Raw genomic sequence first — 72,089 nt, forward strand, 5'->3', positions numbered from 1 at the left:
AGATGGGCACAGATGTCAGCTCAGGGCCAGTCTTCCTCAGCAAAAAGAGGAGGATTGGCAGCAGATGTTAGCTCAGGGCTAATCTTCCTCAAAAGAAAAAAAGCATATGTTTTTCACATTCATACATACAGACTTGTGTTAACTTGTCTTGTTCCAGCATCAAATTAAAACTATCTCTGTAATTATGTCTATTTTAATCTGTAACAATTCTGAAGATGCCTTCCATCTTAAAACTCTTTTCTCAGGATAAGATTTCTTAGACATTTCCACATAGTCTTCTCAATCCTAGCCAAGATCGACAACACTCCTTATTAATTCAGATATCTTTATTTTTTATTGAGTCTTTTTGTTGTGTGTTGTACAAAGAATAGTACCCACATCTCTCTATGCACATTTGGCTCATTGGAAATCATTCAATTTAACAGCACTACTAATAACAACAATAGCAATAATAACTGCACTTATATTCATTTATTTTTAATTTTTTTGATGAGGAATATTGGCCCTGAGCTAACCTCTATGCCAATATTCCTCTATTTTGTATGTGGGATGCCAGCACAGCATGGCTTGATGAGTGGTGTATAGGTCCATGCCTGGGATCCTGTGAAGGAGAGCAACTGAACTTAACCAGTACTCCACAAGGCTGGTCTGACAGCACTCACATTTAGAAAGTGCTTTCTATATACTAAAAATTGTGCTCAGTTGCTTACATACATCACCCCATTTCATCTTTATGTCAATCTTATGAGTTAGGTTCAGTTATATCCTCCCCACTCAAATATGAAAACTCATGGTTAGAGAAGTTACCTAGTTGATCCATGGTCAGATAGATACTACGTGATTGAGCTAAAATTTGAACTCAGGCAGTAAGGTAAGATTCTGCATATTTATACTGAAAATGCTGCACTTCAAAGTTTTGATCTGTAAACTTAAATTGTTAACATAATTATTGGAGTCAGTTAATACAGAGAACAAAATCCACCATCAAGATCCCCTACTATTTACTCCCATGAAGGAGTAAACAATTGTTCAAGATAGGAGTGGTGTTTTTTCTGTGCAGCACCATTGGTCATTCCCATGGGCTAAGACAATGTAAACCCAGCTCATTTCCTAGACATTTAAGGTTTAAATCCAAGCTTTACAGAGGCTGAGTTAGCTTCAGATGTGTAAAAGACAGCATACAAGGCAGAAAACATCAAGTTTCCTGCCTGACCCAAACCAGCTGTGTGACTTTGAGCTAATCTACATCCCTCCCAGAGTCTCAGAGTCCCATTCAATAAATAAAGATGGCTTACCTATTGCCCAAAGCCTCTTCCAGCTGTGTGAGACTCTGCTTCTATCTGGTCAGTGCTGCTCATTGTCCTTTCGTGGGGATCTTTTTGGCAGAGATAGTGTAGGTCGTGTGCTTCTCCATGTCCCAGGTTTTTACTTATATAATACTCGGGAGCAGTGGTTCTTAATGGTGGTGAGGGGGCTATTTTGGCCCCAGGGGACATTTTGCAAGGTCCAGAGATATTTTTGACTGTCAGGACTCGGGTGATGCTACTGGTATCTAGTGGGTAGAGGCCACAGATGCAGCTACACAGGCATGCTAGATTGTACCGGACAGGTTCCCACAGCAAAGAGTTATTCAGCCCCACATGTCAACAGTGTTACTGTTGAGAAAGCCTGTGCTAGATTAGAATTTAATATCACTGTACATTACAAAATGCTAATCTCATATCGCTACATCTCATCAATGATAAATAACTCTAATGCCTCTTTTTCCAGTTCTGTTTTCTATTTGTAGAATGGTGCCAATAGTGCTGTATAATTTGACTTGTCTCTGCCATTGCTGACGTGTATCACTTGGTCATATAATGATCATTAAGAATAGAAATGCAGAAGATGAACAAGTCTATTGCTGCCAATTTTATGTTCCCTCCTAATAGTAAAAAGAGATAGTTACAATTCCCTTTGCACCTGATGTTTTCCTAACCCTGAATGTATTTTCTTTTGAAATGTGAATTCATGGTTAAAAACTACTGAGGCTGAAATATTTCCTACTTACTGCAAGATAGCGCAATGATGCTGCTCTTAATGATACGCTATTTTGTCTGCACAAAAATGAGAATCATGAGTACAAAATATCCTTAAAACAAAGAAACTTACACTTTTCAAATTGTCTCTCCATTTTAAATTGGCAGCTAAATACCTGCTGTGATTAAAAGATGAAGTAAATTCTTCTCACATGAAACAAATTTCAAACAAGCTTTGTTGTGCCTTGTCCTTTCGTGGAATTCATACAGATACTGTTGAGGCTACCATCACTGTTAGTAAAAATGAGCCACTGATGGAGACAAAAGCAAATGTGTAAAATGCTACCCATGATGTCTGTAGAGGAAAAGCATATTGAAAAGAGGTCATATTCAACTGGTTGGGCCATTGGCCTCTGCTTCAAAATTTGAATCAGAATCTATAATACAAACATGTTCCAGAGATTTCTGTGAAATCTTGAGTTCTGAATCAAAAGTATTCCAACCTTCCTCCCTCCCCAGAACTGCTCATCAGTCAGCCCCTTTGTTTTTGTTATGAATGACTATAGTCTGACTGTTTAAAGCAACTGATGCATTCTGTTGTCAGTTATAAATGTCTGCGGAGAGTACCACAAATGAACCACAATTTGATTTAAATCTTTTTCCTTCTTAACCAAAATGGCAGCATTTGAAAGAGCACAAAAAGTACATCTGTTATCGTGACAAAGACTGGAGGAACAATGAAGAGAAAGATTAGAAGGAAAAACACCTGCAAAGAGAAGTCAAAGACCTTTAAGTAAAGAGAGAATGAGACCAATACCCTCCTGCTCATTTCCTCTAAGACAAAGGAAACTGGCAGTTAAACAGGAAAGCAGGCCCAGTCTGCATTGAGTTTTCAAGTTTGTAATATTGATTTCATCATTGCCATCTTTTGTAAAATAAACTCTTTTGTAATTGGCTACATTTTGTATCTTACAGTGAAGCTACAGTTACTCTTAGTTGTAAATATAATTAAATGAAATTAAGGAGTTTTCTTCAAGCACCCTTTCCTTCATTAATATATCCAACAAATGTTGCTTGTCTACTATGTGAAAGTTAGTACAGCATGGATGTATTAGTTATCCACTGCCGTGTAGCAAGTGACTCTCAAATTTAGCAGCTTAAAACGAAATAAATATTCACTATCTCATGATGACTGTGCATATTAGGAATGTGAGAACAGCCTGGCTTGGTGGTTCTGGCTCAGGGTCTCTTATGACATCATAATCAAAACGTCTTCCAGGGCTGTAGCATCTGAAACTTTGACAGTGGCTGGAGGATCAGCTTCCAAGATGGTTCAATCTCAAGGTGCAGGCTGTTGGCAGCAGTCCCCAGTTCCTCCCTGTGTGGGCCCCTCCACAGGCTGCTTGAGTGAAAAGGTGCTTGGCGTTGCCCAGAGTGAGCAATTCCAAAGAGAGCTACAATCTCTTTTATGATCTAGCCTTGGAAGTCATACACTGTAATTTCCATACTATTTCCCTTGTTACACAGGTCAGCCCTATTCCACTTGGGAGAAGACTACGCAAGGGTGTGAAGAACAGGCGGTGAGGATCACTGGGCCACCTGAGAGCCTGGCTACCACAGTGACTAAGAGCTCCTTCCTATTTACATTGAGTGGAGTTTTAGGTTGAAAGGTAGAGACGGTTCCTTCTCTCATCGAGCTTATATTCTGGTGGACAAAACAGATAATAAACTAATATAAATAATAAATGGTCACCTAAAAATATGTGCTATTATCAAGAGAAAGAAGGATAGAGACTAACTGGGCAATGAGACTGGGATATTTTTGATAAAATTGTTCAGCACGTTCCCTCTCAAATGGCTTTTAAACTGAGATCTAATTGACAAGAAGGATTCAAGCATTTGAAGCTCTCTGGAAAAGTATGGCAGGCAAAGAGAAAGCTGATTCTAAGGGCTTAAATGGACACAGGCTTGGTTTTTTTGAGGAATAGAAAGAAGATCAGTGTGCTTGGAGGTTAGTGTGAAAGAGAAGTGTGCAATGAGACAAAGCCACATAAGTAGACCCACGCCAGCTCATTTATGCTTCATAAGCTAGAGTGAGGAATTTCCATTTCATTCTAAGCCTGATAGGAAAAAAAATGGAAATAATTCTTTTCAGGGTGGGAGAGAATGTATTCACCATGGTTAATGGGTACATATTTGCTCTGACATGTGTGCATGTTTGGGTATGTATGGGTGTGCTGGTGTGATTGCTGGAAAAGAGAACTGATAGCTTTCCCTTGGCACCATGGACAGAGGCCCTAACTAATAATCACTGTATGTCTCTAGGACAATATTCCAACTCCCAAGTCTTGCCTTGTGATGTTACCTTCATTAAAAAGGCAAAGGGAGCCAGAAGGAAACAATCTTTCTTCCTGTCTGGCTCCCTCAACCAGGCCGAGCTAAAGATATGCTGTCAAGTGACACACCTCTATTAAGCCATTACATAGATCCATCATTCTTTAGATTATTAATCACCATGTTCTCTCTCCTCCCACTCTCCTCACTCTCTCTTGTTTAAAGACAAGATGATATACAAGTCATCAATACATTTTAAGCCACAAGTACAGTCCCAAAACATAATATATGCTCAGGAAATATTTGTTGAATGAATGAATGAATGGCTGATTAAAGGAATGCATATAAGAACAGAGCAGCTCTTGCAAAGAAGAATGGAATGCCATCATGCAAAATACAGATATATAGACCACAATAATATGAAAGTGACACTAATTATTTGAAATACGAGAAAGAGTTAAATTTGCGATGCCTACACTGCATGTGCAATCTCTAGGGACTGGTTATGAATTTAAGATAAGAATATTCCTAGATAGGAGATAAAAACTGACTCCTATGTTAAGTAGCCAAGAGGTATCCTGGCCTTGATGCTATGGATAGGCTCTCTTAGAATCTTAGGACCTTTTACAAAAGGAATTACTGTACAGGATGCAAATATTTACATGAATGTGTCACTTCTGGAAATAGCTTTTGCTGCTCTCTTATGTGTTTTATGGTTGGATGCTACATTTGCATTTTGCAGTGGATTTTATAATTACAGACTGTCTTCTATACCTCCATTCCTTTTCCATTTCTTTTCCTTCTATGGTTTTCCCTCCTTCCCCAAATGACAATTTCCTCCTTGACACTTTCCTCTCTCTGCTTGAAAATTTGAATTTAAGAAATAGACATAGTAAGAATTCTTTTCAAAGCACATTCACCTCTTCAGAGAAAAAGTGTCATGGAAACATAACAAATGCATAAAATAAATGAGCGTGATGCAGTAGCACATCAGATATATTAGTATCATTTATTTTAGATTTTAACCATCTAAGAGATAAAGGTCATTGAAGATTGGATGTGAAGACAATTAAGGTCATAGGGATTTCCTGGGGATTATTAGCTTTCCTTAAAAATGGAACCAGACCTAATATCAAGCTAGGACTGCAGAATGGCAAGAGCTATTTTTAATTATTAAAAGTAATTTCACATATGGTTTAACAGTCATAATTGGAATTTTGAGTTATGCTTTCCTTGGTAACAACCCATTTCCTTTGTTTGGATAAACTGCAGGCATGGAGAGATGAAATATGATGTCCTTTAAAATGTGGTACTTCAAGAAATTATGTTTCACTGGCAGGCATTCGGCATTTCTGCAGCTGAAATGAAATTTCAGTACAATACAATAGAGACTAGGCCCCATCATGAATACATCTCACTCGCCAGTTTCCGAGGCTTCAGTAAACAAAGGCTGTTGGCAAAAAAAGTGTCTGTGTGCTCTTTGAAGAAGTACTCACAAAGACCTCGGGAAAGAATGGCAATATGTGGCTGTCAATCTGAGTGGCTCAGTGGGTCACAGGGAAGGTGGCAATCCTGGAGCAATAGCAGAAGCAGACGCATAGCAGCTCCTAGTTGTTCTGGGGGAAAGGAGGAGGCATATCAACTCAAAGCACAATATCCATCTCAAAGAACCACCACCACCACCACCACAAGAAATGGAATTGCTCCTGCCATTGCAGCTTCCTGGGAGGAGTGTCTTTTCTTTATGTGCCTGGTAAGATCTTATTCAGCCTTCAAGGCCCATTTCAAACATTCCTTCCTCCTGTGAAGCCATGGCTGATTTACAGTGGATGTAACTTCCCCTTCCTCTAGGTCCTTAGGGCCATTTACTCCCCACACAGAGATCCTACCAATCATCATTCACTCCCTCATACATTAAGCAAATCCTGACTGAGCACCTACTAGGGATCGGGGGGCTGAAGTAGCATTTCTAGGTTCATTCTCACAACAGGCCTAGGTTACAAGTACTAGCATTTCTTCCATTAAATAGATGAGAAAACTCAGGCTTAAGAGGGTAAAGTAATTCACTAAAATCACACAGCTAAAAAGTAGTTAAGCTGACATTTCATGTCATATTGGTCTGATCCCAAAACCTAAACTCTTACCTAATAGGTTATATTACCTTAACATGGTATTATCTTATATGATTTTAAATTACATTGCATTTATTATATTTTATATATATGTATATATTTATTTATGTGTGCATATATACTAATAAGACATGATCTATGGTATGATATAATATAATAATATAACAATATAATACAATACAATATGTGGTATGCTGGAGATGACTCGTACTGCTTATAACAACCAATCTCTTCCCATCTCCCTATTCAGTGACATCATGTGGGTAACTGAGTACTGATCATGGCAGGAATATGTATTTACACCACGGCAATCACAAATGATACAAATCCGGGCTATTTTTCTTGAAGAGCTGTTTAAACACTTGTCACACTACTGATTATTATATTATTTTATAGTTACTGGTATAACCGTCCATGTCTGATATTTGTGAGTTCCTCATGAAGAGATTACATTTTCATGATGGCTTTTTCAGAACTTGTCTAAAGCATAGTGCCTAGCACAGGGGGGTGCTCAGTAAATTATTCTTGCACGGATGAGTGAATATTTTACCGCATCTTTCACAGCTTTTACAGTATTTACTTCCATTAGTCTAACAGTCTCCCCATTTGTAATAGCACGACAGTGGGTTGCCAAGGGATAAAACGTATAAAGTCGGAAGTGCAATTCTTTGCTTCTCAGCAGAACTGCCTCACAGGGCAGAAGCACACTGCATATCAAGTACCTCACACTTATTTCCACCTGGGAGGCCTGGAAGGATGCTGGCTGCTCAGGGGACCAAACTGAAATCTACAGCAGCTCCAAAGTGATCACAAATACACTGCTAAAATACAAATATTTGAGGTATTTGTGTGTGCCTGCCTTTGTGTTTTATTTTATTTATTTTCTTTCTTCCCCTTCGTTTGCTATCTTCCTTCAGCTTTGAAGAGATCCATACATTAAAATCCTAAGTTCTTGTCGTAAAAGAGAATCCTTCCTAAAATTATAAAAATACAACCTGTCACTTCTCACAAATGATGATGATCATTTAGTCCAGAAGTTTAATTTTTTTATCGAAAAATATTCCGGAAACCATTTTTATCCCAGAGTAACACAGGTTTTGGAATCTGAAAGATGGTTCATGCCTCCCAGCTCTGTACTGAGCAACGTTGTGATCCCGGGCATTGGTTTCTCTTCTATAAAATAGGTACAACATACCTACCTCAAAGGGGAAAATCCGGAAAACTCCAGCACTTTGTACAATGATGCTCTCTAATAAGCGGTCAGGAGGTGGATGATTTTTTCAGCATCTAGCAGCACACTGCCATTAAATTAATATATTTTGAATGAATGATTGAATGAGGAAAAAAAAACAAAACAAACAGCTCCTTGAGATTTAAACATTCACCCACTTTCTTCCAGAGCTGTGCGTTAGGACTTTCTGTGATGACGGGAATGTTATATATCTGTACTGGCCAATATGGCACCACTAGCCAAATGTGGTTATTAAGCACTTGAAATGTGCCTAGTATGACTGAGAATCTAAATTTTAAATTTTATATAAATTTAATTCTTTTAAATGTAAATGCTTGCCTAAGGTTGGGTCTACTATATTGAAGTGCAGTTAAAGGATTAACTGTAGGGGACTGGGTTATATTTTGGACTCAGAACAAAATTTTCAGAGAGTATTACTCATTTTTTGAAGGACAAAATAAATAAATTTCTCCCTTTTTTTCATCCAAAGCCCACCTTTTTGTCCCTTCCTTATCCTGTTCTCACCCACGCAACTGGAACTGCTTGTGGAATTTTCTACTTTTGAGAGACAGCTTTGTGTATTGCGATTATAGCCACCCTTTAAAAATCCTACCTGCCTGTCTGGATATAGTTAAGCTCCGAGGATTTCTGACAGGCCCTGGGGTCACTAATCAGAACAGAGCGGGAGGTGAAAAGCATTAGAAGGTCATGGGTGGCCAGGCCTATAGTCCGCAAGCCTGTCTCACAGGTCACATGTAGCTGCAGTTAAAGGTGGTGGCTATTACTCTGTGCTGGCTGCTGATAAAAGTCACCCGCAGCCCTGCCAGCTTCATTTGTTCTTAAGTATTCTATTAGGGAGGAACGCATAAATTTATTTTAGAGAGTGCCCTGAGTAATGAGGAGAAAAGATGCCACGTGCATTAAAAAGTGTTGTCTTAAAGAGGTGCTCCAAGTACTAATATCTGCAAACATTTAAACCTCTAGATCATAAAGCATAATGACCCTTAGAAATTGTCTAACTCAGACTATGTGTTTTACGGTTAAAGGCTGAGGAGTGACCAGCTCAGGGACAGAAAGATCACACCACAGCTAAGACTAAAACCTGGGTTTGCTGATTCTCAGTGTTCTTTCTGTGACACCCCACAGGCAGTTGCAAATAGAAAAGAAAAAAAAAATTGAGTCTATTTTGAAAGACTGTCGGAATGTCAAAGCACTTGTAGGCTGAGAAAAGAGTTATATGTAAATGTATTATAATGTGATCCTGTGGAAAGGGGTGGGTGTCATTTATGTATTTTCCCTAATTTTGCCCGCCACCCCTTTCTCCGCAGGCACACATTGACTATGATTCTCTCAGAGGACATAATACTCTCTCGGAGTAAATTAGGCAGGTAGGAAAATTGCATTAACTCTTTCCACTCCCCAGGGAGCACATTTGGCAAATCCCTGCTTCAGTGCACTAATTTTCCTCCTGGTGTGTGGCTAATGCACTGGGGGAAAAGGGGCTTATAGGGTGTGCTGGTGAGGTCAGGGACCACATTATCGCGACTTTATTGCCACTGAGATGAGCCGAAGCCTCCCACGTGTAAATCAAAGAGTTAACAATGGGGCCGGGTGGCTGCTCTGGCTTTGTCATTTCAGGGTCACAACTGGACAGGCTGTGATCTGTCATCTTTCAGACACTCGGGTTTAGCAGCCCCTGTATTTTGCAAGCCATCATTTGTGTTTCCACAAAACCTGTAACATGGTATTACCCAGCCTGAAATCACTCAATCTTTGGGACTCATTCTACTTCTACCATCTAATCTTCTATGGGATTGAGAAGCCAAGGTGAGCTTGGAAATCTATGCAGTCATCATTTCTCCAAGTTTTTCCAATTTCCTACTTTGAGTCAGACACGACTGTGGACCCTGAATCCAGCGTTCTCTTCCAGACTGGAAACACATAGTTTCATTTCCTTCCTCACCAAAGAAAAATTGCTTCAAGATTATAAATTAATATAAAACTCTTCCCCAAGCCCACCACATATCTACTCATTCCTACACAAGCTCATACTTGCGTTTTTCTCAAGAGAAAAAAAAAACACAACCAAAACTGTATCTACCAGAAAAGATGACTAGCAAGCATCGACTTCAATTGCTGGTACACAGATTTTAGAAAATAAAATAAGAATTTACAATTCTGTGAGTGGAGTTATGTGCATGGAAAACTAAATTCAAGAAAGTGACTCAATCCGCATTAACCTTCTGGAGTCTTCTCCATTTTTCCGGTGGCTGCAGGCTAACATCGAGGGATTCTGTGAGGCCCAGGCTTCTGAGTATTCAAGTTCATTAGGCATGCATCTCATTTTGGCAGGAAGCCACCCTCTTTAAGCAAAACCCAGTCACAGATAAACGGAGGGCAATCATCTCCCGACTAATAAATGCAAGGCTGCAAAAACCCGGCTGCCAATCTTGCAGGATGGGGAATAAAAGGGGCGGCGGAGCGACTGTGCTTTGCGTCCCTGTGATCGCAGAGTGTACAATACAGCCGAAGCAGGAAGAAACCTCAGACCAGCTCTCAGAGGCGAGATCAAAACTGCCTGTGCAAACAGTAGTAATGCGATGTGTTTGGCCTGAGTGGTACGTTTGTCCCTGGGAGCTTAGAGCATTTTACAAACTCTTTCTACGAAATCCCTGTGCTGTCCTTGGGAAAGGAAATGAGACCAGGAGTGCAGTACACATTGGGCCACGGAGGCTCAGCGAAGCCTGGGGACCAGAGGAGGGGGACTTGAGAGAGGTCTGTAAGCAGAGTGAAACAGAGGATTGAGGGGCCCTTCACCAATTTTCAGACACGGGCACTGAGAAAAAGCTAGAAAAAGGCAGCTGGCACACTCCAGTATAACAAACTGAAATGTTCACTGCCGCCAGGAAGTACCATCAAGGAATGAACAGGAGAGTGTATAATCATAGGGAATAAAGGAGACTACTATCAACAACATCTAGAAAACCAGTTATTTTTGGTGGAATCTCCCAATTTGCATATAGTGGCAACTCAATAGTTCTAAAATACAGTGCAAGCCAAAAAAAACATGTTTTTAGGTCAGATCCAACCAGTAGGCACCAGTTTGTGCCATTTGACCAGGTAATTATATACACCAGCTTATAGTTCACGCCTCTCCTTTCTCCTGCCTGAGTAGATACAGCCAGGCTTTCATCACGTTAAGCATAATGGCATTGTGGTTCATTCTGAACACATGACTTATAAACTTAGTTAAAGATGCTGTCATAGCAATGTGACCCAGGCCACAGAAGCCAAGATTGGAAACAGAAATGCCTTGGGAAGGATGCCCTAAGGAAGTGGGGACCCTCTTCCTTCTTTGCAAGAAAAACAAAGGACCAGCCACCTCATTAGGAATTCAGTAACAAAGATCTGCTCATCTCTTTATAATTATGTGTCTAATTGTCTAATATTTTGAGGCCTTGTCTCGCCAATCAACTCTCTCCAAAAACTCTGCCTCTATCTCGACCCTGTGACCCACGCTTCCCCCATTCCTTAAATCTCTGCACATCTGCCTGTCAAACAGCTGTATGGGTATTCACATCTTTGCTTATATCCTAGAGAGGCTAATCTTTGGGATTTTTATAACCCTTTAGGTGAGAGAGGGTAAGCCGACTGATGAAATCCCTTCCGCGTTAATGGGCGATAAAGTAAAATCCGATCCCCAGGGGCCATGATACAGAAACCCTCTGGTCCTACTTTTATGTGGGTCATATATCTTAATAGGTTTTCAAGCAATTTAGAAGACAAGACAAAGCAGCTGGTAAGGGCCAATTTACAAGGCCTCAGTTCCCCAGCAACACGCGGGCTGCCCTGTAACAGAAGCACAACTGGTGTAAACAAGCCTTTTCCAAGTATGGAGACAGACACACACCTCTGAGCAATTCTGCTTTACCCAAACACTCACTTGCTTTATTTCATAGAAGCATCATTTTCTGATTTCTTCTATGGCCTGCTTCATCTGTTCAGTATTTATTTTCCTTCTTAGCTATTTCAAAATGGCCACACTGAGCCCTGTAAATGCTAGCTGCTTTCTTTGTGCCTCTTATTAAGGGGAGGAATAAAACTGTAGATACTCTGAATGAACCAGCAACCCATGGACCTCTTTCTTTACAGTGTTAGTGGTTCCGTGGCAACATTTTCCCCAATTCAGAGGTAAGAAAGTGACAACTGATCCTATGTGTGATAATAATTTAGCTCAGCAATTTCACGTTATGCAAATCGGAGGCAAGCTGTGCTTTGAGCTGTGCCAGGGGGTGCAGTACGGCTGCATGAATCAAGACAGGGCAATCTGCAGGGGAAGAAAATGAGTCTTGCTCTTCAAGGTGCCTTCTGCTCTGGAATACATTCAAGAAAATTAATCAGCCCCTAACATCACCATGTTACTCTCTCTCATTACAAATCAGAGTAAACAATTACTGCATTAAGCACTCTCAGAGAGGTTTCGAAAGGCCACTGGTGCTTACTGCTGATTTTCATAAATGATCTTCAAGGAGCTCCCCTGGGGATGGGAGATCTGGGGAGGTCTAGGGAGAGGTTACTGCGGAATGCATCTCATTACCATGGTGATGAGATGCAACATGCAGCCTAGCTATAAAACCAGTTGACATGCTTTTGGGCTGTGAGTTTCTGGTTTTCTGGGAGACAGTCAAATCTTAATTGATGGGAGGCTCTCTGGACACTCTGTGCTTCTCTTCTGAGCACTAATCACAAGAGGATGAATGCGGGAAGCAGAATCTGAGTTCCAACACTTAGGAACTAGGTGACTTTTGACAAGTTAGTTGAGACAGGACAGTACCATCTATACTTCATAGAGTTGTTGTGGGGATCTAAAGTATTCTCAGTAGCTCCCACCCTAGAGTTAACACTCAATGAATGGTCACTATTTTATTCATTTATTTATTTTGCTAAGGTCTACCTCCCCCATTGGCTGGACATATTTGGTGAAAATAGGAACAGCACTTCCACCTAATGCGTTGCAATATTTATGGTAGCTTATAAAGTGCCAAGTACATAGTAGGAATTCAGCTAGTATTTTGTCAGTGAATAAGCAAATACATGGAGAATGACCATTTCCTTTGAAAAAGGGAGTCCTTTTGTCTGCTTTACTTATAGAGACTTAGGCGGAAAACTGAGACTAGGATGGTTCAACTCTGGAAATTCCAGTATTCCCCTTGATTCTACCAAGGAAAGAATTAGAGACCAGAGACAAAATATAAGAATGTCAAGGTGTTAAGGCATTCTTGAGATGAGTAAGTCTGGAGAAAGCAAATGCAAAAACTGATAGAGAGGAGGGAATTCTTGGAGAAGTCACAGTTCTGACCCACGTGTCCTTGTCCTTTTCTTCAGGACATGATTGATAATGCCTGTCCATCTCTCTCCTGGGGCTTTGAGTTGCAATGATGAGACAACTGTAGAACTTGGAGCCTTTTGTAGAAAGAAGTTATAAAATCAATGATTTTGCTTATTACTTCTGTGGTTGCAGGGCACAGCTTGCACTGAGACTACCATATCCAGCACAGAGAGGTGAAAGAACGTGATTTTAATATGCAGTGGGCCATGAGAACACACTCCACTGTGTTGGTGAACATCTATGTCTCACCTACACAGAGTCCCGCTTGTTTTTAGTTAAAGGCTAACTTACAGTATTCTGTGGATGTGAATGAAGGTGTAGGGTGGAGTGTCCCCAAGTTGGTACATTAATGTGCCATCATATGTGTTGATGTCCCAAACTGACTATTGTACCCCATGATCGAACAGCACATTTTGGCTTTGGAGAAGAGGAGCTCCCTTAAATCAAAGTGGCTTCCAAACTGGAGTGTGTAACTAATGCTGCCTAGCACAGCTCATGGGCAAAAAATGCCCTTCCACTTCCCAGTGGAATGTAAGGGAGATCAATGACATGCTCGTCAGACATTGCTTTCAGAACAAAGGAGGAGTTATCAGTAAGTTTATTTTCCCTGACCAAACTTTGTAATAACCTCTGTATTTATTCAATTACATGGTTTGTGAGTCAATGATATTTACTAAGGGACTATTATGTGTACCATACTGGGTCTCATAGGAAAAAGAAGCCCACTGTCAGTCAATAAAATCCAAATACCTTCGCTTGTCATTCAATGTCATTAATTATCTGACCTCTACTTACCATTTTGGTTTCAGCTCCACACATGCCACCCACAGAACCCAATTCTCCAGTCATTGGAAGTACACTTGCAACCTGACTGTTCCACGACTGTTTCAGAACTGAGAGGTCTTGGAAATGCCTTTCCTCCCTCCTTGCTTGACTAGTGAACAAAGTCTCATAATTAAACATTGTGTTCAAGCATCACTCCTCCAAAAGGTTTTCCTTCCTTTTCTCACTCTCTCCTTTGTAACTTGTGTGTGCATGCATGTGCGCACGCGCGCGTGTGTGAACATACTTCTATAAAGTGCATGGTCGTAGGCAGAATAATATCCCCCCAAAGCTGTCCACTTTCTCATCCCCAGAATCTGTAAATATGTCATCTCACGTGGCAAAAGGGTCTTTGCATACGCAATTAAATTACAAATCTTGAGATGGGGAAACTATCCTGTGTAATCGTGAGGGTCTTTAAAAGTGGAAGAAGGAGGCAGGAGTGTAGGCGTTAGAGAAGGTGTGTCATTAGAAGCAGAGGTTGAAGAGATGACATTGCTGGCTTTGAGGACTGTGGGGGGAGGAAGGGGCAAAAAGACAAGGAATGTGGGTAGCATCTAGAAATTGGAAAAGGCCAGGAAACAAATTTTCCCCTAGAGCTTCCAGAAGGAATGCAACGCTGTCGAAACCTCGAATTTAACCCACTGAGACCCATTTCAGATTCTGACCTCCAGAATGGTCAGATAATAAATTTGTGTTGTTTTAAGCCACTAGGTGTGTGGTAATTTGTTACATATCAATAGGAAACGAATACACCCCCATAACATTTTATTGATTTTATTTGTTCCCATGTCTTCCTCCTTCCACAGTACTGTATGTTTCTTGAAGTAGTTAAAAATAGCTATCCTATATCAAAGGTGTCCATGTCAGACCCTGTGCTAAGTACATACATTACTTCATCTGATATGCAAAACAACCCTACAACATCGGGTTACAGTGCAGGAGGCATTGGGGTTCAGTACCTGTCATGCGGACCCCAGACTCTGGGTTCTCATCTTCTTCACATAATAGCTGTATGACCTTGGGCAAATAATCGTTTCTCTGCCTCACTTTCCCCATTTGTAAAATGGGGATACAAATGATGCCTACTTTTCAGGGCAGTGGTGAGAATTAGTTGATTAACTCATATAAAGAGCTCAAAACGATGTCTGGCATATAACAAGCATTACGCAAGTGCTTAACTACAGAAATTATTATTCCCATTTTAAAGGTGACAAAACTGAAGCCCAAAGGACTTAATGCACTTGACCTGCAGAGCAGGGATGGGAAGAAAACAAAGCCCGTTCACTCAACTTCAATGCCTGAGAGAAATGCGTGTTTCTTTACTGAACACACCAGTGAATTCATCAAGCTCTCTACCTAACGGGAAAAACAGCACCTACAACAACACAGAAGAAAGAGTGAAGCATTGAGTGTATTTCCGAAGCTTGTACGGAGGTGTGAAAAGGGAGCTATGTTTTGATGGAAGTGAGAGACAATCAATGGCATAATTTAATAGGTATGTAGGTAGTGGCAATATCGCATCAGAAAAATGTGTATGACAGTACTGGAAGGTTTGGGTTTTATGCTAAGAGGATGATTGGCTTGGGGAGATTAGTACTTATTGAAATAATTGCTTACCCTGGAAATATGCTGAAGAGTCAAAAATCAGAACCACAGATAACAGCATTTTCACAGACTTCACAGAAAGGCATGCATTTCTTTGTGAAATATCTCTCTAAAACCGGTTCTTAAACCCGAGTGCTGGGCCCCACCTCCATGAGTTTCAGATTCAAAAAAGCTGGAGTCGGGCTACAAAATTTGCATTTCTAGAAATTAGCAGGTGATGCTAACGCTGCTAAGTGTGTTTAGGAGACCACACTTAGAGACCCACTGATCTATAGCAATTATTTCCCCACTGCCTTGGTCCAAGATTACTTCCAAAAGACTCTCAAAGGGAATTTAATTGTCTCAATCTAATGTTTCAGGGAATTGAAAGGGAAGTCCTGTCTGAGTATTTGTAACAGCATGAAGCCCATTAAAAGTACAAGACTCTGAGAAAGCAAATCAGCTTTATTCTAGAAAGCTTTTAAAGGACTTGCAACATGAAGGAAATGATTCTAAGGCAATGGCTATGTCAAATACTAACGTTCTCAATATATGGGACCAATTCATTCCATGTAGATTTCTCCAGACTTATTCAATCTCTTAGGCCCTACTCCCAACTCCACCCCCAACAATTTGTCCACACTTGAGGGTGAGATTTTAAGGATACAAGACAAAAATCTTTAAGAGGTTTTTGCTTGGATTTCTGTATTAGTACGTTGGCAAGGAAACATTCTCAAGTGGCACAGCACTGCAGCCTAAACATAGAAGGCTAATCAACCTAAGAAGACTCATTCCTAACACAGATGCAAACTCACTCTTCTCTCTCTATCCATCATATTTGTTGTGGTTCTCTCTTAGGGATATCACCATCAAATACATGTAATATATCAGGAGGAAGAGGAAGAAAAGAGATCCGAATACTTTTGCAATCTTTCTTTTATTTTCTTTTTAAATTTCTCATCTAGCTAAGAAGTAACTTTGGGCTCATATCTGAAAGTGAATAAATCAAGAGTTTAATTAAGATGATGAAATATTTAAACATTGCTAGTTAAAAAGAGAAAGTAAGAAGGCTGTCTCCGACTGAAATTGAGGGCAGCAATTGGGCAAGATGAGCAGAAAAGAATGAGTATATGTTATACAAAAGGGATCTCAGTCGTCCTTAAAATTAGCCAGTCATCAAAATGTGAAAAAAAATACCATGTTGGGGGATGTGGGTCATGAAGAGATATACATACAACCACAGGAACATAAATGCCCTTCAAACCCTCTTAATTATGAATAACCATACTGGCAGTGCTCAATGTTTGATAAGAAATTATTATTTTTTTAAAAATTAATAACAAAAACATCAGTGCTAATAGGAAAACTGATAAATACTTGATTTATTGGAAAAACTACTCCCTACAATTGCTTCCACCCAGAAAATTCTCAACAGGAAGACGTGAATGCAGTTGTAATTCCGTGAAAACATTGAAAACAACATAAACAAGAACAAACTCATATGGTCAGTTTAGTTGTCAGCCTCTTAGCTCAAAGATGAATTGTTGCCCACCTGTAGAGATGAGCTAAGGGGCAAAGGCACAATTTCTCTCTCACTTTGCATGGGTGAAGATTTATTTCTCACTCAGTAAAATTAAAATTATGAAGCTAAAAGGAAAAAGCAGACTGAGTACCATGAAGATGTTCTTGTCAATTAAGATATATGTATTCCAGATCTTCCAATTTGTTGATTGATCTCTGTATTCTCCATAACATCTTGTACATAAGGGCCCTGCCATTACTAGCTTTGTGACTTTGGACTAGTTAGCTCTATCTTAGTAGTTAAAAATCCTTAGCATATGCCAGACACGCTTCTAAGTGCTTTAAAATATTAAATTACTTCACCTTTTTAATAACCCAATGAAGCAAGCATTATTATTATTCTCAATCTATAGATGGGAAAACTGAAGCACAAAAATATTAACAAATTTTCTCAAGGTCACAAAGCTGGCAAGCAGGAAATCCAGAATTCTTTACCATGAAGCTATAGACACTTTCTGTGTCTCACTGCAGAAAATAGGAGAATTTATTGTGTGGAGCAGTAACAATTTGATAATTTTATAAAGCCTTTGGACCATAGTGTAGTTGATAGTCATTGATGAAAATGCATTAGGTAAAAGTAGTGGTATAAAATAAGCACTTAATAAGTGCTTTTTGAATGAGAAGTTTGACTTTGCAATAGTGAATGAAATCAATACAAACATAAAAAAGTAATTAAATATCATTTAGTAGACAATCACTCTTAGCGAAGAGGAGTTCCATTTCTTGACAGTCATCTTAGTAATTACCTATAATAAGTTTCCTATATGGATGGTATTGAGGAGTATGTATGTGTAATTGTCAATAGAAAAGGTTTTAACATATGTTTCCCTCTCGATTTGGAATCCAGACTGTTGAGAGCCAAGGTTGAAAGCAATATCCGAGATTGTCAAATGGACTTTGGAACGAGCTCTGATCGGGATGGAAGGTTGCAGGTTGAAGCAAAAGCAATTAGTTACCCATCATGTGGTTATTGATCTTCCTGTCCTTTTTGTTATCAGGACCTCAAAGGCGAGATAAAAGCTGTGACTTCAATACATCACAATTTGGAGTAAATATTAATAACCTTTAGAACATAGGGGCTGTATTTTTCGATGAGATACAGACAGTAACTAGCTCTGACCCCTGCAAAGGGGAAGTAATTGTCAAATTCAGATGACACCTTTCAAAGTTGGGTAATTTAAAAAAGAAATTAGAAGAATGAAATGCCACTTGGAATAATTGAGGTGAATTAAAAATAACAATAAATCTTCACCTCTGTCACTCAATTTTAAAAGGCCTTTTCACCTCCATTTTCTATTGAGGTTTGAAAATAGAGAGATCTTTTAATCAAAGAGCTCATATCAGATTTCCAGATTTTATGCCTCGCACGTTTGTAGATGAGTATTTGGACACATTCAGATGCTTACCGGAATTCTTAATGAGGAAAGTAAAAAGCTATAAAAATTAAAAAGACCGTCAGTCTGGTTTTGCATTCTCTTGTGAAACCTCCCTTCTTAAGTTGAATATGTGCTTGAAGAGCTGTATGAATTAGGAGCATCTATGAATTTTGTTCAGAAAATCATTCTATGACCATAATTATCAGGGGTAGGTCAACTATAGCCCACGTCTGTTTTTTGTAACTAAGACTTTATTGGAACACAACCACACTCAATCACTTATGTATTGCCTATGGCTGAAGACACTATGGTCATAAGGCCTGAAATATTTACTGTCTTGTCCTTTGCAGAAAAAGTTTGCCAACTCCTGATACGTATTACAGGAATTGTAAAAATAAGCAAATATAAATAAACATAATTTATAAGTTGGGGAGATATTTTATAGCCATCAGCATAGCTTGTAAAAGTTGTATACCTTTTAAACAGAACTGTCATTGGTCTCATGGAAAGAAATAATTTTTTTAAAAAAGGAACTACTCAATAAATAAAAAATTTCTTTGCCTTTTCAGTAATGGCATCACCATCCACTCAAATGCTTAAGACAAAAACTGAGGATTCATCCTTAATTTCTCTCTTCTTACTCTCAATATTCACTTTATCAGCAAATCTCGTCATGGCAACCTTTATTACCTTCAACATGTGTCCTTAATCCATTCCCTTCTCTCTAACTCCACTGCTCCAGTCCCAGTGCGAACCTTCATCATTTCTCAGCTGGACTTCAGCAACCGCATCTTCACTAATATATTTTTTGCCCCTGTTCCAAACCATTATTCATTCATGGCCAATGGGATCTTTTTAAAATTCAAGTCTGACTATGTGTATCTTCTGCTTAAAAGCCTCCCCTGCCTTTCCATTTCATTTAGAGTAAAATCCAAACTCTGTGCAAGGACCTGCCTTGTCTGGCTCCCTTCTGCCTCTGCATCACTGCCCACTTGCTTACTGGGCTTCAGCCATACGTACCCTCTTTGTGTTCCTCAAACAGGTCAAGTTGGCGTTGCCTCAAGGCTTTTGCATTTGTTCCCTCTGCCTAAAATAATCTGCTCCTAGATCACTACACACGCTACTTCTCATCACTCAGGTCTCATTCCAAACATAATCTCAGCAAAAAAATTGTCCTGAATCCTCCATCCAGTGTGTCCTGCTTCACCCTCACAATCCCTTGCAAGCACATCACCTGGTTAATTTCCTGGAGGATTTGTTATTAGCAGAAATCACCTAATTTAGTTACATCTCATTTCTCTTGTTTTTCTTATTACATTTAAGGTCTATGACAACAGAGAGTATGGCTGTTTAGTTTACTGCTATATCCACATTCCCAGTGTAGCGTTTCGTACATAGTAGATGTTCAGTTTATATCTGTTGAATAGATGCTATTGGGTGGGGGAGATTATGGTTTAATGGAATAGAAAGATATATGACATATTTAGTCACCTAAAATCTAAGAATTATTTATTAATGTAAAGATCAATGAGAAACATGGTTAATTAGGTCCATAGGAGACCAGAGAATGAGAAATATGTGGGTTGGCATGGGCAAGAAAGATCTTTTGAAGAGGAATTAGACTCCCGTTGAGGGGAAGAAATGGGCGAACACGGAGACAAGGATCCGTACTTGTGAAAACAAGATAAAAAGGGAAGAACTTCTGGAGACTAACCAGATATGAAATTTGCAGAAATAACAGAACTTTATTGACCATAAAATCAAAATTAATGAGGTGGCTGAAAGCACATCACACCAGGAAGAAAGACTATTTCAAATCAAATTACTTAAGTACTGCAAACTCCATGCTGGAATCAAAGGAAGAGATGAGGAAATTTTCTATCGTGATGTCATAATGTCGGCACTTGCAGGTGGTTCATTAGTGCTCCTGTACATGGAAAGATGTGGCGATGGGATTGCTTCCTCGGCTGCCCTTTCTCCTCCCTCCCTTCTGACATTCTTCTTTTTGCATTCATCCCCTGGTTGCGTGAGCAGTTTTCAAAGGGCTCTTACCTTTGCAAGGAACAGATTGGATGATATCTGGCCCCTTTCTCTTTAATTTAGGAGTTCACCTTCTGAAATAGAGTGGCTAAATACTCCAGGCTACAATAAATGTTTTGTTCTCAGAACTTCTAACGCAATTCCAATGTGTAACCCATTAGGTAATCACTTCTCTCTCTTCTGATGCTCCAGCCTTATTTTTCTGCCTTGTCCATGTACCAACATTCCCTGAATCTGTACAGTCCCTCTATCCTTGTGCCTGAAAACTCTTTCTATTGTTTTCTCTGTCCTCCCTACTCCCATTTCTATCTCCATCTATACTTACCATCATTTTAGAAGCTCAAATGCTACTGTCTCCTTGAAATCTTTTAAATTTTTATAGCCTATTTCCCCTAATAATAACTTATAGATGCAGCATGCTTGCTGTGGATCAGAAACTGTGCATCTCACTGCTTTGGATCCTTGTAACTACTTAAGCATCATTATCCCCATTTTACAGATGAGAAAATTGAAGCTGAGAGAGGTTAAATAACTTCCCCAAGGTCAAACAGTTGTAAGTGTGAGAGTCTTGACTTTAATTCAGGCCTGTTTGATTCCAAAGCCTGTGCTCATAATGACTGAACTCTAAGGCCAAGTCAACACTGATCACTACCTTCCTTAAACTCAGGTCCAGTTATTCAGTCCGCACACACCTCTATTGCATGACAATGATCTCCTTTCTGACTGCCCAGTCCTCTGCCTGATCAGTCTATGCCAATGCTGAGTTCATCATTAAATTTTGAATATACTTGTGCTGGTACTTTTTTTATTATGTATCTTACTCATCTTTATAACTTTTCTGATGCTTAGAAAAGGACTCGACTCAGACACTTGCCTATTATTTGTCTAATGAAACATGATGGAATGATTAAATAAATAATATGCATTTTAATTTCTAACAATTTAATATTTAATTCTCTAAGGTTGAATATAAGGTTCTCAAGAGAGGTTCTTTCCTTGATTCACTGATTCTTTATTCATCAAATATTCTTCACTTAGGGAGCTCTTACTATTTGCTCAGAAGCATGTAAGATACTGGGCAATAGAGAATAAAATAGATCTGCTGCTTGGCAGACAGAGTTTACAACTTGTGTTTAAGGTCTTTGTTCCTCTCTGTTACTTGATGCTAGGCATCAATATACAGTGATTGATGGATAGTCACAAATTCGTGGGCCCTTACTGTAAGTCTGGCACAGTGGAAGGAATGCACAACACAGGAACATGGGAATAATTTCAAATACAATTAAAAAACCATTTTTTTTCAACTTGTCAAACTAACGGAAGAAGTTCGTTAGAGCAGGGAATAATAAATTGAACTATACGTATCTTACACATTTTATTTTTAGTTTGAAACATAGGAAATGCAATACCAATCGTTTTATGGAAGGCCAAGGTCTTTTCTTTCTGTATGGATCATCTGATCAGTGCTCGTGTCATCTGTCTTACAGAAACCATACTCAAAATGGATTATCTGTAATTTCCATTTCAATTTCTATAACAAGGAATGAGAACTTAAAGATATTTATGGTTTTTTCCTAAATCTTTTACAGTTGTCTTGTCACATATAATTTAACAACATTTTTTTTAGCAACTTTCTTTTATTGGGTCTTTCCAAAACATTCAAATTGTTTCCATGGAGACACAATTCTTTATTTTCACACAGACATTTCATCAGTTTATATTATACTTAATTAAATTACGTAATTATAGCAACAAGGAAATGACTTCAACAGGTTTGGGACCAAATGGCGTAACAGATTCTTGGTAAACATTCAACTCAACTGGTGGGAATAAGAGTGCACGAGTCACTAGAGAGTTTCTTCCTAGGTACCCAAATTCAGTGTGTTATGAGTAGAGGTGTGACCAAATATCTGGGTTTTCTCAGGACTGATGGTTTCTTGGGATTCAGGACTTTCAGCGCTAAAACCAGGACAGTTTTGGGCAACCATGCTGGTTGCTCACCCTAGCTATGGGTGTCAGGGGCTACAGTTTGTAGAAAAGAAGTAGGGTGTTGGTAAATCCAGCAAATTAATTAGGTAGAGTTTGATTAAGAAAGTTTGTGCACAGACTCAAGCAGAACCTCAGGATCCCTTACCCAGCCATGTTCTTGTCTTATCCCAAAATGTCTACTTGGCAAGAGGTAGTTTATGCCCATCAGTGGAATGACTGGTTATCCCTGGGCCTTGAAAGTTGGGCCAAACTGACCCCTAGCCCCACAAAGTAAAGAAGATTGTAAGTCACTTAATTCTAAAGTTGAATGAGTTTATGTTCTGCCCCATGACACACATCTCTATATGATGATTGCCAATGGAGCCAACTATTTCTTCCTGAGGATGCCCCACCCTCGTCCATATGGGTGTGGTCTGACCTCTGGCACCAATGAGAAAAATCACACAATCTGATATCTATACACTTCCCAAAGTAGTTTTAGACGCTGTTGGTGGGGATTTCAATGGTTCAGTCCAGGTTGAGCTTTGGCAGACACAATCTAGTTTCCAAGACATGTTTCTTCATCAAAAGATCAAAGTGTTGTGAGGTCAAGTTTTGCCTATTCTCACCTTGTCACACGTGAGTTTCTGGTTGCCTGAGCACAAGAGGCACACTGTGGCGGCTCTACACCTGATATCTGTGTGGTTCTCCTTTTCAGCAGTGAGGCTGTGAAGGGAATCTTTAGAAGAATAGGAATAATCCCAGTCAAAGAGAAGTTCACATAGTTTCCTCCCACTCTTGAAAGTGTACTAAATATTCAGTGTTTACCCCCATGATCAAACACCCTTCATATATTTTCTCATGAATGTAGAGACATAACCATTCTAGCCCAAACCAAAACCTAGAGAAAAGGGTAATATGCAGAATCTCTAAGCACATCCTCCTTTGAGTTATTCCAAAGAGGGAAACTTTCGTTTATCATTCACCTGATGAAAGCTGTTGACAGGTACAGGAAGTTCCTACCAAGGGGCTGTCTTGCAATTTCAGGAAATCAGATAAGAGAAAGCCCTGCCCAGGATTGCTATCATTTTAATAATCATAATTCTATGAATCAAGCCTTAGTTAGAACTTGTTAAAAATGGCATTTGTAAGATAATCCAAATAAATCAATGTTGTATCTCTCTTTCTCCCTGGAGCTTCCCCAATTGGAGAGAATTATATCAGACTCCATGTTCCTAAAGCCTGCTTCCCAGGCTCTAAGCCTGTCAGATATAAGGGGGCACTATCTTCTGGTGTGTCTTATGATACAAGTCCTTTTTTAATGGTTCTTTGTATTGCAAATTTGGTGTCACACAATGTCTTCTCGTGTCTATATATTTGTTATTATTCTCAGTGCTCATATTATCAATAAAACTCATGGACCTGTCCCGATGAGGAATGACAATGTGAATAACATTGCCATATTCCTGGAAGGCTGAAGGGCCCTGTCACAAGATCTGGTTGGTTGGTCATCTTTGCAGACATGAGCTGTGGGAAGAAAGCCGTAGGCAATGCAATTTTACAGGGAACATATGGGCAGAAATTTACAAGATCCTTGGGGAGGGACTTCTGTTACCCAGATGGTTGCCAAAATTCCTGATCCCTGCACTCTGGAAATGAGACTGGGGGAGTTAATCAGATTAGTATGAATGATGATGTGGGAACTTCAGTGTGTGCCACCTCCCTGGTTCATAGACCTCTAATGAATGCCTTCATTATGGTCCACCTCTTTCAGAAGCTCTTAAAGTTATAGAGATGTCAACCTAGCACCACTTGGTACTTTACTCATTTGTGAGTGATCATGCGCATGCACAGATCTTAATGAGCAGTGCCCAAGAGAATAATGATTAAAACACTCTCTTCTTTCAAGTGCCTTGAACAACAATTTTTTAAAGATTATGGCCATAGTTGCTATCAATAGTCACAGACAAGTATAACTTTTTGTGTATAAATAAAAGTCTCCCAAATGAGAACCAATTTCACAATTTGCTAAAAATTGTGAAAGAAGCTGGTGAAAGAAAAAATAATCTCAGTAATTAAAATTTATTAGAAATTTTCCAGTAATCACCTTGTCTCTATTGCTTACCATTATGACTCCAGGATTTATCACAATATTTGCTACATAGTAGCAACTAATACGTTTTTTTTTTTTTTTTTTTTGATGAAGGAAAAATTAAATTTCCCTGGCCCTTACTTTAGCCCTTTGCACTAACAAAATCAAGAACTGGAAATTACTGTGTTTCTCTGGTTACAGTTCACATAACGTGTGAAAGCCATATCCAACTGAGAACTAGAAATCTTGGGTTACACTCCCTGTTCTCTTCCTACTACTTGGCTGTATTATCTCAAGCAACTAACTACAGCAGAAAGATCTTGGTTTGGCATTAGACAGACCCAATAAACCATTTTAAGTCCTTTCTGCCATTCGCCATTCTGAAGCTTCATGTCTGCATCTGTAAGGTGGTAGTGCAAAATTCCTGTGTCAAAGATTTGATGTCAGAATTAAATAACATGAGGGGTGTTTCATTGAATTAGCACAGTTCTTGGCACAGAGTACTATGAGATAGCTTGTACAGAACTCTCATTATATGCCAGACACTCTTCTAAGTCCATTACATGCATTAACGTACTAAACCCTCATAACATCCCTATGAACTTGGTAATCTTATTATCCCCATTTTATGGATGGGAGAAATGAGAACCAGAAAGGTTAAGTAACTTTCTCAGGGTTACACAGCTAATAATGACAATGAGGGGATTTGAACCCAATCAGACTATCTTCATCATCTGTACTTTTCTCCACTTCTCTACTTACCAATAATAGATGCACACTAAAAGTTAGAGTTTTTCCTAAGATGTTTTAAAAAATACTTGCATTCTCTTGTTATCTGGAATATGGACAAAAAGTCAAGAAAGAAAGGTATCCTGCAATCAGGCTTGGTATTGATATTCAGGTTTGATATTCTTTAGCAAAAAATTCTTTCAGAGCTCTCTGCGACGCCGATCTTCAACTCTGGAGAATCAGGCAGAGAATGGAGGCACAGCAATTTTGACTCTTACCTGCCATGGCTGATCCAGTGCCCTGAGAGACTGGATACGGTCCCACAGTGATTTTCAGTACTGGTCTTACTCTCTTGCCCTGAGATTCTTAGGACCATATTGGAAGCTGAGTCCTACCACACTGCTAAATTCAAGACTGCCCGAGACTGGGGCTGGGTGCCAATGGCATAGCTGCTTTAGCAATAGAGACACCTGTCTCCTAGCAAACTAAATGAGATCACCAACTCATTTACATAAACCAGCAGATGGGGAAGAGTTGCATTTGTTATCATATTTGGCTGGATTTCAACCAATTACATGGACTTAAAATGTTTGGTCTTTCACTGCCAAACTTCTGAGCTAGATACTCTGCTAATGCTTTTTTTTTTTTTTTAAATAAATCTGCTTTTTAAGATTCAAAATATTAATGGCATCTGCTTTGCATTTTTTTCCCTAACCGGCTAATACATGAGTTGAGACACTCACACTTCCCCATTCCTTTCTCATAAAACTTTCTAATAGTCAGTAATTCCACCAGTGACTTCTAAACATTGAAATTGTGACTCTCCATGCACCATTTATTTTTTTAAACAGACCATAGAATAACATATCATATATTATAGTTTAATATTAAAATGTTGTTCACCAGTTTAAACAAAGCATAGTTCCTGGAACATAATAGGTATTTAGTAAAAGATTTGCTGAATGACTGAGTGAACGAATTAAAGAATGAATACTTGAACCATCAGCATCTGAGTATCAGCTTTCACAGCTTTCATGGAAGGCAGTGGGAATTTCACCAACCTCAGCAGGGTCCGGGTAGGGAATAGCAATCAGTCATCCGCTTCAAATCAATATGTACAAAGTGTCCACTCCTGCGAGCACCTCCAGTTTGGGCAGAGGTAGTGTATTTTTCATCTTTCCAACACAGGTTGTTAAGCAGGGCCATCTACATGGCAGAATCTCAATAAATGCTTTTAAATGAGCACAAAAGAAGTGTCAAATTTGACCCTCCCTTCCAAGGAATGCATAAGCCATATTTTAGTAGCAGAAAGTCTGTCTCCAGCATCCTTCGGATTGCTGCCTACTACTCCTACAGGTCAAAATGAATATCAATATAATATTTAGTGAAGTTTCTTAATATTTTAATAGTCCAAACTGTTTCTAGCTCAATTTCCTTTCAAAATGAAAAGGTACTCAGCACATGGGTCTCCCTATGACTTTATTCTAAGACAGGGATTCAGAGAGAAGAACCACTACTTCCGATCATGAGTTACTATGTAGGACATAAAACAATTCATCTTTTGTCATTAAGTTGTGACACTTGCCTGCATGTGGCCTGAGTTCCAATGAGCTTGGCTTTGTCTAATTCCCTGGGTCATTAGCTACGTAATCATAATTATTTTCAGCTGTGCAGACTGCTGTTATTTTTCTCATCCATTTTTCTCCTCCCCTTCTTCATCACATTTCCACATTGATGGAAACCATGAGAGTGCCATCTGGTACAACCTGTGCATGGGGACACTCAAATGAAAGGCAGCCACTGAAGGATGCCCGTATTTCATTAGATGCATTTGTATGCTTCCTTCAGTCTCACGCCTTTTCCTGTCCCTCCAGATTCCCCTTTAGGGAGTTCAAGGGCTCCCCAAAGCTGACTAAATACAGACCTCCTGCCCCCAAAGGCAGTGACATCTGAAGAGCTGTCTCTATTGAGGGTGATACAGTGACACTGAGTTATGAATAACTATATTCGCAGAGAATTAACATTTCCTGCATGTCTACCAACTGACTTAGGCAATTATACAGGCAGCTGCCAAATGAGTATTAACATAACTGGAAAAGCTTCACTGTGTGTGAGTCAGACTATCCAGGCTGTGTGCAGCACCCTCAATATACTGCAGAGGCTTTTATTTCCAAGAACAATTCTTCCACGTGCAGACAATGCCCCATCTTGGAGCATTGGCCTGGAATCCTCCTCAGTAGAAATTACACTGTAGTTTATGGAAAGCAAATGAATCAGAAAGATCCTGCTTCCACTTTTCTTTAAGTTCATGCATTACATTTAGGCAAACTCCCTGATCTCCATGAATATCAGTGAAACTGGTACATTAACTCCTTTTGGGATTCTCAGCTGCTTTATTCAGTGTCACAGGGAGGAAATGGCATTGAAATGGAAGCCAGGAGACATGGGTCCTACTTTAGACTTCATGTTGTGCAACTGAGTATTTGACCTCTGTGCCTTTGAGCTCCTCTCTCTGGGCCTCAGTTTCATCATCTATAAAATGTTCCTCAAAGTGTGGCCCATGGACACCTGCCCCAGAATCACCTAGGATGTTTATTAAATATATAGATTCTTGAGTAGTTTCTGCTTCCAGAAATCTGGAATAGAAATACTTTTCCCTATCCCCCCCACAAAATACAACTAAAAACTATGGATATTATATATAAAACAAGCATAAGAAAATTCTAAAAGGTGGAGAGAAGAAGGCAGCTTGCCTAGGGAGTTCACGAGCCAAGGAATGACACGGCGGTGAGTTTCTTCGGTTTTCTTTTTGCTTCATATACCCTGGATCTGGAGCTGAAGAAGCTGGAAACCTGGAAATAGCAAAGAATGTAGACCAAAAAAGCCTGAACAAAAGATTATTTGCTTTAGCCAAAGTTCCGGGAAAGGGATAGCCTAGCAAGATAGAAAATTTCTATTCAGGAACCACTCTTCTCCAGCCAGACATTACAAAAGGAACTGTGGCCTCATCCCTAACAGCAAAGGCCAAAAAGGGAGCCTAGACTTCTACCCTCACAAGGCTGTAATGAGGTGTCTTGACATTCCTACTGGGTAATGTCAAAAAACGCCAATTGGGGAGCTAAAACTTTTATCTCCACAGGCAAGTCCTAAGGCTCCTGTCTCCACAGTGTCAGTGGAGACCAACCACACAAGAAACCAGATCTCTCATCCTAACTCTGCAGTAATGGGGAGCTCTACTCCTCTGGTATCAACAGAAACTGTGGGGAACTTGGACTTCTACCTCCATTTGGCAGTAACGGGACAATGTCACCCTCTTGCTAGACTTGCCAGAGTGTCATCAGAGAAAGTCAGCAAAAGCAGAAGGTTTAACTAAGATCTAGAGTCTTATAACATTCTATGAAAATGTCCAGGTTTCCATAAAAAAAAATCACTCATCAGACCAAGTACTAGGAAGATCTCAAACTAAATGAAAAAAGAAAAACCAACAGATGCCACTACCAAGATAAGAAGAGATGTTAGAAGTATCAGACAAAGATTTTAAAGCTGCCATGATAAAAATGCTTTAGCAAGCAATCGCAAACCCACATGAAACAAATGAAAAATAGAAAATCTCAGCAAAGAAAGAAAAGTTATAAAGAAGAACCAAATGGAAATTTTAGAATTGATGAATACAATAACTGAAGTAAAATTCTCAATAGATGGGCTCCATAGCAGAAAGGAGGGAATAGAGTAGAGATCAGTAACTGAAAGATGGAGCAATAGAAATCACCCAGTTTGAACAGAGAGAAAATAGACTGAACAAAAATGAACAGAGCCTCAGGGAGCTACTGGACGATAACTAACCATTGAACATTCATGGCATCAAAGTACCAGAAGGAGATGAGAAAGAAGCCAAAGTTGAAAAGTACTCATAGAAATAATGGCTGCAAACTTGCCGAATTTGACAACAGATATACACCTTGAGACTCAAGAAGTTGATTAGATGCTGAACTATGTTAAGATATAATACAATCAAACTTCTGAAAACTGAAGACAAAGAAAAAAATTTTGAAAACAGCCAGAGAAAAATGGCACATTTACCTACAGAGGAAGACAACTAGAATGATATTTTCTCATCAGAGATCATGGACACCAGAAGGAAATGACAAAATAGTTTTCTAGTTCTTAACAGAATTGTCAATCTAGAATCCTATAACAAGTGGAAATATCCTGGGAAGAAAGGGAAAATAGAGACATTCTCAGATAATGGAAATCTAAGAGAATTTGTACTATCAGACCTACCCTAAAAGAAAGGCTAAAGAAAGTTCTCAAAACACAAAGGAAATGATGCGAGAATGAAACATACATCAGGAAGGAAGAAAAAATATGGTCAGCAAAAATATGGATGAATAACATGTGACTTTTGTTTTCCTCTTGAGTTTTCTGAAGTATATTTGATCGCTGAAAGGAAAATTATGACACTACCTGACATGGTTCTAAATGTATGTAGAGGAAATATTTAAGACAATTATATCATAAATGGGGGAAGATAAATGGACATAAAGGGAGCCAGAAGGAGTGGAGCTCGTATCAGGGAAGCAAGAGCTTTTCCCATACCCTCTAGCAGATTTCTCATTGTGTCTCACTGAAAAGAACTCTCCACCATGGCCGCCTAGAGGCAAAGGAATCAGGGAAGTAAGTGCTTTTAGCTGGGCACATGGATTTTGTTAGAAAGGAAAAAGGGAAGAATAAGTATTTGGTGGACCCCAAGCAGTGTCTGATACTAATTTTGAGAGTCAATGAAAGAATTATATAAGATACTTTTTCTAAAATGCTTAACACAGTTCCTAGCCCATATTATTAACTGCTTTAATAAATGTCTCTTCCCCTGTAATGGAAACATACAAGGATAGCATAATATCAGGTTCCACATATCTAGAATTGTCATATAGTAGTTGACCTAGTTTTTTATTGCCAAGAATAATTTCAGATCTGTTCACGGGCTTTGATGTACTTTCTATTTTCTTGGCTGAGGACTGTGAAGTATAAGCTGAGAATTCAACAGTAAACAAGGGTGGTGATAGGGGGCCCTGGGGTCAGTAAGTTTAGAAAACATGTTGAAGGGAAATGCCCACTATCAATACATACAGTGGACCTAGGAAAAGACACTGGTGATGCAGCAACGGATAACCCCTGATTCTTCAGTTAGAAGGGAAATATAGAGCCTTCCCCCAACAGAGGAAAGTATACCCATTCACATCCCTCCCTCAAGTACACACGTGGTTTCCTGCGGCCACACTCTTCAACCAAACCATAATTAAATATCTTATTTGAGGGAATGAAGTGAAACCACACCTGTTCTAAGCCTGGTCCTGGAGCACGGAACCCAGGGTACTCTGTATTTCTGTGTCTGGTCCCTATCCTTTCCACTTCCCTTCCTGAAGGAATTCCTTTTTATATAAGCTGAAACCAAGCCCACATTCCAGTTGTTCTGAATTATTTCAGGAGCACACCCCTGACACAAAGATGCCAGAGAACTTGATAAATTATAAGCTTTGTGAACTCTAGTTAAAAAAGAACAAAAAGGAAGAAAAAAGAAAAAGCAATAAACAAAAACTCAGCAATGACAACAGCAAGAGCAAGAAAAGTACTAGATGATTTACAGACCAGAATCCTCCCGAATTATTAGAGCCTCTACACTCCATGGATATAGGTTTGGAATATGCAAAGCGTTATTTATTTTTATGTTTTTGGCAAGGGTATCAAGTTAAATTTAAAGAATCCTATTAGATCAGACACTGTCGGATGTCCACCCAGTATACATTCCCCAGTTCTTTTTCTTTTGACACAACTACAATGTTGTAAGTTATCTACCCGTCTCCCATACAGCCACAAACTCAGGTCTGAGACTCACCAGTTCTTGGATCAGAAACAGGCATATGGGTCAACTCAGGCCAATGAGGCTTCAGAAGGCTTCTGTGAAAATCTACTTGCTGCTAAGAAAGATAATCTCCCTTTTTCTTCTCAACGTTGCCATTTTGGGGATGGAACCCATGAACTGCTTCAGCCATCGTGCAACCAGTCAGAAGATCTAACCAACGCAAGGAGATGGAGAAAACCTGTCTTTGATGTCATTTTTGAGTCATTCACCGCACCAAGCCTGAAGCCTGTTCTACCGTTAACTTCCAATTAGATGAAATCATAATTTTCCCTATCTTTATTCCGCTTTCAGTTGTCATTGGAATCAGAAGGACCCAAATTGATACATCTCAAAAAACCAAAACGGTAAAAATTAAGTATTCGGGAAAAATCATTTTGGTGAGCTGGAAATCAAGCTGAAAATCAAAACACAAAGTGCGTTAATTTCCACCTTGGTTTTAAAAATTATTTCCAAATTGTATTAGCTTCCTTCTCATATTGGGAGGCACTGTAGAGTAAATATTGTTTACTCTTTATTTACTTATGATATTTTTTGCCCAGATCTTGCAGGACGTTAGAGTATCTTTTATAAATGTAGATATAGATGGTCCTGGTGACACTTGAGCCCCAGGGACTATGTACATAATGTAGCTGTACTGATAACAGGGTGAACCTTGGAAGATTTTCTTGTCTTTTTAAGTTATTCCCTCATATCTTTGATTTTTTTTCCTTGTGTTTTTGCTGAGGAAGATTAGCCCTGTGCTAACATCTGTGCCAATCTTCCTCTACTTTATATGTCAGCTGCCACCAGAGTGTGGCTGACAAGTGGTGTAGATCTGTACCCAGGATCCAAACCCAGGAACCTGGGCTGCCTGAGTGGAGTATGCCAAACTTAACTGCTACGCCATGGGGCTGGCCCCATATCTTTGATTTTTATCTTTATATGTTTCCTATTGCTCAAAGCCTAAAATTCAAAAAGATTTTGGTTGAGCGAGTATTGTGTTAGTTGCATCTAGTTAATGAATACATTCTTAATGGTAAAGGAGTAAAGCAATCGTGAAGGCAAAAGTACATGTATATGTTTATTAAGGGAGCTGTTAATTAAAGGTGCGCCTTCAACTGGCCACAGACCCATACACAAAGATAGACAGAGAGAGACAGAGAGAGAGAAAATAAAATGTAAACCTGTTTGGTATACATACATCCAGCAAATCAAAGAGAAGAGTGAATTATTTAGCATGGCACCAGCTGAAATTAAGGTAAATTTTGACTAGAAATGAAGAAAATGCTTCCTGACAGTGAAAATAATTGGATTGTAAAGTCACATCCCGAGAGAGAAGGCACTTTATCTTGGATCATTTGCAAAGGTGCAAACACACAGTGGAAATATTCAGGCAAGTCCCCATTAGGGAAATAATTTCTCTCATGGCTAATTGTTTTAATGTGGCCCAGTGATTCTGTTCTTTCTCCCTTTTTGAAATAAACTGGTGAAATGGCAAAAGGAAAATAGTCCTATTAAAGATATGAAGAAATAAGTGTGTGCTATATAATTATAGTGAATATGCACATATTTAAAAATTTAAGATCATTAACAATGATCCACGGAATGAGAAAATTTTAGGGGCTAGAACGAATCACCAAGTCATTCAGCCTCTCATTAGACAGATAATAACTATCATTTACTCAGCATTTACCTGTACCAGACACTGTTCATTCTTTTTTAATCTGTCCCACCCATTCCTGTAAAGCAGGCCTTATTATCTTCTTCCAAAGAGGAGGAAATTGGGCTCAGAGAGCTGAAATATCTACCTGAGATCACACAGCTGTTGAGTCTATGAGTCAGGACGTTAATCCAGTTGGTCTGGCTCACAGTTGGAAAGAAGCTCAAAGTTTCTTTCCTTTACACCATGTTTCTCAGGAGGCAAAGATCCTGAGGCCCAGAGGGTGAAGCATCTGGGCCCAAGCCTTGCAGCTGGTTAATGACAGGGCCGTCACTATCCTCAGGTCTCCACCCTCCTCCTGAGTCCAGTGCTCTTTATCAGCACATTACCTAAATGGACCACCTCAGTTAACAATCAGGTTCTAACATCAGGGTAATTAGGGGCAGGGCCACCGGCTTCTCTGGCTGGTGATGATTAAACTGCTTTCAAAAAATGTGCCTCCCTGTGAGTAGCTTCTCTACATGCCTTATTGTCCCCCTTTCCCCTAGAATCTTTTTATGATAGTTAAAGCCTTAAAAATGTAAAACCTTAAAAATCGTTGGAAAGGCTCTACCCTTCCTAGCTACACATTTGGAGAAAGAGGACATGTTACTACTCCAGAGAGAGCATGATCCATTTGCTCTATACGTTGATTTCCTTAATCTGGCTTCCTACATTCCTCCCCACCAACCCTAAACCTAGCTCCCCCCAAAATCCCCTTTCTTACCTTCAACTTCCTGGTATTTCTACCATTGGCATGCACCCTGCTTTCTCCCGCGTTGAATTTTCCTGCCTCTGCCCAGAGTTTTGTTGGCAAGTCTTTTATGTCAAAATTAATCTGACTTCTCTTTGGAGAAGCCAGACTTCCTTCCTGTGATCCGTGAAAGGTCAGTCCTTATGCTAGCTTGGTGGGGAGGCTAGCAATGTTCTTGCTTACGAATGTGAAAGAGCCACTGGCAAAATCTGAGTTCAAGTGACCTGGTTTACAACTTTGACTTCCAGCCACCCACAATCATAAGCCAAGTGGTCCATGACGGGCACTAAGCAGGGCATTTAAGAAACTAATAATCCAAGAATAAAGCCATTCACAATATCTACGCAAAGCAAAATGGACTGATTTCCTTGAGTTTCTTCCTTTCCAACTTCTGCCTTTTCCTTTCTCTTTCCTGTTGCTCTTTCCCTTCTCTTTAAAGACTACATTCAAGACAGGGTTGTCTCTTTCAATTGCAAATTAAACACTGGCTCTCTAAACACAAGTTCACTCTTGGCAAGCCTTGCAAAAAGACATTTAAAAGCCGCATTCAAAGTGGCGGAGGGATTCAGGTTCTGGAGACATCACAAAATGATTCCTTATTGGAAGCCGCGGGTAAAACCAGTGGCTAAGGAAGCCGGACCAGCCCCTTCCGGATGGTCCAGTGGAAAATGCTCTGTGAATTTTGCCATTTACAATAAAAATAACATGTATTTACAAATACGGTGAAGACGGTTGCCTCTCTGAACCCTGTAATATTCTCTCAGTTTTAATTGGCACCCAACTTGAGGCTCTGTAAGTGAAAACAGAGAAGGCGAACTGGAAGGAAACTTTGAGAAAGATTTAGGAACTTTGAAACCACAACCTTTTGACACATTTTCACTCATGAGCACTGGAACAGGTGACCTCTGGGGCTGAACTGCAAAACTTCAGGATGAGGAAACACACACACGAACAAATACATAGCAAAGTTCATCGAAGTACCCAGAGTAAGAATACTACACTGCAGGCTTGGTTCTAAGAGGGCTGGTTTGAAAAGGAATGTTCTTCTCTGTCCTGAACTGGAATTCACTGCACAAGAACAATGCTCTCTTCAAAGATTCTGGCACATACACAGATAGCAGGAGCCATCCAAAAATCCTTGATAAACATAAACAGGCTTTTTCACAGTGGCTGGAAGCAAAGTGATTTGCAGCATGAATGAAATTTTTTGACCTCAGAACAAAAACGCTTCCTTGCCTCATGGTAAACTTGTGAAACTAGAGACCATTATAATCTCTGTGGTCTGGTTTTACTGAGGTGGACGATATATAGTGGTTTGACAGTGGCCCATGTTCAATATTGATTTTTGTCCCTTTTAAGTTACTATTAATAGCAGAACACGACAAATCAAAACCGATATAACGTTGCAACCTGCAGAAAGTAATTCTTTGGAAGAGAGAAGCTGAACCTAAACTTTTTTGAAAAAAAGAGAGTCCTAATGTAAACATAAAACATACATGCTTTATTCAAGAAAAGCAGAGCACCATGCAAAAAGGCAATTCTCTTGATACAGCCACCAGAGTCATTACTGTTGAAGATGTGTGCATTTTTCAAAGCCACATTTCTGAGTGGAATTCAATATTAACAGTGCATCCAGTGGTGTCTTTCTCTGGCAGGAATATTATAAGGGGACTAGTTGAAATTCGGTGGCAGGTAATCTAGAAGAAGTCTCTACCTATAAATCACCTCAGTACTCTGAAGATTGCTATGATCGCCCTCACTTCATCTCTGTTGAAATCCATTCTCTATAGTTCGTCCTCTATCAAGTTGAAGGCTGATTTACTGGGTATTCTGGCCATTTGCAAGATGGCGAGCGCTGTATAGGAAGAAAGTAATATTTCATGAATATTAAAACACGCCCGGTATTTCTTATTTTATTCAGATTTGAACAAGGCTGAGATGGAGTATTTTGTGTGTTCATTGGTTTGTCTGCAGAATTTCCGTAGCAATCTGGCCAACTGTTATTTCTTCATTTATTTAAAAAAAATTATTATTAAATGTGAAAAATTGTACCTGGCACATGGCATAGCAGAGGCTGGTAATATAAAGGTTAACAAGGTACAAGCCTCCAGTTAGAAAATAAATAATAGGGATGTAATGTACAGCGTGGTGACTATAGTTAAAAACACTATATTGCATATTTGAAAGTTGCTGAGAGAGTAGATCTTAAAAGTTATCATAAGAAAAAAAGTGTTTTAAGCTGTGTGGTCATGATATGTGGCTAAAATGGAATGGATGGAGGTGGATGGCACAGAGGAAGTGGGGGGATGAGGTTCAGGGTATTAGAAGAAACATTCATGGAAAGTTGATGGACAAATCTTCACATAACCTTATTTTTTAGAGAGTTGAGTGGAAACAACCTATATTTCCATCAAGAGGAGATAATTCAAGAAAGATTGGTACATGAAAAGATGCTCAACATCACTAATCATCAGGGAAATGCAAATCGAAACCACGAGATATCACCTCACACCTGTTAGAATGGCTGTTACCAAAAAGACAAGAAATAACAAGTGCTGGTAAGGATGTGGAGAAAAGGGAATCCTGTGCACTGTTGGTAGGAATACAAATTGGTGTAGCAGCTACGGAAAACAGTATGGAGATTCCTCAAAAAACTAAAAGTAGAACTACCATATGATTCAGACTTTCTACTTCTGTGTATTTATCCAAAGAAAACAAAACACTAACTTGAAAAGATATATACACTTCCATGTTTATTGCAGCATTATTTACAGTAGCCAAGACATGGAAACAGCCTAAGTGTCCATCAATAGATGAGTGAGTAAAGAAAATGTGGTGTATATATACAATGAAATATTATTCAGCCATAAAAAAGAATGAAATCTTGTCATTTGCAACAACATGGATGGATCTTGAGGGCCTTATGCTAAGTGAAATAAGTCAGACAGAGAAAGACATATACTGTATGATCTTACTTACATGTGGAATCTAAAACAAAAATCAAAAAGAACCCAAGCTCATAGATTGGTGGTTGCCAGAGGCAGGGTGTTGAGGGTAGGATAAATGGGCGAAGGAAGTCAAAAGGTACAAACTTCCAGTTACAAAAAAAAATAAGACTTGGGTTATAATGTACAGCATGGCAACTATAGTTAATAATACTGTATTGCATATTTGAAAATCACTGACAGCAAATCTTAAATGTCCTTGTTACACACACAACAAATTCTGTAACTATGTATGGTGACAGATGGTAACTAGACTTTCTGTGGTGATCATTTCTTAATGTATACAAATATCAAATCATTATGTTGTACACCTGAAACTAATACAATGCTGTATGTCAATTATACCTCAATTAAAAAAATTGAAAGGTAGGTAAATTCTTACAATAGGCAATTATGTAGCCGTTCAATGAGATGTTTATGAAGAGGTTTTGTCGATGATTGAAAGTGCTTTTGATAAAAATGGGAAAAGCAGGATATAAAGGTGTGTATTTAAGAAATGAACACTGAAACTTGCTAGCTCCCATACAATGAAACAAAACGCTGGACATACATTCGTAAAGTATAATATTTTAATGTTAAATCTATCAGTTTTGATATTCAATTGTTATGTTCCAGGTGTTATGTTCGGCCTCTATCTTATCTCATTTATGCCCATCAAAACGGTAAGAAGAAGGCATATGATGGTACACAGGAGTAAACTGAGGTAAGAAGGCTCAATGAACTCACTTGCTATCATAAGGCTAGAAAGTGGCTGAGCCAGCTGAGAAATTATCTACTACTATCTTTTAAATTGTTTTTTTCTTTTCTTCATTTTCCAGTTTTATACTGTGGAAATATACCGCAGTATAATTTTGAAAATAAATTGGATGTCAAGTCAACTAAAGAGATATAATTGCAACTTGTGCTTCACTGGCGATCTGATTTTTCTCTCCCCTCCCTGGTTCTTGACTATGTCTTGATGGCTGGCTTTCTAGTCCGTTTTCAATTCATTAAGTGCTCATTTAGCATTTACTATGTTGCTGGTGTTATTGATTCTATTTACCCTCAGAACCACTGGGCACGAGCTACTGAAACACAAATTCTCTTTCAGTGCAATTACCCTTGTGCTAGGGAAATGACTTCCTGTGCTTTTACTTCTTTCTATTTGTTGAAGATGGGTGGCCAGAGGATTTGCACAATTGAAGTTGGCCTTCTGACTTGCCTTCAGCAAATTCCTTATATCTGTATGAAAACCTCAAATTTCGTAATTCCAGTGAACTCTTGCCTCGTAATATTCCTGTCTCTGCCAAGGAAACAAGCAGCATTTGGGGACTGAAAGGCGGCCAACATGAGTCGTGTCAGCAACCGTAGATGCCTCCACTTTTTGCTCTTAGCAACTTCCAGCTTTTCTCTAACTATGAATTGAGGAAGCAATAGTGTGCAAAGGATTTATTTTTATCTTCTTTTCTGCCTGATGTTTTATTGATGTCCTCATAACAAGTGGCTACAAATATTTTACTTCAATAAAATGTTTTCAAGAATGTGACTATTTTTCTGAATTTATGACATCACTTTGGCTTTGATTATTCTGTTGGTTTTGGGGGTATTCTAAGCTAAAAAGAAGAAGCAACTAAAAACGACTGTGATAATTTTATATACTCTAAAGACGTCCTTGAACATAAAGTTGATTATCTAGAATATAAAAATTCATACCTGGAAGACTTTTTGCAGAAATTTTCTAAGGACGTTTGCTAAATATTTCAAAATCATGGAACAATAAATACAATAACCATAACAAAAGCAACAATGATTGAGGCATTACTATAGGCGAGATGCTGTGCTAATTTTTTTAATTAAAATATTATTTATTTCATTTAATCCTCCAAACAAAGATAGGAGTTAGGTATTATTACTGACTTATAGATGGATGAGCAGCCCGCAGCTTGGAGATGCTCTGTAACATGTGTCAGGACACACAACCAATAAACAGCAAAGCTGGGATTGAAGCCCAGCTCATTCTCACTCTAATGCATAGCTTTCAATAACCATTATGTACTGCATGGTTAAATCATATTTGGCAAATGAGATGACATTTATGTCCATTCATTTTTAAATAAGACTACAGCTTGGGAAGCCAGGAAAGTTTTATTAACATCCATGTCATTCAGTTCCGTTTATGTTGAGTGTGCCTGTGTGTTAAAGGAAAGCTGCTTCCGGGATATTGATCAAAGCCCATCAAACTCACAAAGGAAGAGGGGAAACAGCAGATCTAATTTACCGACCGCAGGTCCCCAAACGCACATGTATATAATTAAATCAATTGCCTAATTTTAATAAACTTCGCCTCCACATACATAATCAATAGTATGAATTTAAATTAGCTCTCATATTTTTACAGAAATAATCTGCAGCATGTAATACTTAGTCAGCATTACACATGGTCACAGGGGAAACACGAGTTTACAGTAATAAAAGCAAAACTGAAATGTTTTAAATTAACCATCACTTGAAATATAATAATGAGCATGCGATTTAATGATCTCCTTTTAGAACCTTTAGTATTAACAAAAATGACTACTCTTAATTCAGAGACCACCATTTGCCACGCTCTATTAGGCACTTTACACACTTACCACTTAATCCTCACAACAATTGTCTGAGATAGGTGTTATCTCCAATTCATGGCTGAAGAAACTGAGCCACATAGAGGCAAGATGACCCTTCAAAAACCTCTCAACAATTCAAATGAAGGTATGGCGGCTGTAAGTGCTTCTGTTCTTTCAATTCAGTAAGATTGGCCACCTCTCCAAGCACTCGGCCTCTGTTTCACACGGCTTCCAAATTTTATAATGCACATGCTGAGATACAAAAGGCAAACTGGACTTATTTAGAGAAATGTGAAAAGCGCACTTTAAGGTATGCTTTTTCTATCTAAATTGCTTGATATTTTTACTAAGGCTTTACGCTAGTCTTGGTGCATTTGTTATTTATGCAATCATTATAAAATCCTTATGGATATAGGAGCATGAGAAATCCTACTATAAATTTGCTTGCAAACATTTAGATAGCAGTAACTCATGAGCCTTTAAAACATCCTCCATGGTTAATGAGTGGATGAGTGTTTCTCTGCATTGGGAGACAGAAATGTTCTTAGAATATACCTGTGAACAGGTCATGGACAGAATACGTGAATGCTGCATCAATCCTCCGTCGATTTTCTACATATCATCCCCTTCTGTGCTGAGTTTGATGTTGGAAATTTTCATTTGGGCCACCAGTAGTTACTAGTTGTCTGATCAGAGACAAATTGGTTAAACTTGTTAAACATCAGATTCTTAATTTGAAAGAAAGATTATGGTAATACTAAGATTGATATAATAACACTGCATTTTATATTTTATTAACACTAAATGAGGTTATGTTTGTAAAAAGAGATTTGTAAACACAAATGTGAATTAATGCTCCTAAAGATTATCCGAAAATTCACCTGGTCTAATCTCTCAATTTTGTGTACATTGAGGCCCAGATAATTAAAAGAATTATGTAAGAACACACAGTGACATTTCTAAATACCATGCTGGCTCTTTCATGCCAGCTTTTATGGGACATTGCTCCCAAAGCAACACAGTTACAGGGTTGCCACATTGCACATCTCCAGAGGGCACCATTCATATTATGAACTACAAACAAGGCATGCCCTTGAAACAAGGCACAACTTGAAACTCAAAATGAATGGGGCTCCCCAGAGTTGTGCTGCCAAGTGGCATTGTTTAATAGCTTCATCTCAACTGGCTTTTCCTTTCCTCCTACAAATACTTATCAAGAAGCTCATTGTTTGAGTATTTAGAAATTTCTGTCCTTTTTAGTGATTACCCTCGCAGTATCTTATTTTTCTAAACTGAATAAAGGGTCTGTGTTGCATACCCTTTTCTCAAAACACATCGCCTTTGCAGAGCCTGCATTTTTTGTGGGGCAGGGGGCTTCAATACCCTACTGAAATCTACTGTCCTTAATATCGTAATGCCAAAAATAACGGGTTCTTCCACATAAATTGTCCTTAATCTTTCCTTGTTGTTTGATATTGTCAATTTATATTCCTTGGTTTTCAGACTATTAAACCCCCTTATGTTAGCATGTCGTCCTGCATCCCTCACACCTGGAACACTCTACTTAGTCGTCCATCAACTATTCCTCTTCCAACCAATGACTGTTGGCATCTCCCAAGGGTTAGTTCTAAGCTCTCAGTTCTTTCCTAGTTAATGATTGACTGTCTTCCACTGCCAAGATGAAGGCCTTTGGAATCAGACAGACCTGTGTTTTGAATCCCACCTCTGCTATTGATTATATATGTCTTCTTTGAATGGACTGACCCTGGAATCTCTGAGCTCTGTTCTCTCACTACCAGATGGGATTGATAATACTATCTCATAGGACGGATCTGAGGAATAAATAGCATTGTGTGTAAAAACTTATGTCCTCACAAATTATAGTTCTGTTGTGATCATTTCAATGTCATTGCCTTTTATTGGAACGTAAGTTCTTTGGGACCTGGAGACTATGCCAGTCTTGATCACTATTGTATATTCAAGGCCTAGCCTGGTGCCTTCACATAGAAGGTGCAAAGTAAATGTAAGCTGAATACAAACTTTTACCCCTGTGATGCAGTTTCTGAATAGTATTCTAGTCAAATTTACCCAGCCGGGGAGCCAGAAGCAGTGCAAGCTGGGGCATATCCATTAACTTGCATTTCTTAGAGAAAAGAATTGTGAATTCAAATTCAAGCAAATGCTTTATAGAATCCTCTTTCTCCTAATCTGTCATCCTCTCATAGCTCCCATTTCTTTTTTTTGTTTTTTTTTTTTGGAGGAAGATTAGCCCTCAGCTAACTAGTGCCAGTCCTCCTCTTTTTGCTGAGGAAGCCTGGCTCTGAGCTAACATCCGTGCCCATCTTCCTCTAGTTTATACGTGGGACGCCTACCACAGCATGGCTGCCAAGCAGTGCCATGTCCTCACCCGGGATCCGAACCAGCGAACCCCGGGCCGCCGAGAAGCGGAACGTGCGAACTTAACCGCTGCGCCACCGGGCCGGCCCCCATAGCTCCCATTTCTTTCTCAATTCCTCACCCTGAACTTCCCTATGAACACCGTCAGTCTATTTCACCATCCCCCGCATCCCTCCTGCCTCTCTTTCTCTCGTTACTCATATTGTGCAAACACCCAGGAGCTGTACAGGGAGCAGAAGAAGGGGAGGACAGGATTCTACTTAGCTGGCAAAGGAAGGGGTAGGGGAAGGATGGCTATTCATGAATTAGCGGATTTTGCCTCTATGACACTTATGTTTTCAATGAATAGATGAATGAGTGCAATTGGCCTGGTCCCATGGTCTCAAAAACTTGTAGTCCTCTTTGCCTCTTAGTCTTCTTCATTTCCTGTATCCAGCAAGTCCTGTACCATGTTCATTTGGAAATGTATTCTTTTAACTTTACTTAGCTGTAAATAATGGATTTATGATATTTGCTCCCATTGTAAAGGATTCTGCAAGAGCCATACTGCCTAGTGAAGAGAGGGTGCTACTGGGGCAGATAAAGAGAAATGAGGTGGTGTAAACCCAAAGGGACAGTTATTGGATGAGAACTATTTCACATTTACTCTCCAGGTGGTGACGGTGAACATGTTACAAGGCGATAGAAAGTAACATCTGAATGAGGGAAGTCTCTGTCCAGAACCAAGTTTTGGGTTGTCCTCCCTAATTATTTCCCAAAGTGCAACTCTTTCCCTCTTGATGATAAGCAACTTGAGAGCAGAGGCTTTATTAATTCGTTTATTCCTTTTGCAACTCTCAAGGTGTACCAGCAAGGAACTAAGCATTGCAGATACTCAATAAATTGAAAAGACGTCTTCAATTCATAAAATTTCTCTTTCCTCAGACCTGTGGAGAACAGAACAAGTAATCCTCCTTGAGAACCTGAAGGAGGTAACTAGAGAAAATAGGTGCTGAGAGAATCTCTCTTAAAATATTACATAAAATCTTGCTTAATTTAATTGCTTTATTATTTTACCCCACCTACATCTGAAAAGATTGCTGGTAAGAAGGCTCATGATCATACCTGTAACATTAAAGAAGGAGTGTTCAGGGGCTGGCCTGGTGGTGTAGTAGTTAAGTTCATGTGCTCCACTTCAGCGGGGTTCATGGGTTCAGATTCCAGGCATCGACCTACGCACCACTCATCAGGTCGTGCTCTGGCGGCATCCCACATACAAAACAGGGGAAGACTGGCACATATGTCAGCTCAGTGACAATCTTCCTCAAGCAAAAAGATTGGCTCAGGGCCAATCTTTCTCACCACAAAAAAAAAAAAAAGAGGGAGTGTTAGTTTTGGTAAAGAGTAGAAATTTTAGTATTCGACTAAAGAGCAGTAGCATGATCTAGTGGAAGGATGGTGGACCTGAATTCATATCTTGTCTCTGACAATTATGAGCTGTGTGATTTGAAGCAGATCTTTTAATTTTTCTATTTCAATTTAGACACCTGACTTTATCTTGTAGGGATATTAGAAATAAATGTAAAATATTTAAGGCAGAATCTGGCATAGAGCACTTGCTAAAAATTTGGTAATGTATCCTCCATAATAATATGTTTTTATCTGCATATTTTAACCAGAAACCAGGAACCAAAATCTGCAAACTTAAAAAAGAGAGATACTAAAGTTTTACCAAGTCAAGTTTTCTGTTACTGCCATTTAATCTCCTTCCTTAAAATATTTTTTTATTATTTTGACTATTCCCACTGCCATCTAGCTATACCTTGTCAGTTTTATCATTCGCATCCTTCTAATTCATGCTGATGTTTTTCAAATCTTGGCTTAGTCACCATTTGGATGCAATATTTATGATACCTAATTGGGATTCATGAATCAGTTCCTCCTGAATTTCAGTCATTGTCTCTGCTTGGTTTTGGGTTACCCATTAAGGCTTATTCGGCACCTTGGCATAGAGTCAGATGAAGGTAACACGCCTGGGGTGGAGCAGTTCCCTGGACACAATGTTTCACCAGGTGTATGAAGGAGGCTCAATTCGCTGGTTATCTTGCAAAACTGCGTTTGCTTCGTTTGCTTCTGGCTGAGAGCAGACTGCTCTCCCCCTCCCCTTCCCTTCGGAGCAGTGAGAACAAAGAAGCCTGCTCCTGTGAGAGAGAAACTATTCAGCAGTGTTTGAGATGATTAAAAACAAGAATAAGATTCCTTGTGGGTTGTGACAGGGCTTTCTCCTCCCTCTGGTGGAAGGAGAGAGCTTCAGTCAACATTCTACTATTAGGCAAGGGGTTTACGGCAATTCTGAAGCCTGTCTAACCAAGCCAAACAAAGAATTTTTTTATGCTTTGAATAACTTGCAATGTGTTTTGGGGATTGGGTGATCTCCTTCCCTGAAATGGAATGTAAAAGTGGCTTTCATTTTAACAAGTTCATAGGATGACTTCGGGGAAATCTCATGTTTAATCTGTGTATTGACCATGTAAATATGTGGTTTTGAAATTGGTTCTTTGCTGTTGATAAGCCGTCAATCAAGCTGCATTTTTCAACTTGTTTTTGGAGCGTTGTTTACTTGAAATGAGTGTTTGGAAAAGAGTATTTAGGAAGAAAATGACCTTTCAAAATGTGGCCTTTGAGACTGTTTTGGAAAGGTCCATGAAACCTATTTACGCATTATGGGGACATTCACTTAAGTCGAAAAGTGCTTACTAAGCATACACAATATCCTCAGAAATGAATTATAACATAAGGACATAAAGACATTGTCAAAAGACTTCATGTTTACCCTGGATTTTTCCACCCTCTGGTGATTGCAAAGAAGTAAACCAGTTGTATTTGTTTCCTAGGCTGATGTAAGAAAGTGCCACAAACTTAGTGGCTTAAAGCAGCACAAATGTGTTCTCTCACAATTCTAGAGGCCAGAAGTCAGAAATCAAAGTGTTGGTGGGGCCACACTCCCTCCAGAGGCTCTCGGGGAGAATCTGTCGTGTGCCTGTCTCTTAGCCTCTGGGAGCTGCCATCAACCCTTGGCATTCCTTGGCTTGTAGTCATGTCACTCCAATCTCTGCCTCTCTCTTCTCATTGCCTTCTTTTCTGTGTTTGTCTTCTTTTCCATGCATCTCTCTCCAATTTCCTCTTCCTTTCTTTTATAAGAATACATGGGATTGCACTTAAGGTCCACCCAGACAACCTATGATAGTAACTCTTCTTCTCAAGATTCCTAACTTAATCACATAAATTGGTTTATGAGATAATATTCACTGTTTTGCCACGTAAGGTGATATTCTCTGGTTCTGGGTATTAGGACATGGGCATGTCATATCTTTGTAGGAAGTCATTTTCAGCCTTGTGGAGTCTGCCTTCTGGCTCCTAAAAATTAATGTTCATCCCACATGCAAAATACATTCTCCCCATCTCAGCATCCCCAAAACTCTCAACCCATTACAGCATCAACTAAAGTCCAAAATGTCATCTAAACATCATCAGCCCAGAAGTTCCAAATCTCATCATCTAAGTCATCTAAATCAGGTATGGATGAGACTCTGGGTATGATTCATCCCGGGGCAAAATTCCTCTTCCTCTGTGGACCTGTAAAACCTAGAAAAAAAGTTACCTGACTCCAAAATACAATGGTGAAACTGGAATGGGAGAAAAATTATAGATGTTCCCATGGTAATAGGGAGAAAATGGAAAGAATAAAGAGATCACTGATCCCAAGCAAGTTCAAAACCCAGCAGGCAAATTTCATTAGATTTGAAGGACTGATAATAATCCTCCGCTGCCTGAAGCTTCATCCTCTGGGCCTGTGTCTCTGCCCTATGGACCCAGTCGGCACCCAAGGTTCTGTCCTAGGAGTCATTCCTCCTTTTTCTTGAACAGTAGTACATATTTGCAATGAGTAACTCTATCAGCCTGTTTCCTGCCTGTAGAATCCCAGAAATCTAACAGTTTTCTTTCATTTTGTCTCATCTCTATCCCTTTCTTTCCAGTTTGGCAGTGTTTCTGTTCTGCTGATATAATATTCTCAGAAAAGCCTTGTGGGCCTTCTATATATGTCAGAGGTTGTCACACCTTAAGGCAAGAGCATCCTCCACAGAGCTTTCCTGGATAACCCCATCTCTATTCCTAGCTTCTGCTGGGATGGTTTAGGGCATCCATGAGTCACACACAAATAATCCCTTCATCAAATTGTTGTCCAACCACATCCTTGGCCTTCTTTTGAGAACAGGCCTTCCTAACAATGAATCCCTTAATTTTAGCTTTACTTGCTATCTGGATTGGCTGTGAATTTCTAAAAAATTATTAAATTCTGATTCCTTTCTGCTTAACAGTTCCTTGCTCAATTTATCTCTTTCCTCTTGGATTTTTACCGTCAGCAACAAGAAGAAATCAGGCTGCACCTTCAACATTTTGCTTGGAAATCTCCTCAGCTCAACATCCAAGTTCAGTGCTTCTAAGTTCTGTTTTTGACACAACTATAGGACGCAATTCAGCCAAATTTTCTGTCACGATATAACGAGGATACTCTGTCCTTCATTTTCCAGTATCATGTTCCTCATCTCCTTCTGAACCCTCGGTGCCTTTAGCATTCATGTTTCTGACAACATTTTGTTTATGACAAAAATATATGTATTAACTAAAACTATAGAAAAATCTCTCTACCGTGGTCCTCACTTCCTTCTGAACTCTCACCAGAATCTCCTTTAATGTCCATATTTCTAGCAACTGTTTGTTCAAGGAAATGTAGGCGCTTACTATCATGCTTCTCCAAATTCTTCTAGCCTCTATCCATTATCCAATTCCAAAGTCACTTCCTCATTTTTAGGAATTTATTACAGTAGGTACAAACAACTGTGTTTTAGTCTCCTATTGCCACTATTACAAATTACTACACATTTGGTGGCTTAAAACAACAGAAATTTATTCTCTCATAGTTCTGAAGGCCTGAAATCCAAAATCCGGCTCACTGAGCTGAGATCAACACGTGGGCAGGGCTGTGCTCCCTCTGGAGGTCCTTGCTTCTTCAGCTTCTGGTGGCTGCAGAGATTCCTGGGCTTACGGACAAATCACTCCGATTTCTGTCTTCATCTTCATATCACCTTCCCCTCTTCTGTCTGTCTTTTTCTCTGCATGTCTGTGTCTGAACTCCCTCTGCCTCTTTCTTACAAGAATACGTGTGACTACATTTCGGCCCACCCGGATAATCTAGGATAAATGGCTCTTCTCACGATCCTGATCCTCAACTTAATCACATCTTTTGCCCTATAAAATAATGTTCACTCTTTTACTATATAAGGTAATATTCCCAAGTACCAGGAATTAGGACTTGGACATATGTTTCTGGGAAGCAATTTTTTGGCCTCCCATAACAGTTAACAATCAATGATATCTTACCGTGGGTGCCAGACACTGTGATAAACATTTGGAAATTTTATTTCATTTAGTCCTTAAAGAAATGTCTTAAAGAATGTATTATTATCTCCATCTTAAAGATGAAGAAATTAAAAATCAGAGAAGGTATAACATCCGCAAACGCTCACAGTTAATTTGCTTGACTCTAGAGGCAGAGGCTTTAGACATACTGCCACCCCACCTCTGTGTGGCTCTTGTGCTTCAGGAGTGGGCATTCTTATTTTGTAGAAAAGATACATATACCTAAAACAGTAATGGATTCCATCATAATCCATGCCTGCTCCCCTTTACTGTGTGTCGCATACACTTTAAACATAACCAGTAAAGAGAATGACTCAACTGCACGTAGATATATTGTGGGGGTAGCATTGATTTTTGGATTACAAATGTCCATTAATTCTCATTCTCTGCCCCAGGTGAAAGATTCATTGTTGCCTGATGGCAGCATTAAATTCAATCATGGGGCGGTGGGGGGGACTGTGTGATTCAAAGTATTGTTTTGCTACGTGTTTCCAATCTGGTGAAAGATTTAGAGCTTGGAGCCTAGAGAGAGGAAAAAACCAGTCTGGCCAGTTGTTAGTGTCCGTGTCTGCTAAACAACAATGTGGTCTCAAGCCCTCTATGAGGAACTGTTGAGATACACAAAGGAAAGAAGACGTAAGCAACTCCTAATAGAAAATGGTGGAAGCTCATGTACATTTAAATGTACATGATAGGAAAACTAAACAGTGGTATTGGAAAGGACCATTGGAAAGTAGGTCAAGTATCAGCAATGAACTGAGATGGAAGAAACTACCTTGTAAAGCTAGCATAGACAGAACCTTTAAGAGAGTATGTGGCTGGGCAGACAGAAAAGGAGAAGCAGATGGAGGTGATGACAATGCTGTACACGTTTGTGTGGGGTTTGTCTGACTAGAGCAGAACTCAAGGACTGGATTGGAAAGGAAGGTAATTAGGAAATTTTCCCCCAAACACTGAGGCATTTTTAAATTTATAAAACAACATTTATTAGCTATCATTATGTGTATTATTACAAACATAATCTATGTTTATGTAAAATATTACATAAATCACACAAACGCACAAGTGAACACAGAAAATAAAGATTGCTGGTAATGACAACTTGCAAAAATAACCACTAACATCTTATTCTGAGTCCTTCCTATTGTATATATTTATGCACATCTATTTATACACTTTTTTTCTATATTGGAATTTTGACACACAATCTGCCCTATAACCTGATTTCTTCACTTAAAAACATACTGTAAAGATTTTTCAGGTAGTAATTAAATATTCCTCAAAAACATTATTTTAATGGCTGTATAACTTTTGATCATATTGGTATATTAGTATTCATTTAACAATTCCCTATTATTGAATATTTAGGTTATTTCCTAATTTACCCTTTTATAACTATTAACCTGACCAATACATTTGTATCTATATTTCTTGTGTACATAAGTTGGATTCCTCAGTTTCAAGTGAGAAGCAAGGAAGGCTCAGCAGTTATTCGATATTAATATTCTCTCTCTTTCTCTTTCCCTGTATGTATAGTATCTGTGTGTATTATATGCACAGCCCATACATCTGTATATACGTATGTATCGATATACACATAGACAAATGTGCAAAATACACATATTTGTTTTGTAAGGTTATTATATATATATATACGTATATATGATATGTTATATTAATAACATACAAAGAGGAGTTATATATATTATAAATAGTGTTTTATATTGGTTTTGTAGGATTATTATGCATATATATAACAACCTTACAAAACAGATAACAATATACCAGCAAGGATAGAGAGGTTGTTGAAATACATACGTGGCAAATCCAGGATGCAAACTCAGTCCTCTCTATCATCAAAATCTAAATTCTTTCCTCTAAGGTACTACTGTTCCTGCTACTACTACTGACTTATCTGAACTGAGCGCTAACTATATGCTAGACAAAGTGCTAAGTATTTTGTGTGAGTTGTCTCATACAACTCTTACAACAATTTTATGAGGTAAACAGCTGTTATTATAACTATTTTAGAGTTGAAGAAATAGAAGCACAGAGAATTAAACAATTAGCACATGGTCACATGTTATATTTATCAAGAAGTCCCAGTGTGTGGAAATATGATATTAAAAGATGACTTTGCATTTGCAGGCACTGTATGTGTTTGGATTAGAAGTCCCTGCTGCTTATGACAGTCCTACTGCAAATATTTCAGTGGTGGCCGTGTATTGGCTAACACTACAGCCTCTATAGCCAGATTGCTCAAATTCAAATCTCAGCTCTGGCACACACTAGCTGTGTGATCTTGGACAGGTTACTTAACACATCTGTGCCAAGTTTTTTCACCTCTAAAATTGAGATAATAATAATAGGTTATTTATGAACATTGTATAAGATAATTAAATAAAATTGAAGTGTTCTCTTATAATAAGCCTTCATTAAATGTTAGCTAACATCCAAACAAGTAATAATAATGACAAAAATGTCAAATCAGAAATAAAAGATAAATGGAGGCATTTTCTCTTAGGTTGAGCTGTAAGAAAGAAGGAGACTTCTGTTGGAAAATTCCTGTTAGAGCTTCTTCTGGTAACAGTCAGAGTACAGTGAAAATAGAAAACACTACAGAAACCATCTAGCATTTGACTCTTTTATCCTTCATAAAATAATTAGCTTTAACTCTTCTACTCCTGCTTAAATCAAGTGAGCTGCCAGCTCTCTGCCGGGTGGGCCTTAAAATAGAAGCCCAAGGCACACAAAGAGCTGGGATCTCTTTTCTAGCGTTTAGGAAGCCAGCACCAAGGAGATATAAAAAGACCACAGGCATAGCCCATGGAAGGTCTGAAATGTGTACAGGCACCGGTGAGTTGAGGGAACCACCTTTCTCACTCCTCTAAATCAACACCTAGAAGTCCCCAAGCTTAAGGATGAGCTTGGCTCAGCCTTAATAAGACATCTGTACCACATCTGGTAAGATAGAGGCTGAGGGTTACAGAATGAAAGAATTTTACAATTAAAAGGGCCAATGGTCCAAACAGCAAGGCCTCGGAGGCCCTGAGAGCAGGAATGAGTGACTCACACCAGGTGGCTGGACTCCAGGTCTCCAGACTCACAGGTCAGCGCCCTTTCACTCTACCACCTCGCCCCATTGGTGTAGGTGTGTGTGCATAAGCATGAATATACATGAGTGTGTGTGTGGATACATGAATATGTGTAAATACGCATGTGTGTGTCTGTGTGTATATATATATACATGAATATGTGTATGGATGTATACACAAGAACATGTACATATATTTATCAGTATCTGTGTATATATGTATATATGTATATATCCATATTTCATTCTGTATATTCTATCAATTACTGTCAGCTCTGTTGCATAATTTATGTCATGAATAATGGATAATATCCATAGAGGAAGTTTAGCTTAATTTACATCAAGATGTTTCTTGAACACATTTAGCAGTTTTTCACAGCTACACATATAGCTGCACGGTTACAGATTTGGTTTTTGTGTCCACGGGTTTTCTTTTGCTGATGTGGTGCCGAACTGCAGGGGCACATTCGAAAAGGGATATCTCAAGAAGCAAAATCAAATGACTCTGTAACTGAAGTCTGCATTTTTGGTAAGAGCTTTCCTCTGCTTCTTTGTCACCATGCAGAAGACAAGCTGTGCTGTGCTTTTTCAGACAAAGGAGCCAGCAAGAGAAAGCCTACAAGACTTTCCTGTGTGTCTATTTGTTCACAAATGGTGTCAAAAGCGTGCCCACCCTGTTTACTCCTGTAATAATGGGCAATTGTAATTCATTCCTTTGAAGAAAAATATGCTATGGTTTACCTTTCACTGAAGCAAAAAGCCACCGCAACTACCCCATGTATTGTTTTTCCTTAGTAAAGCTCACTAATTTCATCTAATATCAGGATGACATTTTCTTTTATCTTAACTCTTTCTTTTCTCCTAGATAGTAAACCAAGCTCAGTGATGACAAAGTTTATAAGGGTCCCCTGGTCAAGGGCCGTAATCTTCTAAACCTTCTCTGGCATGGAAATCAGAGCTGCAGTTTTTCTACATTGATTGGATTGGATTTCTTTGATTGAAATATCTCCACATTTCCCCATCACACCAGGATGTAGAAAAATGGGGAATAATTGGCATGGTCTCTTGTTTTGATCTTTATTAGAATGTGATGTTGGGAATCTACTTACTGGGAATTTCAGCCGAGTTACCAGGGTATGTGTTGTTGGGGCAATAAAATAAGCAGCTTGACTCAAAGATTAAGGCGATGCCATGCCATGCTGTGAAATCTGGGATGCAGTTTGGAAGTGGTAGATATGATTGTCAGGAAGGGGAGTTCTGTTACACAGCATTGGTACAGCGCTTGGCACACCGTTGGCACTTAGGGGGATGGATGAAAGAAGGAATCAGTTTTACCACTTCCCTGCCCCACTGGAACCATTATATCCCTAATATTTTTGTCCAAAATGGCTCACTTCTTTTAATCTAATAAGTGTATTACAACAGAAAATTTGATAATACAGGTATCTGTTGGTAGCCATTATCCATATTATATACATAAGTACGGCACTATTAATATTTAGATTCACTAGCTTTTTCCTTCCATATACAAATGATAGCACATAGACCAAACTTTGGGAAATGCTGAAGTTTGAAAGTCCTCAAATAATAGTCATGATAAGAATATAAAGCAGCTAGCATTTAAGTACTTAGTACATACAGAGTTAGCTCATTTAATTTAATCATCACAATAACCCCAGGAGAAAATCATTATTTTTCTCACTTTATAGACAAGGAAATTGAAAGTCAGCAAAGCTGCTAATCAATACTGTGATAAAACATGATAATAATAATAAATCATAAGTTATATGTTGAGTAGTTCTTTAATGCTGTGATTTATCAACATCTTACTTGATTTTCACAATGACCCTGTGAGATGAGAATTGCTATCTTCATTAACAGATGAGGAAACTTAAATAAATTGCCCAGTCACACGGCTACTACGTGGAATAGTTAGAATTTGAGCCTGGTTGTCTCCACCTCCTAAGACTGCAACAGTGCTTCTATCTAGTAGAATTTGCATAATCACACTATACGAGTGGAAAGCATACTTCATAAAGTGGAAAACCAGGAAGGCTTTAGAGATATTCTAGTTTTGCTATCTCATTTTACAAATGAGGAAACTGAACCTGAAGTTGCAAAGGTCAAAGGAACTGAGTGAGTTGCATTGTTTTTCTTTTTTTAATTCTGTTCATTGCTGAAGGTGGCAGAGAATCATTTAGTATCAGTGAAATAACCAGGTAGTTTTAGACTGATAACTAAGTCTGTTAGAGCTGTGTGTACAAACTATCAGAGAGATTATTTGTATAAACTGAGAAGAAAATCACCCAGCTCTGAGGGCAATAGAAGGTTACCAGTTGACCTTTTGCCTTCTTTCAGGAAGCATAGAAGAGCAAGAAACAATTCAAGCTTGGGAGAAGAGGATCCACAAAGTGCTATTTGTTTCTTCCATTTGATTTTTATATTCAGCTAAGCATTTCCTTGCAACTGATGCCCAGAGCTGTCATTTATCCTCTTTGCCATTATCACATCTGAATCCCGCAGGCCCACTTCAAAAGCAGGGGATACACCTGCAGGTTCTGAATGGATCTCCTCAACAATGCTGCCCAATTGACTCACATTTAAAAATACTTTGATCGACCCATCCCTTTGTCACACTAAGCTAGAAGCACTAGACGAGGCTGTTGGAAAGAAAGGTCTAGTTCCATGGCTAAATATGTTGACTTCACCAAAAAGAAATATTTCCTGTCTCTTTAGAAGAAGAATTACATGCAATAGGAAGATTGATGTTCCTCTGTCAGGAAGCTACCTTGGAACAGGTGCTCCCAATTAATTCCATGAACCACATTCACCCAGTAGTTAGATCATTAAAAAAATGACCTGGGTGAACCTTCTCATGTTGGTTGAGTTACCTCATTTGATGTCATGAAACAGCACTTATGAATATTCCACTAAAAAAATAATTAGTCTTTATTCTGGTATATATTTTAAAGAATAATATTATTGATGTTCTAGGTTTTAAAATTAAATCAGAGCTATCCCATAGAATAAAAGGAATATAAGATTATTATGGAAAACGTAGAAAATATAGAAAAGTATAAACAAAAATTTCAGTTTAAACAGAGAAATGAGTGTCACTTATTTCCATTCTATTTTTTTTTTTTAAAGATTTTATTTTTTCCTTTTTCTCCCCAAAGCCACCCAGTACATAGTTGTATATTCTTCGTTGTGGGTCCTTCTAGTTGTGGCATGTGGGACGCTGCCTCAGTGTGGTTTGATGAGCAGTGTCATGTCCGCGCCCAGGATTTGAACCAACAAAACACTGGGCTGCCTGCAGCGGAGCGCGTGAACTTAACCACTTGGCCACGGGGCAGCCCCTCCATTCTATTTTTGCATATAGACTGACATAGATGTTGTCAAACAATATATGGAGTTTTACAAATTAATAACACATTCATTATCCAATGTTACTTCAATTTAAAAAAAAAAGTAATCAACCAAGTAACATATATAGTCATTATAAACTAATTGGAAAACCATAGTTAAGTAAAATATAAACATCACTTTTTTTTTATAGTAACACAATATTTTGTCTGATATATGTCATTTCTGTTTGCTTTACAATTCAAAGAATTGTATTAATGTGATAATTGATTTTTGTGGTTGTTATGGAGTCCATGTGCCCTTGGGGAGGATTTTAAATACCGTGAAACTGAATTCCTTCCAGTTTTCTTTCTCATTGGGAAGACTGGAGAGACCAGCCCCTTAGCAAAGATTTGACTGAGATATAAAAGAGACAATTATGTGGGCTATTACCAATTCTGATGGACCTTATGGTATTTAAATGAACAAAGCTCTCTTTGTCATTTCATTAATATGATTCCTTTTTGGAGAATGAGCAATTCTCATCTACTTCCTCCATTTTGGGAAAACAACCCAATTTTTCTCAAGCTCATTTGCAAGGGAAGAGGTTGTTGGTCTGTCTGTAATGGATTGAGACTGTGTTTGGCCTTTGAGTGGACCTGACTGTGGCTGAGCTCAGGCTATGCTAGTATAAGAAGTGGTATGTTATATTTCAGCGGAATAACTAGAGGTTTAAAAGCACAGCACGGAATAACCCTTATTGATTTATAATGCCATGACATTTGTTAGTTTGTTTTTCTCATTCCTTCTCTTTTTCCCCCTTAGGAAAATGAAATGTGTAACATCTGTGACCAGAACATACTGTTTTGAAAGGATTCAAATTTAATATGCTATATTTATTCATTTGAAGTGTACCCCATCACAAGAATTTTGGCATTTGCATATTACTTTTCCTTATTCCTTTAAAAAGTCATTTTATACATTAGGTAATACCAAAAAACGAAATTCAAATGAGTGCATTTTAAGGATCTTATTGGTTTTATTCAATGATTCATGAATTGGGCAGCATCCAATCTAGCAGACGGAAAGGAGCTCCAAGGAGCTGCAGAAAATGAAAGACTTTTATAAGCAGAAGGAAGAGGGAACAAGGAAGTTACACAGGCAAAAAAGTGGATTGGTTGTGACAAGATCACTCTCATTTAGGGGTGGCACAGGTCTATCAGGCAGATGACCTCACTAGTGCTGACCTGGTGATTCCTGACTGACCTGTTTAAGATTGCATTTCTGGGAGAGGCCAAACTGTCATTGAGTTAAGTCTTGGTTTGGTGACGTGGGGCTTAGCACAAGCATCTTCATTTGGGGCCTCTTGTCTTGTTTTTAACAGTAATCTAGAGACTGAAAACATACATAACCAAATTTCCTGTATCTGAAAAGCCATGACGAGCATAAATGAAAATAATGGATCCATATAAACAATGAGCTTTTCTAGGGTTTCACTCTGGCCTATTTTAAGATCTACTTAGGCACAGAAATATTATTGTATGAACACTATTGTCTATATTGTATATACATGAATGTATCCTTTGATTACTTATCATGATGTTCAGTATAAAAAGCTGGGGAGGATTTTTTGTTGAGCTGATATCTACGGAGAGACCTCCTCATGGTCTCTTTCTTTAAATCTCTGTGCTGCTTATATAAGATACCACCTTGTATAAAACATGGAACTCCATCCTTTGAGTGCTCTCCCTATCGACTCTTCCAAACTTGAAAGAAAGAAGTCGAGATAAGGTGAATCAAGAATGAAATACAATAAGAGTCCAAATCTCTGCACAATTAAGTTCTTGAACCACTAAGTAGGAATGGAAGCTAACTTTAAATGTCCCACTGCACGGGGCCGGCCCCACGGTCAAGTGGTTAAGTTCGTGTGCTCTGCTTCGGTGGCCCAGGGTTTCGCCAGTTTGAATCCTGGGCGTGGACATGGCACCGCTCATCAAGCCATGCTGAGGCAGCATCCCACATGCCACAACTAGAAGGACTCACAACTAAAATATACAGCTATGTATTTGGGGGCCTTGGGAAGAAAAAGGAAAAGTAAAATCTTTACTGAATAAATAAATGCCCTACTGCAGACACATCTGTGGAATTCTTTGGCTATTACCCAAGTTCTGAGCTAGCTCACCTGGAGCTTTTGCCCAACATGTTCTCTCGTCTTCTAATGCTCATTTACCAAGTTTAACCCCTGGGACCCTCACCTTAGCTAAATCCTATTTGTTTTTCAGGTAGAAGTGGATACAGATTTTATGGGACCTGAAGCTTATACAGTTTAGAAGGGCTTATTTTAAGAAAAAATATATAAAATTACAAATACACAAGATGTTTTGGAAATAAATATTAAGAATGAGAAAAAAGACCAAAACAAGTTACTGCAGACTTCAAATTCAGGCCACTCTCCTCCAGGATCTCTCTAGACAATTTCATAGAAATGTGTTAAGTGGAAATGATTTCTGATGGCCCCTTGGATTTTCCTCCCCAGTTGGTACGCCCCCAGCCTCCCAGGGTCTTCCCAAGGGAGGAGCTGGAAAGCTGTAGCTTCCTTAGCATCATGGTGAATCTGCCTGTCCCTTCTACTCATACGCAGTCTGTCCTTTCCTGCAAGAAGTCTTCCCTAATGATGGCCTCCAGCATACCTTCCCTTTGCTTCCATAGCATCCTGTACCCACCTCTATCATAACATGTACCATCTTGCGTTGTACAGGCTTGATTACAACGAGAACGTTTAGGGAAGGAAATCTGAATCCTTCCCCATTTTATCCTCAGTTCCTAGCACACTTCTTGTAATAAAGTGTGCATTGAATAAATGTTTCCCAACAATAGCAAACAATTATGTTCTGCTTACAATGTGCCAGGCTTTGCTCTAAGCATTTTATACACATTCACTATGACGTACCATTAGTATTGACATTAAACAGTTGAGGAAACTAAGCAGAGAGTTTAAATAACCTTCCCAAGGCCAAACAGCTAGTTGAAGTTGGAGCTAAAATTCAGACCCAGACAGTGTGTTAACACAGTCCATGCTCTTAACATTACTGCCTCTCAAAAAGAATGGATATACACTTTCCTCACTCCTGTATTGAGTGGCATTTGAACTCTACCCCTCAAGGCATGGTTTGTTACAATGACCAGTTCCTGATTATTTAAGAATTGATAATCCAATTTGTGGATTTTTGAAAACTTGCAGCCTCTTCACCCCCTATAGCTTCTTGCCTGCAGGGAGCATTTACATGCTTGTTAGCACCTCCCCAGAGATGGTGAAGAGAAGGGGGAGGCTATTACCGCCATTGTCCTGCACACCCTCCAGTTATCCTCCATGCTACTTGGGACTGGGAAAAGTAAGGCTGCAGTAGCTGTCACTCTGCATGCAATCCAAATAGGACCACAGCTCCTTCTTATCTATACTTACCCTTTGCACCCCATAAATGTCCATCACCCAGACCAATTCTCTCTTTGGAAAGATATGTTAAGTACTCAAGTGGAAGCTCAGAATATGCCCCTTTGGTAGAGCTGGAAGAGTTTTAGTTGGACAGTGACAGGATAAAAACTATATTTAAAAAGGATTAGGACACGGATTGCAGAAGAGTTGTAGATGGAAGACAAGGAGATCAGTGACAGGCAAGCTGGTATTCCACTGCAGCAAGCTTCCAGTGTGGACACCTCCATCGCAAACACGTCAACCATTTTACTTTAAAATAATTATCTGCTGAAATTGATTTTATTTTAATTTTTCAAGTCCAATGAGTCTCATAATTTATTTTGAGAGCCTCATGAGAAAAGTCTTACTTTAGTTTTGAAGATAAAATATGCAGATGCAATTGAATCCATCAAAATGATAATTTATACTTATGTTTCCTAGCCAGCAAGCAAAGTTTACTAAAATTTCTCTATACTAAGGTTTACTTCTATTTTGTGGAATTTTCTTTTGGTAAGAGTACAAAATATTAGGCCATGGGGAAATTTTTATTGCAATTATAGGCATCTAAAGAGGGATGGCTTTTCTATCCAGGAGATAGCTTTTGTGATTTTGTAATCCAGACTGTGTATGTTCTATGCAACATTAATCTGCCTCGTTTTGCTCAGATGAGAGGTTTTATATGTCATTCCCAGGAAAAATTGGTGACCATAACTGCACAATGAAGTTGAGTTTCCAGTTGCTTATTAGGATTGGGGTCCAGAAATTTTTCAAAGCCCTTATGGAGCCAGGCAGAAATGAGCTGAATTATTTTGCAGTGAAATTCCATTCATTTAGGAGGCACTCATTTGGAGTTTATGATCATGTGGCAATAGCTGGAGTGACCTTTAACAGGGTACTACCTACTCAATGGAGTTATATGAAATCTACTAAGGAAAGCAAACTCTTTTAAAGCATCTATTACCACTTTAGAGGCACCACTTTAAAAGCTGATAAACTAATTAAGATAATTATTAGCTCCCCATTTAAGTAGGTCTTCTAGAAATTTCTTCTTATCAGTGTTACTAGCTTAGTTTGAGCTAATTTATGCCTTAAAATACCACTTTGTTTTAATTCTTGTAATCCCAATCACTACCATCCCTTTGTTTGATGCAATTTATTCTATATTGATTTAATAGAATAGATTTTGTCTGTCTAAAAACTAGAATGTTCTTTGGCAAATACCCACTGACATTATCAAAAATTATCCATTGGATACATTTGAAATATGTGGCCATTTTGGAGACTTTAGGAATGGGTTTTTATGTAATATAGGTTTTTAGTGCTCAAGCCAGGCTATCTTTTTGTAGTTACCAGTTTCCTTGTCCTTCTGTCCATTTTCTAGGTAGGAAATGCTTTTTATTGAATGTGAGATCCCCTTCATGTAGCATGGGCTAGAACTTGGTAGATGCTCATTATCTCTCTTGAATAACGAGTGAATAATTGAATAAATGATTGGTTCAGGCTTTTATATGTGTGCCCTAAATTTGAAGACAATAACTTTGGAGACTACAGAACTATTTGGTCAGGAAGATCCTCACACGGAATTCCAGCTACGCAGAAGGGAACAAGCAAATAGCACGGGTCCAGGCAAGGAGGGAAGTATAAGATTGCAGGAGGACAGTAAGCTGGCACCAGAGAACTACATAGGCAGAGAGGGTCCTGAGAGCCAACAAGAATGGCATCCTCAAGGAAACATCCAACTATGAGCCCACAAATGTTAGCTATATCCAGAAATCAGAAAACGGTAAATAGAAGAATATCTTCATGTTTGAGAACTCAGCATTTATTCATTCAGCTTTTCACCCAATTGTTGTTTATTGTGACCACTATTTACCAGGCTGTATTAGCTGCTGCCTAGAACTGATTATACCCGGCTCTGGTGGTCTAGAGGTTAAGATTCGGTGCTCTTACCACCACAGCCTGGGTTTGTTTCCCAGTCAAGGAACTACACCACCCATTTGTTGGTGTCATACTGTGGCAGTTGCCATACTGTGGTGGCTGTGTGTTGCTGTGATGCTGAAAGCTGTGCCACCAGCATTTCAAATATCAGCAGGGTCATCCAGGGTGGACAGGTTTCAGTGAGTCTTCCAGATGAAGACAGACTAGGAAGAAGGACCTGACCACACACTTCTGAAAGATTGGCCTTGAGAACCCTACGAATAGCAGTGGAGTATTGTCTGATATAGTGCCAGAAGGTGAGAGGATGGCACAAAAAGACCGGACAGGGTTCCGCTCTGCTGTACAGAGTCACTAGGAGTAGGAATTGACTTGCTGGCACTAACAACAAAGAACTTATTATAGTATCTGGCATTTGACAGCCATCCAATAGATTCTTATTAAATAGAATTGGTTTAAGATAAATAACACGAAGTGACTAAGGTTGAAGGAAAAAGGGGAGAAAATTCAGGCAAGGTGCCCATGTATTCAATAAGCAGCCGTGGGTCTCTCCACACCCTTCTCTGCATCTTATTAGTGACACTGAATGTGTCTGTCCTTAAAAAGAACATTTCTGTAGTCAGGAATTCTATCCAACCTTATTGTTACATCTTCTAATATAATTTCCCATTGTCCTTTCCATTCCTAAAGTAGAAGAATGAATTTGAGTTAGATAAGATTGCATGGCTTTTGAAGAATTGGACTCAATGTAACACAAGGTCATGGGCCCATCTGGACTCACTAATGACTACAGTAGAATTAGCTATGAATGGATGAACACAAAAACATACAACATTGACTCATTTAATATCACTCTTGTTTTGATCAGCTAATCTGTGTAAACATGGAGATGAAATAGTAAGAGCAGGCAATCTCAAGAGCAGTGAAATAAATGCAGACTTTTAAATTTTATTAAAAGTATTTTGTTTTTATTTTTGCACTTGAGTGCTACACTGAGCAGCTGAGTCTTATGGTGAGGTAATTAATTAGAAGCCATAGATCTTCTGGTTTTTCTGGTTACACCTAAGGGCTTATAACTATATTAAGTTTAGGGAGGAAAATGGTTGTTCTGTATCTTCAGAGTCTTAAACTGTGTTTTGCATGCAAGAAACTGATCAAGTGTCAGTTGACTTGAACTGGGTTTGGAAAATGCATGTAGGTCTAGGAGGTGTCCCCTAAACCTCTTAGGTAGTAGAGCTCATGCTAGCATATTAACTATAGGGCACAAAGTGGGCTAAGAAGGGAATGAGATCAAAGATGAATTAATCTATAGAGGAGGATATGTACACTGATAAACCCTGGATTGGGAGGGGAAGAACAGAGAGAGTAGCCGTGGATCAAGAAGAACTAATCAGGGGGCTAGCCCCATGACTACGTGGTTAAGTTTGTGCGCTCCACTTCGACAGCCCAGGGTTTTGCTGGTTTGGATCTTGGGCCCGGACCTAGCATCGCTCACAAGCCATGCTGAGATGCCATCCCACATAGCAGAGCCAGAAGGATCTACAACTAGAATATACAACTATATACTGGGGGGCTTTGGGGAAAAGAAGAGAAAAAAAGAGAGAGAGAGAAGATTGGCAACAGATGTTAGCTCAGGTGCCAATCTTTAACAAAAAAGTACTAATCAAGTTCATAATGGAGGTATCCTGTGGATCAATTGACCCGACTATGCCATTCACACCCTTAACTCTTGGTTTTTATATTGTAGGCTAAAAAGCAAAATCTTCTATCAATTCCTTCAAAGCAATAGCTCATATTCCTATTGAATATGAGTTAAAACATGACTCGAACTTCTATGCTCCTTTGGAGTAGCTACAATTATTTGAAAATCTTGTCTATTTCTAGAAACTTCCAGTGGTTAAGCCATATCTCACCCACTCGAATCTTGTCTCTTATGAGGCCAATAATTACTGAACATTATTTACAAAAAAAAAATTTTGCTAGAACTGTTTTTGTAGTCAATAAATTTTAAAGTCAGTAGCTTTACTGTTCCTTCGAAGCAAAAAGTTTACTATTATCTCTGATAATGTGTTCTGGTTCACATTCCAAAAACCATCTACATGAACAAGTTTCAAATATAATCTGTCTGAAAATTATCAGTTTATTGACAATTTACTTCATAAAAGTTCAATGACACTAAGTTTCTGGCAAACCTACTATATAAGTTAGTGGTATGCAGGATACAGTAAAAAAGGAAACCAAAGCTACTCCTATAACAAAAAGGAGAAAAACACAAAACAGTGTGTAATTTGACTCCTTACTGTATAGCATAGATCAAAATTTTGTAGATGTTCAGAAGACTCCATGAATAAGTAGTCATAAAGGCCAGGAGTTTAACTTGATGTATAGTTGGCCCCAGATCTGATCTTGGGCCTCTCCAATTGCAAAGTCATTGCTCTTTTTACAGTATTCTAAAACTAGCAAAAGCTGGTTTGTAAAACTAACCTAACCAGAAAAAAAGAAAGAATTGATTAAGTACCAAATGCTAAGAAGATCAGAGAACACATTTTCAAGACGAACCTCAAAGGTGAGAAACCTTCTCTTTCTAAGAAAACTAGGACTCACAAAGTCTACTCTGGTGTTTTCGCCAAAGAACATTGAGTTTACATTAAAGGCAGGTGTAAACTGGGCCTTCCAAATATTAGCTGAAAACGTTTCTTTTAAAGAATCTCCTGAGGTTAATGAAATGGTCATATTAGTGAAAAGATCAATTCAAAGAATAGTTTACACTTTTCTTTTTTCAGGATACTCAAAGTCCATTATAGTACCCAAGAGCAGAAACTAAAATACCAAAGGAAGTAAGCAGCCGAAGTGATAGAACAAAGCCATGAATCACTGTTCTCATTCCCTGATGAATCACCTATGCTCTCGCTCTAAAGTGCTCTTAGTTTCGAGGACAAAGCTTTACACAGGAGAAATGAAAATAAAGAGGAGGGATGGGGGGACTTCAAATGGGTTCTCACACATTGTTATAAAAAGAAGTGCTATGGGGGCAGAGGGGAAAGGCCAGAACAGTGGTCTTCCCAGCCACTAGATTTCAAAGCTTTTCCATGTTGAACTCAAAGATGCGTGCAAGCAGTACACTGCCTCCTCTTGGCTCAGAGAAGGGTGTCAGACTGTGAACAAGGTTCTAATGACAATTTGTCTCCTTCCCTATCTTTAAGTGCACATACACACACACACACACACACAACTTTAAATCTTCCTACCTATCCACCAAAATGCCACAAATATGTATACACAGGCACACACACATCATGAGCATATATATGCAAAGATACACACATGCACCAGTACCCATATGTGCATACACATCACACATGAACTCCCTACAACACACATCCCACACTCACACGTGAATGCAAGCACACAGCACATATGGCACAATGCATGTTCACATGCACACACATACTTCATATAGGCACACATGCACACACACCCTCACACATGCAACACTCACACACGTACATAGTGCAGACACACAAAAACAACACTAACACTAAGATGCACACACGTTAAGCAAGCACCCACACATATATCACACATACACGTGTGTCACTCACACACTCATGCACACATGCACATAGAGCCACACACTGATTCACTCAGGTGTTTGTACATACAGGTGTACAAACAACAGTCAGAAACTTCTAGAGGTATTAAACGTCTCAATTTAAAAGTTCGGGAATTTTTAAGTTATAAAGAAGAGCAATAAAGAAAGAAAAGGGAAATCAATACAAGAAGGATGGAGTAAACATGTTTTCAAGCCCCTGAGACCTTCCCTTTGCAGAATGGAGGTTTCCATTTTAATTCAAAAGAACAGAGTATTAATGCCATAGCGAGTTGTGGTAGGTGTGTCTGACTCGGAAATGCCAGGCAGCACTCCTTAATCCTTTATGCACACAATTCAGTTCCCGGCTGAGCTGAGCAATTGATCAAGGTCACTGGGAATGGTAACCTGTAGGAGCCTGACTAACCTTTCAGCGTGAACCACAGGACCACTCCCTTAAATTCACTTCAGTATTTCATTTCATAAACAAGAAGGGGATATGGATTTGAAATAGATATTTCTCCATTTAAAATTCTATTTAATTCATCATCACAGATTAGAAGTTTGACAGTGATGAGGTGCTCATAATTTATGTATGACTGTTGCATTTTAAATGTGTCCAGGCACGTGTGAAAGACTGAGATATGTGCTTATAAGTGGTGTTCTTGGCATCAAAGATATCTAACTAGCACCCCATACACTCTGAGGATGCCAAACAATGCTATTTTAAATATTTTAGTATTATGAGAAATGGGAAAGAAAAATGAGAAAGAAAAAAATTTCCAGTGCTGCATCTTATAATACATTTTAATAATTATTTTTGTGCATGAAGAAAAAGACAACCATTCTGTTGGCAGGCAGCTATAAAGCATAATTCCCTACCACCCTCTTGTGGTGATTTTCAAGAACAACTTTCTGATCACTGAACATCCTCCACCTTCTTCCCCATATTTCTAAGTAATAATGAGCTTCTACAAATCTCTTAGGGTGAACCACAAGAAATTGCTGATATTTGACAATTTTTTACCTGTGAACATGGTAATGTCATATGATACGGCTGTAACTAATCCCTTCCTAATTGCCTGCAAGTTTTCTGAACCCAAGGATAATTCCTACACCATGTACTTGGATTTATTTTCAATGATCATTCTGTTAGAATTCCCTATCTACCTGTAAAGAGTGACCAGAATTGTACTGCACTCTTCCTAGTCACATTTTTCTCACTATTCACCAACATGACCTTCTGGTCCATTAGAGCTGGTTCCATTCTTGTTCTGCACGTGTGACTTCTTCTTTCCTAACTCTTTTCGTCACTTCATGAGGGTTCCTTCCGGCCCCATCCAATACCCATCTAGTTCTTTATTGCCCAATTCTATGTATCTCTCTTGGATGTATCTGGCTTCCTTGGATCTGTGACTTCTCTCTATTCCAAAGACCACAACCTGAACCTAACAAGTTAATTACTCTATACTGACTTAATCTCTAAGGGTGTTGTTTTCATCTTCCCACGTATACATCCAACTCCCTTCACTGTGTACTGAAGGAGGAATGTCTATCTATCTATCTATCTATCTATCTATCTAACTATCTATCTACCTGTAGTAGGCAGAATAATGTTCACCTAAAGATGTCCAGGGTCTAATCCCCAGAAACTGAATATGTGAGGCTATATGGCAAAGGAGAATTAAGAGTGATAATCAGCAGACCTTAAAATAAAGTGATTATCCTGGATTATCAAGGTTAGCCCAATGTAATCATAGGGGTTCTTAAAAGTAGAAAGGGAGGCAGAAGAAGGAGAACCGAAGAGATAGCTGTATGAGAAGTATTCAGCCCAGCTTTGCTGGCTTTGCAGATGGAGGAAGAGGACCGTGAGCTAAGGAATGTGGATGACCTCTAGAAGCTGGAAAAGCAACAAAATGGATCCTCTCCTAGAGGAGCCAGAAGGAATGCAGGTTTATAGATACCTTGATTTTAACCCAGTGAAACCCATTTTGGACTCTGACCTCCAGAACTGTCAGATAAAACAAGGGTATTGTTTAAGTCACTAAATTTATGGCAATTTATGGTTACAGCAACAATAGGAAACTGATTATCTATCAATGGCTCTATCCTGGCTCTGGTGGGGGTGGTCATGGGGGTAGCAGAAGGAAACAGAGAGGATACAACACAAAAATGTGAAAGTCATGTCTTTTAAGGGTTCTTATGATCTTTGAAATGAGACAGACCTGGCTTCTACTGACTCTGCTATTCATTCATTCAACTTTTGACCATGTTGCCTAGCCTTTCTCAGATGCAACTGTCTCCCTCACAAAGAGAGAAAGGAGGATTTACAAGATTTCAATCTCATAGGCTTGTTTGCATATTAAATATACAAAGTTTTAAGCACTAAGATTTCTGTGTGCCATTCAGTAAAATTTCTCTCTCTTTATACAAATATACCTATTTTGTATCACATGGACCCTGCTGTTCTTTTTTTTTTTTTTTTTTTTGAGGAATATTAGCCCTGAGCTAACATCTGCCACCAATCCTCCTCTTTTTTGCTGAGGAAGACTGGCCCTGAGCTAACATCTGTTCTCATCTTCCTCCACTTTATATGTGGGACACCTGCCACAGCATGGCTTGACAAGTGGTGAGTAGGTCTGCTTGGGATCTGAACCGATGAACCCAGGGCTGCAGAAATGGAAACTTAACCACAGTGCCACCGGGCTGGCCCCCTGCTGTTCTTAAAGAGTTTAGAATGGAGTAGGGAATTGTCAAGACTCAGAATAGATAACAAATGGACTAATTCTACTTAGGTTATCAGCGCGAAGAGTATCACAGTTACACAAAAGCCCATTGGTGTCAGGCATATGTGAATGAGGCATGTGTTAATAGAAGCAGTATTGCAGCTTCAGGTTCAAGTCTCAACTCTGCCCCTATTAGCTTCAGCAAGCATTGATGGAGAACAAATTTTATGCAAGGCTGTGATTGCTTGAGGAAGTCATTTTAGCCTTTGGGCCCTCAGTAGATTTGGAAAGACTGGAGACTGCCTTCAGTGGTTGTCATCCTCTCATTCAGGGCAGTGTTAGCACGCATTTCAATTCTTTTATGTCTTCTGGACATTAAAAAAAACCTTTATTTTAAAGAAAACTTAGCCTTCTTTTTTCAGCTCCCACAAGTAGAGAGTTCAGCCATCATACCTGGCTTACAACAAGAAAAATTTGAACAAACTGAAAAACAATGACTTTCCTTGGACACATCTGGTACATCCAGAGAGGAACATCTGAGATTTGCTTACCTGGAACAGAAGCTGCTGGAGCCCTACACTGGTAGGAACACTGAGATGGTAATTTTGATGAATTGCTAGAGGTTGGGTATGAAATAGTGAGAGAGTAACAAACCTTTGGGGACTCCACTATGGGGGCCCTCACACTTCAATAGGTTTTATATTTAGAAACTGCCTGGTTCTCATAGGGAAGATCTGGAAGGAACCCCCCCATGGCTCCGGCAGGAGGAAGGGAAGAATAATCTCAGAATATCCCAGAGCCTTCCCCCTAACACAGGCTGGCTCTCTAGGGGAAAAGACTTTGCTAAAAGTTTATCTCAGTAAGAGTGCAGGTGTTTCTCCCACTCAAGCTCCCTTTAGCCTTCCTGTCTCACCTAAGCGGGGAAAACATAGTCAGCAGGAATCAAGGCTTTAAGGAAATAGAGTGGGAATGCTGCAGCCAGGGAAGGGAGTATGGGCCAGTAGGGGAAAAAGTTATACCAAGAAGGCCACAACCCTCGATACAGGCCCATTCAAGCACCAAGATTTAATTGGAGGATTATATAATGCTCCCCTTCCCTATACCTTCACACCACACCAACAAGTCTCCAATGTAATGACAGTGGATTCTAGCTGAAAGAGCTGCAAAACACAGCCTTTCTTTGGAAAGAAGTGCTTAGGGAAGCCCCAGGTCAGAAAGGAGACAAAACAGGGCCATTAGCTGAATTCGAAGCCTTTGACACCTCCAGCTACAGCAAACATTAAACACAGCCTTACTCCTAATGAGATCACCATAAATCCTCACATGAAAGGTTAATTTATCGCAGTTCCTACTACCCAATACATGTTTGGCTTTCTACAAAAGAAAAGAAAAAAAATACAATCTGAAGAGACAAAATAATCATTAGAATAAGACCCAGATATGACTCAGATGCTGGAATTATCAGACAGGGAATCTAAAATAAGTATGCTTAACTAGTTAAGGGCTCTAATGGAAATAGTAGACAACATGTAAGAACAGATGGGTAATGTCAACAGAGTAAAGGAAACTCTGAGAAACAAAAGAAAAATGTTAGAAATCAAAAACACCATAACAGAAATGAAGAATGCCTTTGATGTGATCATCAGTAGACTGGACACAGTTGAGGAAAGAATCAGTGATCTTGAAGATAGATCAATAGAAATGTCTCAAAATAGAATGCAAAGAAAAAAAAGAGTAAAAATTCAAGAACATGCAAGAACTGTGGGACAATTACAAAAAGTGTAACATACACAATATCAAAATACCAAAAAGACAAGAGAGAACATAGCAGCAGAACTATTTGAAGAAAAAATATACTTAAACAAAACTTAAAATTCTACATATACTACCAAGCAAGGCATCTACTAAGATTTTTCCAAAATTAACAGGCGACAGTAAGGGCACTTATATTGGTGCAGAAAAGCCTGTATTTCCATGAGTAAATTCATAAGTTCATTCTAGCAGCAGTAGAAGGTGACAGAAAAGGAGCCTAGTGAGAGATAATATCAGAATGGCAAGTTAGGGTGAGAGCATGAAGGATTATAAATATCAGGCCATGTTGCTTGGACCTCAATCCAAAATCCACGATAAACCTTTTCCTTAGAAAGAAATAATAATAACACATTTTAGAGTAAAGCAAGGCTGGAAAGACTTAAGATCATTAGTAATTACTGCAAAAGTCCAGGAAACAGGTAATGAGAACAGGGTCTGTGGCAAGAGGTAGAGACTTTTACCGGAGATGGGACATGGAGTGAGTCCAGCAAACAAGCTACAAAAGCAATAAAAATAATAGATTGCTAAAATGTAACTAAGTAATAAATTCAAGTTGGGAAATCCTACTGACCAGCCCCAATAGGAAACCATTTACCAACAAGGGAGTTGGCATTTCACATTTTAGAGTCTTCAAAACTGCAAGTAGCAACAAAGAAGTTATTTAAAACTTCCTCCAGAAAGCCCCTACAATTTACAAATGTGTTAGGAAGTACATTCTTAACTAATCACATGGCCTTGAAATCATAGAAAATGCTATTCACTCAGGCAGTCCTGGATAATGCTGATTTGGATGTTTTTAAAATCTCTGATGGACTACCATTAAGGCCTCATATCCCACAAATGCAGATGCTCTGGGCATCGGATTTCAGCCTTGCTGACTTCAACACTAATTACCAGTTTTCTTTATGGATGAAGTAGTTGAGTAGCTGTGTGATTTATCCTGATTGATTGTCATCATGGCACAACATTTGCAGATGGAATCGTCAATGAAATGTGTTTTTAGCAATAGCTATTCTGGCTTCCTTCAATATACATGTAGTATCAAGGTCTGACAGTTATATCTTGCAAATTTTGAGGCAGCCTTTCTCTTGAATATAGCATTTATGGAGGTTGTTTGAGGAAAAATGCTTATAATTGCATCACTTGGAGGATGTGATATAAAAGCAAGATTATTCTCTGGTCAAATGGTCATTCACTGCTTCTGCAATGCAAAGTTGTTAATAGCATGGGCAAAGAGGTCACAAACCGGTGATCACATGGCCTAAATCCAGCCAGATGGGTTTGCAGAGACCATGCAGTGTTTTATGACCTTTTAAATAAATAAAAATATTTGTTTTTAAAAAAATAGAGTTTACATGAAAACTCATTTTTTTCTTTAAAGATTAGGGAGTTGGACAACACAGGTCCGGCATTCTGTATATCAACAACGGCCCCACCAGTCTCCGCTGCTCCCCAAATGCATGCATTTATGTTTACTCCTTACCGCCTCCCTCACTTAAATTACTTATCTAGCTCCTTGCATCAGTCAGCTAGAGCTGCCATAACAAAATACCACAGACTGAGTGGCTTAAACAACAGAAATTTACTGTCTCCCAGCTCGGGAGGCTGGATCCAAGATCAAGGTGTTGGCAGGTTTGTTTTCTCCTTGGCTTACAGATGGCTGCTTTCTGGCTTTGTCTTCACATGGCCTTCTTTTTGTGTGCATACCTCCTTGGTGTCATTTCCTCTTATAAGGAACCAGTCTAATTGGATTAGGGCCCCATCCTTATGACCTCATTTAATCTCAATGACTCAAAGACTCTCTCCACATACAGTCTCATTGGGGGTTAGAGCTTCAAGATTTAAATTTGGGGTGGGGGATGCATTTGGGTTTGTGAATGCTTATAAGGCAGTTTTCATTTTTATTATTGGAATGAACCACCCAACAGAACTCCGAATAATAGAGGTAGAAGGGGCCTTTGGTGTCATTAGCTTGACTTCCTAACTGATGTAGATCCAAGGTCGTTGTTCCTGTCCAACCAACTTTTGCCTGTGTCTCACTGAGATAGCTAAACAAGCTTATTATTCACTACCAGCTTCTTTTCCATTGAAGTGCATCATTTTGATTTATCAGGTAGCATCCATGGGAGGATTTTTTGGGGGTTATCATTCCTCACATCATGCAAAGTCTTGTTTATGTACAGTCCTGGGGAGAATTATTTTCTGATAATGCTGATGATAGTTGCCCTCCTGTTCTTTTGAGCAATTGGTCCGATTTTATCTTTGTGACAATGTGTTTTGCATGAAAGTCCATATTTCCTATTTGATTTGTCACTGTAAAGCTTAGAAACGAATGTGTGGGGAGCCCACGACACTTAGAGATCAAGAGGCGTCTGGAGTCAGAAAGATAAAGATTCAGAATCTTCCCCTGCATTTGCTAAGTGTTTGGCCTTGGGCAAGTTACTTATTCTCTCAGAACCCTGGTTTCCTGATCTGTAAAGTGAAAATGTAATAAGACTAAATGCCTTTTAGTCCAGTTCTTAGCAATCTTTCATGTGCTCAGGAATCACCTAAGGCCTCGTTAAAATATGGATTCTGCTTCAGCAGATCTGGGATCAGGCAAGAGATGCTGCATTTCTATAAGCTCCAAGTCATGCTGATGCTGTTGGTCTGGAGATCGCATTTTGAGTAGCAAGATCTGAGACACTAAATGAAGTAATAGATGCAAAGCATTTAGAATACTGCCTGCCACATCATAAGAATCCAAAAAGCTTTGACTCCAACTGTTGGTGTTATTCAGATGGAGCTTGCAGATCAGTAATACACATTGGTAGGACTATTCATTGTATTCCAATTGTGTTTTTCCTTTGTCTGTCTCCTTGCACTCTACTTTAAATTCATGCAGTTGTGTTATATTTGATGTATTCTTAGAAAGTACTTTAAATCCTTTTTGCAAAAAGGAATATTATATAAATTAAACACATTGATAGACAAAAAGAGCATATATTTTTATGATTAGTTGAGAATAATGTGACCACAAATACTAAATCAGAGGGCCAGTTGTAATCACCCGCACTCTCTGATCAGTTCTTCCAGGAAACAGCACCCCAATGCACCTGGGAGATGACGTCACCCCCAAATAGCTTTACCACATCTACTGTGTTTGTGATTCCCTAGTTTGCACACTATAGTCCAGGATTTCCAAACTTCTTTCAGTCCTTAAAATGTATTACTTTTGCACATGTCCTGGCCTCTGTATTTGCTGTTTCCTCTCTTTATCCTCCCCTCCCTTCAGATCTCAGTTCAGATGCCACCTTCTCTAGGAAGTTGTCTGATGTTCTTAGATCTGAGTTTATTGGCTCTCCAGAGGCTCTCATAGCATCTTTCGCCTGCCTTTATCTATCTGCATACCAAAATTTATTACAACTGCTTATTTACATATACTAATCTGTCTCCCCCACAAATCTCTAAGTTCCAGGAAAGCAAAAGCACTATGCTTATGTACTATTATATCCTCAGTACATATGGTTGGCACCACAATAAAGACTCAATAAATGTGTGCTTTATTAATGAAGGAATGAATGGGTGAGTGGGTGGATGGGTGGATGGATGGATGGATAAAAAAGCAGATGCCCCCATTGCTTTAGGATTTTTGACATAGCATTTATGAGTAACAACTTGGATTATTTTTATTCATCCTGGAATACTCAGAGACAACAATCATCTCAAAATCTATACACTCACGGGTAGTACCCGTCAATCCATCCCCTTTGCCCAGCTGAAAAGAATGTTTACGAATAATGTAATTCTTACCTGAGTTTTAGCAGGTGACAAACATTTGTCTCCAATACCTGCTATGAAGTGGTTTCAGGCTGAAGCTCATCTAATTTCAGCTTGAATCTCAGAGTACAACTTCATCAGAGTCAGCAATATAACACATGTAGAGCTGTACACAGGAAAAAACAGGCAAATACTGAGGAGTGGGTCTCTGTGAACTCACCACCGTTACAGGGAAAACACCTTAACATTGTGTTAGTGACTGCTCATACCCTGGTCTCATCATCTTCACCATTTAAAGGAGAGACATCTCATGATTATTACTAAGATAAAAAGAATGAAATTGTCTTCAGCTTGTAAGACATGATTGCATCATTCATCACTCAATTTAAAATAAAATGAATTCTTCCTTTTGGGATTAGACAAACTGAGCACTTATCATTTCTGAAAGACGTTACATATTCAGTAAAGACAGATAGTACTGAGCTTCATCAACCGTTTAAAAGTACAGCATGCACTCATAGAAATATCTTAAAAATATACCCTGAGGTTTTTATCTGGGTTGGAAGTGTAGCACACCCAATTATATAGGATGGAAGCCATTCAGCATGTGCCTTGAGGTATATTCAGTTCCCCAGGACTTGTAATAAGGAAGATAGAGTTTAACCTTTGCTAGACGTGGGATCCGGGTGACCAACATGTCTCATTAGGAAAAAACACCTAGGAAAGCACAGATAAATGCACTATAAAGCACCATGCTTCTGAGTGGTGCCCCAGATTCCCTGCTTTACACTCTAATTTTGTTTTCTCCCCACATTCTGGCTATTTTCTATAGTCAGATGTGGGAGCCTGGAACTGGCCACCCCAAGATATGTCTCTTTGACCTTATCTCTAGAAACTCTTAATCAATGGGGAAGGCAAGGACTTAAATCTGCATTTGTTTACTGTGCTTGTCTGGTAACCTCCTGTAACTGACTCCCCCCACCCCCAACACCCTCCTTTGTCTTTTGGCTGGATATGATATTTGGGGTGGTGGTTTCAGCCATTTTGGCGAGTTGCTCGGCTTGCCTGGGCCTCTCCCATGTATACATTGACAAATAGAAATGGCAAGCAATAGCATAAATTGGAGTACATGAGGAAGCCATTTGGTTCACAGTAAACCTAATTCGGCCTGACCTTGTCTTTGCAAAAGGGCCTGACTGTGGCCATTAAGCAAGCATTGCATATCTGCTTTAAAACATTTACTATGGCAAGAACAAAGGCCC

General features: G+C 39.0%; 1 long non-coding RNA gene across 1 annotated transcript; it reads right to left on the bottom strand.

Annotated features, from left to right (window-relative positions):
• Nucleotides 1-5,345: 5,345 nt before the first annotated feature.
• Nucleotides 5,346-33,855, bottom strand: LOC123279508 (uncharacterized). Its single transcript, XR_011496526.1, has 4 exons — nt 33,625-33,855; nt 31,193-31,369; nt 7,684-7,782; nt 5,346-5,968 (listed from the first exon to the last, which is right to left on the bottom strand). It is a non-coding gene; the product is annotated as an uncharacterized lncRNA (long non-coding RNA).
• Between the last annotated feature and the right edge of the window lie 38,234 nt (nt 33,856-72,089).

Source organism: Equus asinus, chromosome 21, assembly GCF_041296235.1.
Source record: "Equus asinus isolate D_3611 breed Donkey chromosome 21, EquAss-T2T_v2, whole genome shotgun sequence".
In the NCBI taxonomy this organism is placed as follows: domain Eukaryota; kingdom Metazoa; phylum Chordata; class Mammalia; order Perissodactyla; family Equidae; genus Equus; species Equus asinus.